At 40.3% G+C, this 64,048-nt stretch overlaps 1 protein-coding gene and 1 long non-coding RNA gene across 2 annotated transcripts; one reads left to right on the plus strand and one right to left on the minus strand.

The window, feature by feature from the left end:
• Positions 1-30,391: 30,391 nt before the first annotated feature.
• Positions 30,392-31,943, plus strand: LOC109885603 (claudin-23). Its single transcript, XM_020477436.2, has one exon. The coding sequence runs from the start codon at positions 30,822-30,824 to the stop codon at positions 31,620-31,622; it is 801 nt and encodes a 266-aa protein (XP_020333025.1). The 5' UTR covers positions 30,392-30,821; the 3' UTR covers positions 31,623-31,943.
• A 2,929-nt stretch (positions 31,944-34,872) lies between these two features.
• Positions 34,873-42,080, minus strand: LOC109885604 (uncharacterized). Its single transcript, XR_004205035.1, has 5 exons — positions 41,895-42,080; positions 38,984-39,090; positions 37,547-37,867; positions 37,383-37,438; positions 34,873-37,157 (listed from the first exon to the last, which is right to left on the minus strand). It is a non-coding gene; the product is annotated as an uncharacterized LOC109885604 (long non-coding RNA).
• Positions 42,081-64,048: the final 21,968 nt, after the last annotated feature.

Here is a 64,048-nt window from a genome sequence, read left to right on the forward strand (position 1 = left end):
GCCTGGCTAACAGGAGCACCAGTGTGTCACTACTTCAGGACACAATAGTCTTGTTGCCATGATGTATAGATCATGTAGTCGGGGATCATGACAGTCAGTCTTCAGAAGGAAATCAGTAATATGTTATGTTTATATGGTTTAGTTACCATGTGAATGAAGGTAGCCATTACAATCACAACTCTCAGAGCAGCTGCTATCTTGGAGAGATTCTAGCTGCTTCCATCTGTTGTTTATAACAGGACGTGCAAGCAGCCACTGTTCATTGCAATTATTTTGTAGGTTTCCCATATCATTTACAAGATGTCTGTGTACTCTAGAGCATTTCAGACCAAAGGGGTATCCTACAAAGCAGATTTGAGGAGTTAACTAGATATCTCTGAGTTAATCTCAGTTTAACCAATACCATGAAAGTGTTTAAACTTCTGCCATGTAAATTTCTATGGCAACGAATTCTTCAGAACTATCTTGCTCCGGAGCAGGCTAACTCAGTCCTAACTCCATTTATACTGAATGAAGTGTCTGATCCACGAGTTGATCACCAATGAAATCAGAGTCACTCCATATTGCAAAGATTGAGACATCATCCCCTTCATTTGAGAAAGATTAATGATTTTTTTTAATCAATCAAATGTGTTTTTTTTGTGTATTAAAATATACCATATTACACATTTAGTTATTACAGAATGCATTTTAAACGTCACATAACTTAACACTTTAGTATGACTTAACTGGCAACACCAAGAAATAAATATAAAAATATGTATAATAATAATAAATATGCATATTTAGCCTTCATTTAGGCCAAAAATTTATATTTTTCATTTGCATGACTCAAAATGTCATAGGTAATGCATTGCAAACACCTCAACCAGCCGGTCGAGTTGCCCAATTAGAGTAAATTAATTCTGTATTGGAATTTACATAGACTTTTGACAAAATCAACAAAATTCGACATTAATTAACATTAAGGGATTCATTTATGCACTGGGCGGTAGTGCTATATGTTTTGGGGTGTGGCAGAAATATTTTTGCCATTTTCACAAGCACAATTACCGGTGCAGTTGTTGGCGTGAAGGGGCTGGGTTTTGATGAATATACAAGTTGTGGGTGTGTCGAGGCTTTGCCCCTCACTGGCCAATCAGAATGTGCTCCATGGCTAAATATGCGGTTGCTTCAAGTTATGTATTTATGGTCTTACATATTGACTTGGAATCAACTCCAATTCAATGTTGACGGTTTGTTAAACAGCTTACATAAACAAAATAACTAAATGTAGAACTATCCCATCTTTGCTAAATAGGTTACCTTGAACCAGTTGCAGTCAACATTGTTCTAAGCAATTGCATGGCTTCAATGCTGAAATATATACTGTACCTAGTATTCACACTGATAGGGGCTAGGCCTGCTGTAAATTGCATTACGGCTGAGCATGGACATGCCAAAAGTTGTCAGTAAGCAAGATTAAATTCACAAAAACGAATTCAAATAATTCTAAACAACTTGTTTTAAATAGGTTATGTGTAAATACACTTACAGGCACCATAATTGCTTCCCGTGGGCATATAATATTAAAACTATGCACACTACAGAGGGATTTCTGCACATCTAAACGTTTCACAGCTATGCACACTACAGAGGGATTTCTGCACATCTAAACATTTCACAGTAGCTGGACAACAATCCAATATAAAGAGCAAGGGAGAATGTCCACTCATCCTACAACTTCTCCCAACTATAATTTGTTATATACATATTTGAACCATCTTACAGATTGCATTCACACTTCTCCAGAAATTGCAAGTTTGACATTAGCACCACCTTAAACGCCAAACAAATATAGAACTCGAAGTCTGCTTCAATTACTTATAATGGAAGACAGGCCTAGTTAAATGAGGACAGATATCAAATATAAATATTATATGATACATTTGTGTAAAAATATGAATATTAAAATATGTGTAAATGGTTGTTTACTGTTCATACATTGCCTTCGGAAAGTATGCAGACCCCTTGACACCATTTTGTTAGGTTACAGCCTTATTCTAAAATACATTGAATAATTTTCTTTCCCCTCATCACTCCACATAATATCCCATAATGACAAAGCAAAAACAGTATTGTAGAAATGTTTGCTAATTTATTAAACATAAAAATTTATTAAACATAAGTATTTATACGCTTTACTCAGTACTTTGCTGAAGCACTGTTGGCAATGAGTACAGCCTCGAGACTTTTTGGGAATGACGGTACAAGATTGGCACACCTGTATTTGGGGGGTTTCTCCCATCCTTCTCTGCAGATGCGCTCAAGCCCTGTCAGATTGGATTGGGAGCGTTGCTGCACAGCTATTTTCATGTCTCTCCAGAGATGTTCGATTGGGTTCAAGTCCGAACACTAGCTGGGCCACTCAAGGACATTCAGAGACTTGTCCCGAAGCCACTCCTATGTTGTCTTGGCTGTGTGCTTAGGTTCTTGGCTGTGTGCTTGTCCTGTTAGAAGGTGAACCTTCACCCCAGTCTGAGGTCCTGAGTGCTGGCCACTCAACAATAAAGGCCTGATTTTTGGAGTGCTGCAGAGATGGTTGTCCTTCTGGAAGGTTCTCCCATCTCTACAGAGAAACTCTAGAGCTCTGTCAGAGTGACCATCGGTTCCTTGGTCAACACCCTGACCAAGGCCCTTCTCCTCCAATTACTCAGTTTGGCCCGGATTGCGAGCTCTAGGAAGAGCGTTGATGGTTTCAAACTTCTTCCATTTAAGAATGATGGAGGCCAATGTGTTCTTGGGGACCTTCAATGCTGCAGAAATGTTTTCGTACCTTTTCCCAGGTTTGTGCCTCGACACAATTCTGTCTCGGAACACTATGGACAATTCCTTCGACCTCATGGCTTGTTTTTTGCTCTGACATGCATTGTGTGTGTGCCTTTCCAAATCATGTCGTATCAGGTGGACTCCAATCAAGTTGGAGAAACATCTCAAGGATGATCAATGGATAGTCTCATAGTCTCATAGTGAAGGGACTGAATACTTATGTAAATGAGGTATTTCTGTTTTTTGCTTTGTCATTATGAGGTATTGTGTGTAGATTGCTGAGGATTTTTTGTTATTTATTGCATTATAGAATAAGGCTGTAACGTAAGAAAATGTGGAAATGTCAAGGGGTCCGAATACTTCCCAAAGACACTGTATATACTCACACTATCAGTAATATGACATGTACTGAATGACATTGTAAAACACATTGAAGATAACAGGCAGACAGTAAATACTGATATGAATATGAAAAGATTTTTGCATTTGCACAGACAAAATAATCCCATAATATTTCTCCATTATCCTCTCAATCGCCGGTTAGAGCATATTTCCTAAAATTATAAAATAACAATAATTTCATCATTCGAAGATTGTTTTACAGGTCAACAACATTTTACAGTCTTTTAATATCCCATTTTATACACAATTAGTACTGAAAATGTGTGATTAATGAGGTTAGTTTTTGCTAACATTAACTTCCTGGTTTTCAACCATCTTTGAATATGTGTTTACAAAAATACAGGAGTATGATAATGGCATTGGTTGAGAGAAAATATTCCCAAAAAATTCATATTGTCAGTTATATTTCAAATAGGTTGTCAAAATAGTCTCAAAACATATTTATTGGAGTGGGAAGAAGTGGTTGTGCATCAAAAAAGCACATCGAAGACACCGTTAATGACAAGTAATAAAATAAAGACATTTCTAAAAGCCTATTTCACTTCAGATTCATTTAAAAGATCACTTTTAAACATGGATTGATATTTCAGCATTGTCTCAATGAAGAGTTCAGAGTTCCACTAGTCATATACGACATGCACATGCAGTTACAAGCCAGCTGAGTTAGCTGAGTTAGCGGCAGTTGGACGAGCAATATCCACCTTCATAGTATGGATGAAGCCTGAATTGAAATGTGAAGCTAAGTGAAGCTGGCTAGCTTTAGAAAGCCTTGAGTAGATCTAGCTTGCTTCGTAGGATATCCCTCTGTTATATCAGTGGTAAATCACTCAGGTTAGGATTTAGGGTTTAGGTTTAGGCTGGCTGGATGATGTTTCTCTGTGTTTGTCTTGGGTTAGGGTTTAGGTTTAGGCTGGCTGGGTGATGATTCTCTGGGGTTAGGGTTTAGGTTTAGGCTGGCTGGGTGATGATTCTCTGGGGTTAGGGTTGAGGTTTAGGCTGGCTGGGTGATGTTTATCTCATGGCTGGGTCTGAGGCTGGCTGTATAAGGTGGGGTCACCTCAAGGATGTCTGTGTGGCCCTAACTTGCTGTCCCTGCTCTTTGTCACTGCTTACTGCTAGTGGAAAACTCATCTGAGGCTAATTAATTTGACTCCAGTTACTTTCTGTCCTCCATGCCAGACCAGACCGGTGCAGCACGGAGAAAGAGTCTCCCAGGACATCCAACACGCCACTCTGGACATGTCAATAGGACAAAGGATTCCTCAGGCCTATTGTGATGCTCCCAGGGTCAGGTATAGGTTATGACAACGTCTTAATTAGCTTATACATGATTAACAAAACAAACAAAGAACCTTCTAGGTTTAGTCTGGGGTCAGGAAAGTCCGATGTAAAGGACTCTTAAAGAAACCCTACCCAGGAACAGTAGACATGTTCTATCAATGACACATTAGAAACCTAGTGAACCAAGCACAAGGTCAAGCTCATCTCTAACGTAAACATAAATACAACATTAGAGTGGATTCTGTTCATCTAATGGGAAACACTAGATATATATATATATATATATATATACACACATTTAGAAACACTGGACTAGATATCTATATCTATATATATACACACATTTAGAAACACTGGACTAGATATCTATATACAGTGCCTTGCGAAAGTATTCGGCCCCCTTGAACTTTGCGACCTTTTGCCACATTTTCAGGCTTCAAACATAAAGATATAAAACTGTATTTTTTTGTGAAGAATCAACGACAAGTGGGACACAATCATGAAGTGGAACGATATTTATTGGATATTTCAAACTTTTTTAACAAATCAAAAACTGGAAAATTGGGTGTGCAGAATTATTCAGCCCCTGTACTTTCAGTGCAGCAAACTCTCTCCAGAAGTTCAGTGAGGATCTCTGAATGATCCAATGTTGACCTAAATGACTAATGATGATAAATACAATCCACCTGTGTGTAATCAAGTCTCCGTATAAATGCACCTGCACTGTGATAGTCTCAGAGGTCCGTTAAAAGCGCAGAGAGCATCATGAAGAACAAGGAACACACCAGGCAGGTCCGAGATACTGTTGTGAAGAAGTTTAAAGCTGGATTTGGATACAAAAACATTTCCCAAGCTTTAAACATCCCAAGGAGCACTGTGCAAGTGATACTATTGAAATGGAAGGAGTATCAGACCACTGCAAATCTACCAAGACCTGGCTGTCCCTCTAAACTTTCAGCTCATACAAGGAAAAGACTGATCAGAGATGCAGCCAAGAGGCCCATGATCACTCTGGATGAACTGCAGAGATCTACAGCTGAGGTGGGAGACTCTGTCCATAGGACAACAATCAGTCGTATATTGCACAAATCTGGCCTTTATGGAAGAGTGGCAAGAAGAAAGCCATTTCTTAAAGATATCCATAAAAAGTGTCGTTTAAAGTTTGCCACAAGCCACCTGGGAGACACACCAAACATGTGGAAGAAGGTGCTCTGGTCAGATGAAACCAAAATTGAACTTTTTGGCAACAATGCAAAACGTTATGTTTGGCATAAAAGCAACACAGCTCATCACCCTGAACACACCATCCCCACTGTCAAACATGGTGGTGGCAGCATCATGTTTTGGGCCTGCTTTTCTTCAGCAGGGACAGGGAAGATGGTTAAAATTGATGGGAAGATGGATGGAGCCAAATACAGGACCATTCTGGAAGAAAACCTGATGGAGTCTGCAAAAGACCTGAGACTGGGACACAGATTTGTCTTCCAACAAGACAATGATCCAAAACATGAAGCAAAATCTACAATGGAATGGTTCAAAAATAAACATATCCAGGTGTTAGAATGGCCAAGTCAAAGTCCAGATCTGAATCCAATTGAGAATCTGTGGAAAGAACTGAAAACTGCTGTTCACAAATACTCTCCATCTAACCTCGCTGAGCTCGAGCTGTTTTGCAAGGAGGAATGGGAAAAAATGTCAGTCTCTCGATGTGCAAAACTGATAGAGACATACCCCAAGCGACTTACAGCTGTAATCGCAGCAAAAGGTGGCGCTACAAAGTATTAACTTAAGGGGGCTGAATAATTTTGCACGCCCAATTTTTCAGTTTTTGATTTGTTAAAAAAGTTTGAAATATCCAATAAATGTCGTTCCACTTCATGATTGTGTCCCACTTGTTGATTCTTCACAAAAAAAATACAGTTTTATATCTTTATGTTTGAAGCCTGAAATGTGGCAAAAGGTCGCAAAGTTCAAGGGGGCCGAATACTTTCGCAAGGCACTGTATATATATATATATACACATTTAGAAACACTGGACTAGATATCTATGTATATATACACATTTAGAAACACTGGACTAGATATCTATATATATATATATATATATATATATATACACATTTAGAAACACTGGACTAGATATCTATGTATATATACACATTTAGAAACACTGGACTAGATATCTATATATATATATATATATATATATATATATATATATATATGCACATTTAGAAACACTGGACTAGATACACAGTTGAAGTCGGAAGTTTACATACACCTTAGCCAAATACATTTAAACTCAGTTATTCACAATTCCTGACATATAATCCTCATAACAATTCCCTGTCTTAGGTCAGTTAGAATCCCCACTTTATTTTAAGAGTGTGAAATGTCAGAATAATAGTAGAGAGAATGATTTATTTTAGCTTTTATTTCTCTCATCACATTCCCAGTGGGTCAGAAGTTTACATACACTCAATTAGTATTTGGTAGCATTGCCTTTAAATAGTTTAATTTGGGTCAAACATTTCAGGTAGCCTTCCACAAGCTTCCTACAATAAGTTGGGTGAATTTTGGCCCATTCCTCCTCACAGAGCTGGTGTAACTGAGTTACAGCATTGGAGGTATGCTTAGGGTCATTGTCCATTTGGAAGACCCAGTTGCGACCAAGCATTAGCTTCCTGACTGATGTCTTTAGTTGTTGCTTCAAAAAATCCATGTAATTTTGCTCCCTCATGATGCCATCTATTTTGTGACTTGCACTAGTCCCTCCTGCAGCAAAGCACCCCCACAACATGATGCTGCCACCCACATGCGTCACGGTTGGGATGGTATTCTTCGGCTTGTCAGCCTCCCCTTTATCTTCCAAATATAACAGTGGTCATTATGGCCACACAGTTCTATTTTTGTTTCATCAGACCAGAGGACATTTCTCCAATAAGTACGACCTTTGTCCCCATCTGCAGTTGCAAACCGTAGTCTGGATTATTTTATGGCGGCTTTGGAGCAGTAGCTGCTTCCTTGCTGAGCAGCCTTTCAGGTTATGTCAAAATAGGACTTTTCGCTCAAAAGTACATTCATTTCTAGGAGACAGAACACGTCTCCTTCCTGAGTGTTATGATGGCCTCATGGTCCCATGGTGTTTATACTTGCGTACTATTGTTTGTACAGATGAATGTGGTACCTTCAGGTGTTTGGGAATGGCTGATTTCTTTTGATTTTCCCATGATGTCAAGCAAAGAGGCACTGAGTTTGAAGGTAGGCCTTGAAATATGTCCACAGGTACACCTCCAATTGTCTCAAAGTTAGCCTGTGAAAAGATTCTAAAGACATTACATATTTTTCTGGAATTTTCCAAGCTGTTTAAAGGCACAGTCAACTTAGTGTATCTAAACTTCTGACCCACTGGACTTGTGATACAGTGAATTATATGTGAAATAATCTGTCTGTAAACAATTGTTGGAAAAATGACTTGTCAGGCACAAAGTCGATGTCCTAACCGACTTGCCAAAACTATAGTTTGATAACAAGAAATTTGTGGAGTGGTTGAAAAACAAGTTTTAATGCCTCCAACCTAAGTGTATGTAAAATTCCGACTTCAACTGTATGTACATATTTAGAAACACTGGACTAGATATATATATACACATTTAGCAAGGTCTCTATTAAAAAGACATCTTTACAGAAAGTAAAATGTGTGCCTATTTCTGAATACCTTTCTCAAATGGAGAAATATCCTTAATGCTTTTAGTGCATCTGAGTTTAACTTCCAGAAACATATTAATTGGTTTGGGAAATGCTTACTGGTCTGCGTTAATGTGTCACAAGGGGAACGATGTGAAACACTGCCAAACCATAAGGAGCAGCCAGCCTAAATGGTGCATAAATTATGAACCATAATGATGTAACTCACAGAAACCACTTACTCTTACTCAACCTCAGAGAGGCTTTTAATGTGCCAGGATGTTAAACAGTACATTCAGAGGAAAAGGCCCAGGATATAGATGACTAGGAAATACTAAGTAGCTTTAGGAAACCACTATCCTGGCCTCAGAAATAGGCCTTAAAGACATGCTCTGGGACTATTGCGACTCTTGAGTACTTTTTAAACCTCCCGCTTTGGGCTGTATGTGTCTGTGTGTAGTTCAGTTCATACATGCATAATCTATAAGTAGAATTACGGTCTTACCTCAATTAGCCACAAAATCCCTAGTTTGAAAGCAAATGTGGGCCAGTCCCCTAGCAATTTGAGTTTCAGCCAATGAGCTTTAGACCCCCCATTTGAGTGACAGCTAGCAAGATGCACACACAGCAGAGCGAGAGAGAGTAATGATGTGGTGCACATATCTGTACATACAGTATCTGACGTAGTATGCAATTTTCAGGGACCACTTGGCTCGTGAGAGCTATTTTCAGAACTACTGGCTAAAAAGTATGTAAAAGTACCAGATAATCTCTTTAACAGAGTAACATTGGGAAGAAAGGCAGCAGGCCTGAGCATGGCCATTCCAGCAGTGAACTTTGCATTCACTAAATTAGCTTAAACCTTATTCCTTATAAATCGTAGTTTAAAATTTTAAATGCTGTAGTAGCCTATGTTCGACAGGATGTGTTTGTCTACTCAGAAATGCACAATTTCTAAAATTAGTCAATTATGAATATGAGTGAACCGAATAAAGATGGTAGGTTTAATCCCAACCATGTCCTGTGAAAATGTAGTACTTACCTGGTTTAAAACAGTACTGGTTTATTACAGTACTTAGCTGGTTTATTACAATACTTGTATAATACAGTACGTAGCTGGCTTATTTTAGTTTTAAGAGGCCCACCATTTCTTGTACTGAGACACATGGTCTAATGGGCTGGTCAACCAGAGGGCAGTATACTGAGACATATGGTAAACTGGGCCGGTCAACCAGAGGACAGTAAGGCAGCTGTTTCGTGGATCTGTAGCCCCCTCTAGTGGCCAGACAGAAGTCTTGTTGAAACCTCTACATAATTCTGAATTACTGTAACAACATTCAGTAGTACAGCAGCAGTATTCAGGAGTACTGTAGAAAAATGTTGTATTACTTTAGCAGTTTCCAGTAGTAATGTAGAAGCATTCAGAGGTACTGTAGCAGCATTCAGTAGAACTGTAGCAGAATTCAGTAGTACTGTAGCAGCATTCAGTACAACTTTGGTAGTATTCAGGAGTACTGTAGCAGCATTATTTGGGAAAGTAGCAGCATTATGTGGTACTATAGCAGTGTTCAGTAGTACTGTAGCAATATTCAGTAGTACTGTAGTAGTATTCAGTAGTAATGTAGCAGTATTCCGTAGTACTGTAGCGGGATTTAGTAGAACTGCAGCAGCATTCAGTAGTACTGTAGCAGTATTCAGTAGTATTGTAGCAGGACTCAGTAGTACCATAGCAGTATTCTGAAAGTACTGTAGCAGTATTCTGAAAGTACTGTAGCAGAATTCTGCAGGACTGTAGCAGCATTCAGTAGTACTGTAGCAGCATTCAGTAGTACTGTAGCAGTATTCATTAGTACCATAGCAGTATTCAGTACTACTGTGGTAGTATCCAGTAGTACTGTAGCAGCATTATTTGGTTCTGTAGCAGCATGAAGTAGTATCGTTGCAGCATTCATTAGTACCATAGCAGTATTCAGTAGTAACGTAGCAGGATTCAATAGTACTGTAGCAGGATTCTGTAGAACTCTAGCAGTATTCTGTAGCAGTATTCTGTAGCAGTATTCAGTTGTACCATCGCAGGAATCAGTAGTACCGTAGCAGCATTAAGTAGTACTGTAACAGTATTCAGTAGTACCGTAGCAGGATTCAGTAGCACAGTAGCAGGATTCTGTAGTACTATGACACCATTCTGTATTACTGTAGCAGTATTCTGTAGTACTGTAGCAGCATTCTGTAGTACTGTAGCGGTATTCAGTAGTACTGTGACAGGATTCAGTATTACTATGACAGCATTCTGTAGTGCTGTAGCAGTATGCAGTAGTACTGTAGCAGTATTCTGTAGTACTGTAGCAGCATTCTGTAGTACTGTAGCAGCATTCTGTAGTATTGTAGCAGTATTCGGTAGTGCTGTAGCAGTATTCTGTAGTATTGTAGCAGTATTCTGTAGTGCTGTATTCTGTAGTACTGTAGCAGTTTTATTTAGTACTGTAGCAGTATCCGGTAGTATTGTAGCTGTATTCTGTAGTACTGTAGCAGTATTCTGTAGTATTGTAGCAGTATTCTGTAGTGCTGTAGCTGTATTCTGTAGTACTGTAGCAGTTTTATTTAGTACTGTAGCAGTATCCGGTAGTATTGTAGCAGTATTCGGTAGTGCTGTAGCAGTATTCTGTAGTATTGTAGCAGTATTCTGTAGTGCTGTATTCTGTAGTACTGTAGCAGTATTCTGTAGTACTGTAGCAGCATTCTGTAGTGCTGTATTCTGTAGTACTGTAGCAGTATTCTGTAGTACTGTAGCAGCATTCTGTAGTGCTGTATTCTGTAGTACTGTAGCAGTATTCTGTAGTACTGTAGCAGCATTCTGTAGTGCTGTATTCTGTAGTACTGTAGCAGATTTATTTAGTACTGTAGCAGTATCCGGTAGTATTGTAGCAGTATTCGGTAGTGCTGTAGCAGTATTCTGTAGTATTGTAGCAGTATTCTGTAGTGCTGTATTCTGTAGTACTGTAGCAGTTTTATTTAGTACTGTAGCAGTATCCGGTAGTATTGTAGCTGTATTCTGTAGTACTGTAGCAGTATTCTGTAGTATTGTAGCAGTATTCTGTAGTGCTGTAGCTGTATTCTGTAGTACTGTAGCAGTTTTATTTAGTACTGTAGCAGTATCCGGTAGTATTGTAGCAGTATTCTGTAGTACTGTAGCAGTATCCGGTAGTATTGTAGCAGTATTCTGTAGTACTGTAGCAGTATTCTGTAGTACTGTAGCAGATTTATTTAGTACTGTAGCAGTATCCGGTAGTATTGTAGCAGTATTCGGTAGTGCTGTAGCAGTATTCTGTAGTATTGTAGCAGTATTCTGTAGTGCTGTATTCTGTAGTACTGTAGCAGTTTTATTTAGTACTGTAGCAGTATCCGGTAGTATTGTAGCTGTATTCTGTAGTACTGTAGCAGTATTCTGTAGTATTGTAGCAGTATTCTGTAGTGCTGTAGCTGTATTCTGTAGTACTGTAGCAGTTTTATTTAGTACTGTAGCAGTATCCGGTAGTATTGTAGCAGTATTCTGTAGTACTGTAGCAGTATCCGGTAGTATTGTAGCAGTATTCTGTAGTACTGTAGCAGTATTCTGTAGTACTGTAGCAGTTTTATTTAGTACTGTAGCAGTATCCGGTAGTATTGTAGCAGTATTCTGTAGTACTGTAGCAGTATTCTGTAGTACTGTAGCAGTATTCTGTAGTGCTGTATTCTGTAGTACTGTAGCAGTATTCTGTAGTACTGTAGCAGCATTCTGTAGTGCTGTATTCTGTAGTACTGTAGCAGTATTCTGTAGTGCTGTATTCTGTAGTACTGTAGCAGTATTCTGTAGTACTGTAGCAGCATTCTGTAGTGCTGTATTCTGTAGTACTGTAGCAGCATTCTGTAGTACTGTAGCAGCATTCTGTAGTGCTGTATTCTGTAGTACTGTAGCAGCATTCTGTAGTGCTGTATTCTGTAGTACTGTAGCAGTATTCTGTAGTACTGTAGCAGTATTCTGTAGTATTGTAGCAGTATTCTGTAGTGCGGTATTCTGTAGTACTGTAGCAGTTTTATTTAGTACTGTAGCAGTATTCTGTAGTGCTGTAGCTGTATTCTGTAGTACTGTAGCAGTATTCTGTAGTATTGTAGCAGTATTCTGTAGTACTGTAGCTGTATTCTGTAGTACTGTAGCAGTTTTATTTAGTACTGTAGCAGTATCCGGTAGTATTGTAGCAGTATTCGGTAGTACTGTAGCAGTATTCTGTAGTGCTGTAGCAGTATTCTGTAGTACTGTAGCAGATTTATTTAGTACTGTAGCAGTATCCGGTAGTATTGTAGCAGTATTCGGTAGTGCTGTAGCAGTATTCTGTAGTATTGTAGCAGTATTCTGTAGTACTGTAGCAGTATTCTGTAGTACTGTAGCAGTTTTATTTAGTACTGTAGCAGTATCCGGTAGTATTGTAGCAGTATCCGGTAGTATTGTAGCAGTATTCGGTAGTGCTGTAGCAGTATTCTGTAGTATTGTAGCAGTATTCTGTAGTGCTGTATTCTGTAGTACTGTAGCAGATTTATTTAGTACTGTAGCAGTATCCGGTAGTATTGTAGCAGTATTCGGTAGTGTTGTAGCGGTATTCAGTAGTGCTGTAGCAGTTTTCAGTAGTACTGTAGTAGTATTTTGTAGTACTGTAGCAGTAAGTTCAAGTTTTATTAGTCGTGTGTACAGGAAAGGATACAGAAGGTTACACCATCCAGCTAAATATTTACCTGCAGGATCCTTCTCGACAATGCAGCAAGATTAAGAAATAATAAAAGATAAGAATACAAACATGTCGAGTGTTTGTCTGTGGGTGAGAGTGCATGTGTGCTAAGGTGCGGAGAATCAGAGCAGGGAGTCAGTCCTGTTAGGGTCAGAATCAGAGCAGGTGGTCAGTCCTGTCAGAATCAGAGCAGGTGGTCAGTCCTGTCAGAATCAGAGCAGGTGGTCAGTCCTGTCAGAATCAGAGCAGGTGGTCAGTCCTGTCAGAATCAGAGCAGGTGGTCAGTCCTGTCAGAATCAGAGCAGGTGGTCAAGTCCTGTCAGAATCAGAGCAGGTGGTCAGTCCTGTTGGGGTTAGAATCAGAGCAGGTGGTCAGTCCTGTTGGGGTTAGAATCAGAGCAGGTGGTCAGTCCTGTCGGGGTTAGAATCAGAGCAGGTGGTCAGTCCTGTCAGAATCAGAGCAGGTGGTCAGACCTGTCAGAATCAGAGCAGGTGGTCAGTCCTGTTGGGGTTAGAATCAGAGCATGTGGTCAGTCCTGTTGGGGTTAGAATCAGAGCAGGTGGTCAGTCCTGTTAGGGATAGAATCAGAGCAGGTGGTCAGTCCTGTTAGGGATAGAATCAGAGCAGGTGGTCAGTCCTGTTAGGGTTAGAATCAGAGCAGGTGGTCAGTCCTGTTAGGGGTTAGAATCAGAGCAGGTGGTCAGTCCTGTTAGGGGTTAGAATCAGAGCAGGTGGTCAGTCCTGTTAGGGTTCAAATCAGAGCAGGTGGTCAGTACTGTTAGGGTTAGAATCAGAGCATGTGGTCAGTCCTGTTGGGGTTAGAATCAGAGCAGGTGGTCAGTCCTGTTAGGGATAGAATCAGAGCAGGTGGTCAGTCCTGTTAGGGATAGAATCAGAGCAGGTGGTCAGTCCTGTTAGGGTTAGAATCAGAGCAGGTGGTCAGTCCTGTTAGGGGTTAGAATCAGAGCAGGTGGTCAGTCCTGTTAGGGGTTAGAATCAGAGCAGGTGGTCAGTCCTGTTAGGGTTCAAATCAGAGCAGGTGGTCAGTACTGTTAGGGTTAGAATCAGAGCAGGTGGCCAGTCCAGTTATATAATCCTATTTGTTAAGATTCCTGAAAATAATACAAAATATCTATTTGACTAGGAACCCTTTACATCTTAGAATAAGTAAAAATGGATTGATTTCAAGCTATTCTGTCTGGTTTTAAGCATAGCAAGTTTAGTGAAATAGTTTAATATATTGGCAAAAACACTTACTTTTCTTTGATATAAATGTCTAATCAAGAGTCCATAATGACCTAAAACAAGCACAAGAGACCGCCAATAAGACTGAAACTGGATGAAAACTAGATATCTACACTTCTTTCAAGAATATTGCAGGATAGAAAAATGAGGGCAAACCAATTAAAACATGCTAATTCCTTTTCAAATAAATGGCATGTATTTCAACATAGCTCACTCCACAATGAATCAAAAAAATAATCAATTCTACAATGAATCTAAACAAGAATCAACTCCACAATGAATCTAAACAAGAATCAACTCCACAATGAATCAAATCAAATTTTATTTGTCACGTACACATGGTTAGCAGATGTTAATGCGAGTGTAGCGAAATGCTTGGGCTTCGAGTTCCGACAATGCAGTAATAACCAACGAGTAATCTAACATAACAATTTCACAACATCTACCTTATACACAATTAAAACAAGAACTAACTCCACAGTGAAGGCATATGCTTTTCTTTATCACTGTATTTCTTATCCAGTGTTTATATTACAGAAGAAACCAGGAGCTATATTTTGTGATAATTTAAACCTAAAACTGGAACACATCAGTTCTAATTTGAATCAGGGTGATATTTAGTTATGGTTAGACTGTCAACAGCCCCAGCCCTGTTGGTGATTGAGAAAAGGCTGCATGATGAGTTAGTGTTAAAGTGATTGAGACCAGGCTAAATGATGGGTTATGGTTAAAGTGATTGAGACCAGGCTACATGATGGGTTAGTGTTAAAGTGATTGAGACCAGGGCTACCTGATGTGTTATGGTTAAAGTGATTGAGACCAGGGCTACCTGATGGGTTACTGTTAAAGTGATTGAGACCAGACTACATGATGGGTTATGGTTAAAGTGATTGAGACCAGGCTACATGATGGGTTATGGTTAAAGTGATTGAGACCAGACTACATGATGGGTTATGGTTAAAGTGATTGAGACCAGACTACATGATGGGTTATGGTTAAAGTGATTGAGACCAGGGCTACATGATGGGTTACTGTTAAAGTGATTGAGACCAGGCTACATGATGGGTTATGGTTAAAGTGATTGAGACCAGACTACATGATGGGTTATGGTTAAAGTGATTGAGACCAGGGCTACATGATGGGTTACTGTTAAAGTGATTGAGACCAGGCTACATGATGGGTTATGGTTAAAGTGATTGAGACCAGACTACATGATGGGTTATGGTTAAAGTGATTGAGACCAGACTACATGATGGGTTATGGTTAAAGTGATTGAGACCAGACTACATGATGGGTTATGGTTAAAGTGATTGAGACCAGACTACATGATGGGTTATGGTTAAAGTGATTGAGACCAGACTACATGATGGGTTATGGTTAAAGTTATTGAGACCAGGCTACATGATGGGTTATGGTTAAAGTGATTGAGACCAGGCTACATGATGGGTTATGGTTAAAGTGATTGAGACCAGACTACATGATGGGTTATGGTTAAAGTTATTGAGACCAGGCTACATGATGGGTTATGGTTAAAGTGATTGAGACCAGACTACATGATGGGTTATGGTTAAAGTTATTGAGACCAGACTACATGATGGGTTATGGTTAAAGTGATTGAGACCAGGCTACATGATGGGTTATGGTTAAAGTGATTGAGACCAGACTACATGATGGGTTATGGTTAAAGTGATTGAGACCAGACTACATGATGGGTTAGTGTTAAAGTTATTGAGACCAGGCTACATGATGGGTTATGGTTAAAGTGATTGAGACCAGACTACATGATGGGTTATGGTTAAAGTTATTGAGACCAGGCTACATGATGGGTTATGGTTAAAGTGGTTGTCTAGTGCTTCTGTTAATATGATTACAGATCTACCTTCCACAATCACCAATTTGCAGGCAAGGTAACACATTTTCTGAAAACCTTTATTTATGGAATTTATTGTGTTGACTGTAAACACGTTTGATTATGCCTTTTTAAAATGTTTATGTCAAACAACTCTTTGCACTTCATATCAACGTTTATTTTGTTGCTACATTAACAGCAAAACAGCATGCTACACTAGGAGAAAGGCTATTCAAGCAAAGGGCCCAAGTTCAAGTTTTGATTGCAGTATCAACATTATAGCTGGATTCAACCACCAAAAAAACTGAGTGACTAACCCTAACCCAACCCTAACCTAACCCTAACCCTAACCCTAACCCAACCTAACCCTAACCTAACCTAACTTAACCTAACCATAACCTAATCCAACCTAACCTAACCATAACCTAATCCAACCTAACCTAAACCTAACCTAACTTAACCCTAACTCTAACCCTAACCCAACCTTAACCTAACCATAACCTAATCCAACCTAACCTAAACCTAACCTAACTTAACCCTAACTCTAACCCTAACCTAACCCTAACCTAACCCTAACCCAACCTAACCCTAACCTAACTTAACCTTACTTAACCTACCTGTAACCCAACCGTAACCCAAACCTAACCCTAACCTAACCTAACCCAACCTACCCTAACCCTAACCTAACTTAACCTAACAATAACCTAACCCTAACCCAACCCTAACCTAACCCTAACCTAACCCTAACCCTAACCCTAACCTAACACTAACCTAACCTAACTTAACCTAAACCTAACAATAACCTAACCTAACCCTAACTTAACCTAACCCTAACCTAACTTACCCTAACCCAACCTAAACCAACCTAACCTAACTAAACCTAACCCTAACCTAATCTAACCTAACCTAACCCTAACCCTAATCTAACCTAACCTAACCTAACCTAACCCTAACCTAACCCAACCTAACCCTAAGCTAACTTAACCTAACCTAACTGTAACCCAACCGTAACCCAACTCTAACCCTAACCCTAACCTAACTTAACCTAACAATAACCTAACTTAACCTAACCCAACCCTAACTTAACCTAACCTAACCTAACCCTAACCCAACCCTAACTTAACCTAACCCTAACCTAACTTACCCTAACCCTAACCCAACCTAAACCAACCTAACCAAACCTAACCTAACCTAACCCTAACCCTAATCTAACCTAACCTAACCCTAACCCTAACCCTAATCTAACCCTAACCTAACTTAACCTAACTTAACCTAACCTAACCGTAACCCAACTCTAACCCTAACCCTAACCTAACCTAACAATAACCTAACTTAACCTAACCCTAACCCTAACCTAACTTAACCTAAACCTAACAATAACCTAACCTAACCCAACCCTAACTTAACCTAACCCTAACCGAACCTAACCTAACCCTAACCCAAACCCAACCCTAAACCAACCTAACCTAACTAAACCTAACCCTAACCCTAACCTAACTTAACCTAACCCTAACCTAACCCTAACCTAACTTAACCCTAACCCAACCCTAACATTATCCCTAACCCTAACCCTAACCCAACCCTAACATTAACCCTAACCCAACACTAACCCTAACCCTAACCCAACCCTAACCCAACCTTAACCCAACCTAACCCTTAACCCAACCTAACTCTAACCTAACCCAACCTAACCCTAACTTAACCCTAACCCTAACCTAACCTAACCTAAACCTAACCCTAACCTATCCTAACCCTAACCTAACCCAACCTAACCCTAACCTAACCCTAACCTAACCCTAACCTAACCCAAATCCTAACCTAACCCAACCTAACCCTAACCTAACCCTAACCCAACCTAACCTAACCCTAACCCTAACCTAACTCTAACCCACCCTAACTTAACCCTAACCCAACCTAACCATAACCTAACCCTAATCCTAACCTAACCATAACCTAACCCTAACATAACCCTAACCCAACCTAACCCTACCTAACCTAACCCTAACCCAACCTAACCTAACCCTAACCCAACCTAACCTAACCCTGACCCTAACCCAACCTAACCCTAACCTCCTCCTCTATTACCAGACACGCCTCCTCCTCTATTACCAGACACGCCTCCTCCTCTATTACCAGGCACGACAGTTCCTCCTCTATTACCAGACATGCCACCTCCTCCTCTATTACCAGACATGCCACCTCCTCCTCTATTACCAGACACGCCTCCTCCTCTATTACCAGGCACAACAGTTCCTCCTCTATTACCAGGCACAACAGTTCCTCCTCTATTACCAGGCACGCCACCTCCTCCTCTATTACCAGACACGCCACCACCTCCTCTATTACCAGGCACGCCACCACCTCCTCTATTACCAGGACACGCCACCTCCTCCTCTATTACCAGACACGCCACCTCTCCTCTATTACCAGACACGCCACCTCCTCCTCTATTACCAGACACGCCACCTCCTCCTCTATTACCAGACACGCCACCTCCTCCTCTATTACCAGACACGCCACCTCCTCCTCTATTACCAGACACGCCACCTCCTCCTCTATTACCAGACACGCCACCTCCTCCTCTATTACCAGACACGCCACCTCCTCCTCTATTACCAGACACGCCCCTCTCCTCTATTACCAGACACGACGCCTCCTCCTCTATTACCAGACACGACGCCTCCTCCTCTATTACCAGACACGACGCCTCCTCCTCTATTACCAGACACGCCTCCTCCTCCTCTATTACCAGGCACGACAGTTCCTCCTCTATTACCAGGCACAACAGTTCCTCCTCTATTACCAGGCACAACAGTTCCTCCTCTATTACCAGGCACGACAGTTCCTCCTCTATTACCAGACATGCCACCTCCTCCTCTATTACCAGACACGCCTCCTCCTCTATTACCAGGCACAACAGTTCCTCCTCTATTACCAGGCACAACAGTTCCTCCTCTATTACCAGGCACGCCACCTCCTCCTCTATTACCAGACACGCCACCACCTCCTCTATTACCAGACACGCCACCTCCTCCTCTATTACCAGACACGCCACCTCCTCCTCTATTACCAGACACGCCACCTCCTCCTCTATTACCAGACACGCCACCTCCTCCTCTATTACCAGACACGCAACCTCCTCCTCTATTACCAGGCACAACAGTTCCTCCTCTATTACCAGGCACAACAGTTCCTCCTCTATTACCAGGCACGCCACCTCCTCCTCTATTACCAGACACGCCACCACCTCCTCTATTACCAGACACGCCACCTCCTCCTCTATTACCAGACACGCCACCTCCTCCTCTATTACCAGACACGCCACCTCCTCCTCTATTACCAGACACGCCACCTCCTCCTCTATTACCAGACACGCCACCACCTCCTCTATTACCAGACACGCCACCACCTCCTCTATTACCAGACACGCCACCTCCTCCTCTATTACCAGACACGCCACCTCCTCCTCTATTACCAGACACGCCTCCTCTATTACCAGACACGCCACCACCTCCTCTATTACCAGACACGCCACCTCCTCCTCTATTACCAGACACGCCACCTCCTCTATTACCAGACACGCCACCTCCTCCTCTATTACCAGACACGCCACCTCCTCCTCTATTACCAGACACGCCACCTCCTCCTCTATTACCAGCACCCGTTGAATATGGCCAGTGTTCGTAAACGTTTGCAAAAAAGCATAATGAAATTGTTGCCAGCAGAGCTGGTTAGGCTGTTTTCATGTTATCCAGAGGTAAACAAATCATCGGCCAGAGCGTCAAGATTGCTCTCTGAACACTCCGAGAGCGAAACGAGATGGGTGGGGTTAAAGCTTAAGAGGGTGTGAACGATGCGGAATGGGTGTAGACAAAGAAGAGATCTTCACTAGATACCAAAACATTAAAAGTGAGTTTACAAGTTTATCAACTTTCAAGGCAGAATTACTTTCCCATTGTTCATCAAAATTGCAGTATATTATATACCATTTTGTAGCTCTGATGTGATATACCATTTTGTAGCTCTTTCTCACTGTCAACTGCATTTTTTTTCAGCAAACTTAACATGTGTAAATATTTGTATGAACATAAGATTCAACAACAGACATAAACTGAACAAGTTCCACAGATATGTGACTAACACAAATGGAACAATGTGTCCATGAACAAGGAGGAGGGGGGGTTAAAATCAAAAGTAACTTTCTATCTGGTGTGGCCTCCAGCTGCATTAAGTACTGCAGTGCATCTCCTCCTCATGGACTGCACCAGATTTGCCAGTTCTTGCTGTGAGATGTTACCCCACTCTTCCACCACCTGCAAATTCCCGGACATTTCTGGGGGAATGGCCCTAGCCCTCACCATCCGATCCAACAGGTCCCAGACGTGCTCAATGGGACTGAGATCCGGGCTCTTCGCTGCCATGGCATAACACTGACGTTCATGTATTGAAGGAAATCACGCACAGAACGAGCAGTTTGGCTGGTGGCATTGTTATGCTGGAGGGTCATGTCAGGATGAGCCTGCAGGAAGGGTACCACATGAGGGAGAAGAATGTCTTCCCTGTAACGCACAGCGTTGAGATTGCCTGCAATGACAACAAGCTCAGTCTGATGATGCTGTGACACACCAACCCCGACCATGACGGACTCTCCACCTTCAAATCAATCCCGCTCCAGAGTACAGGCCTCGTAACGCTCATTCCTTCGACGATATGCGCGAATCCGACCATCACCCCTGGTGAGACAAAACCATGACTCGTCAGTGAAGAGCACTTTTTGCCAGTCCTGTCTTGTCCAGCGATGGTGGGTTTGTGCCCATAGGTGACGTTGTCGCCGGTGATGTCTGGTGAGGACCTGCCTTACAACAGGCCTACAAACTGTCAGTCCAGCCTCTCTCAGCCTATTGCGGACAGTCTGAGCACTGATGGAGGGATTGGGCCTTCCTGGTGTAACTCGGGCAGTTGTTTTTGCCATCCTGTACCTGTCCCGTAGGTGTGATGTTTGGATGTACCGATCCTGTGCAGGTGTTGTTACACGTGGTCTGCCACTGTGAGGACAATCTGCTGTCCGTCCTGTCTCCCTGTAGCGCTGTCTTAAGCGTCTCACAGTACGTACATGCCGTACATGCCAATTGATTGCCCTGGCCACATCTGCAGTCCTCATGGCTAAGGCACGTTCACGCAGATGAGCAGGGACCCTGGGCATCTTTCTTTTGGTGTTTTTCAGAGTCAGTAGAAAGGCCTCTTTAGTGTATTAAGTTTTCATAACTGTGCTCTTAATTGCCTACCATCTGTAAGCTGTTAGTGACTTAACGACTGTTCCACGGGTGCATGTTCATTAATTGTTTATGGTTCAGTGAAGCATGGGAAACAGTGTTTAAAACCTTTACAATGAAGATCTGTGAAGTAATTTGGATTTTTACTAATTATCTTTGAAAGACAGGGTCCTGAAAAAGGGACGTTTCTTTTTTTGCCGAGTTTATGTGTATATACACGGTGTACAAAACATTAGGAACACCTGTTCTTTTAATTAAATAGACTGGATTTTGTATGTGTGCAAGTCAGAGGGTGAACGGGTAAGACAAAATATATAAGTGTCATTGAACAGGGTATGGTAGTAGGTGCCAGGTGGACCGGTTCGAGTATGTCAAGAACTGCAACACTGTTTTGTTTTCACACTCAACAGTTGCCCGTGTGTTTCAAGAATGGTCCACCACCTAAAGCAAATCCAGCAAACTTGACAACTGTGGGAAGCATTGGCGTCAACACGGGCCAGTATACCTGTGGAACGCTTTCCACACCATGCCCCAACTCAAAATTAGGAAGGTGTTTTTAGTGTTTTCTACACTCAAGATGTTGGCTAGCATGTATTTCTTTGATCAGTGTTTGTAGCTGTAAAGCGGATGTGTGGATTTGTGTCTCCTTTTACCTTTGTATTCATCTGGCTGTGAAAGGGGGATACCTAGTCAGTTGTACAACTGAATGCATTCAAATGAAATGTGTCTTCAGCATTTAACCCAACCCCTCTGAATCAGAGCGGTGCGGAGGGGCTGCCATATTTGACATCCACGTCTTCGGCGCCCAGGGAATAGGGGATTAACTGCCTTGCTCAGGGGCAGAAAGACATATTTTTACCTTGTCAGCTCGGGGAGTTGATCCAGCAACCTTTCGGTTACTGGCCCGACGTTCTAACCACTAGGCTACCTGTTGCCCCGAACACATTTGACAATAGGGCAAAATAGCACACAGCGTTTTTAAGGAGACATACAAAACAGGTCTACTGACCCTTCTGAGCTGTACTTTGACATACCCGGGCACCCTACTCTGCACTGTGGTCTGCACTGGGGCCTGCACTGGGTCATTATCTGATCAAACATCTGCTACTGCTGCTTTCATCATTCCACATTATGCTTTGGGTGTTTTTGGACTACTTGGTTTATCTTACTTTGATTAACTCTTTTGGACTCTCTCGCGGCCCGGTGTAGAGCTTTCCTCCCTCCTGGCTATCCACCGGCCTGTTCTGGAAACTACATCCCTTCCAAGGTGCTTCTCTCCTGGCTATCATACTGGTAACACGGCCTCCGTTGCTGTTTTGATGGGCCCCAGCATTTAATCACATTGAGTAAGTCACCACTCTCTCCTTGCTGTTGTTATGCTGGCGAGTTGTGTGCCTTGGTTGTGTGTTATTGTGGGTCTGGCTGGTTTCTAGTCTGTGGTTGGGTTCTGGCTTGCTGCCTACAACTGTGGTAATCCTACAAACTGTGTGATTCAATCTAACCAACTGTCACACTTTGACATTAAGCTAATTCCTTACCAAACTACTTTATATGTGTGGATTTTAAGAGACTTTTTCCCAAATGGCATTTACCACTTTCAGCCACCCGGGGAATCTGACTTTTTCCAGATTGGCAGCTACCACCATGCCAAGAGTGTGCAAAGCTGTCATCAAGGCAAAGGGTGGCTAATTTGAAGAATCTAAAATATATTTTCATTTATTTAACACTTTTTTTTATTTAACACAGCTTCTACCCCAAGCCACAAGACTCCTGAACAGATAATCAAATGGCTACCCGGACTATTTCCCCAGCCCACAATATTACGCTGCTGCTACTCTTTATTATCCATGCATAGTCACTTTACCTCTGCCTACAGTACATGTACATATTACCTCAACTAACCGGTGCCCCCGCACATTGACTCTGTACCGGTACCCCCTCCATATAACCTCGCTACTGTTCTTTTATTGTTGCTCCTTAATAATTTGTTATTTTTCAATTTTTCATATTTATTTTTGTAACTTATTTACTTCAATTTATTTGAGTAAAAACTTTTACAATTATTTTCTTAAAACTGCATTGTTGGTTAAGGGCTTGTAAGTAAGCATGGTAAAACCTGCTGCATTCAGTGCATGTGACAAATCATATTTGATTTGATTGTATTGAAGCACAGCTCAGGGGAAGGGTACCAAAACATTTCTGCAGCATTGAAGGTCCCCAAGACCACAGTAGCTTCAATCATTCTTAAATGGAAAAAGTTTGGAACCACCAACTCTTCTTAGAGCGACCGCCCGGTTAAACTGAGCAATCGGGGGAGAAGGGCCTTGGTCATGGAGGTGGCCAAGAAGCCGATGGTCACTGTGATAGAGCTCTAGAGTTTCTCTGTGGAGATAGGAGAACCTTCCAGGTGGACAACCATCTCTGCGGCACTCCCCAATAAAGGCCTTTATGGTAGAGTGGCCAGACGGAAGCCACTCCTCAGTAAAAGGCACATAACAGCCAGCTTGGAGTTTGCCAAAAGGCACCTAGACACTCAGACCATGAGAAACCAGATTCTCTGGTCAGATAAAACCAAGATTCAACTCTTTGGTCTGAATGCCAAGCGTCACATCTGGAGGAAACCTGGCACCATCCCTACGGTGAAGCATGGTGTTGGCAGTGTGTTACCCAAGAAAACTCGATACTGTAATCGCTGTCAAAGGTGGTTCAACAAAGTATTAAGGGTCTGAATACTTATGTAAATACAGTTGAAGTCGGAACTTTACATACACTTATGTTGGGGTCATTAAAACTCATTTTTCAACCACTCCACAAATTTCTTGTTAATTAACAAACTATAGTTTTTAGGACATCTACTTTGCGCATGACAAGTAATGTTTCCATTAATTGTTAAGACAGATTACTTCACTTAAAATTCACTGTATCACAATTCCAGTGGGTCAGAAGTTCACATACACTAAGTTGACTGTGCCTTTAAACAGTTTGGAAAAATTCCAGAAAATTAGCTGACATGGTACAAATCTGTCGTTCTGCCCCTGAACAGGCAGTTAACCCACTGTTCCTAGGCTGTCATTGAAAATAAGAATTTGTTCTTAACTGACTTGCCTAGTAAAATAAAGGTAAAATAACAAATATATATAATGGCTTTAGAAGCTTCTGATAGGCTAATTGACATCAATTGAATCAAAATAAATCAGACAAGACCCCCGAAAAAAATATAGACCTCCACAAGTCTAGTTCATCCTTGGGAGCAATTTCCAAACGCCTGAAGGTCCCATGTTCATCTGTACAAAAAATAGTATGCAAGTATAAACACCATGGGACCACGCAGCCGTCATTCCGCTCAGGATGGAGATGCGTTCTGTCTCCTAGAGACGAATGTACGTTGGTGCGAAAAGTGCAAATCAAACCCAGAACAACAGCAAAGGACCTTCTGAAGATGCTGGAGGAAACGGGTACAAAAGTATCTATATCCACAGTAAAACAAGTCCTATATCAACATAACCTGAAAGGCTGCTCAGCAAGGAAGAAGCCACAGCTCCAAAACTGCCATGAAAAAGCCAGACTATGGTTTGCAACTGCACATGGGGACAAATATAGTACTTTTGGAGAAATGTCCTCTGGTCTGATGAAACAAAAATATAACTTTTTGGCCATAATGACCATCATTATGTTTGGAGGAAAAAGGTGAAGGCTTGCAAGCCAGAGAGCACCATCCCAACCGTGAAGCACGGGGGTGGTAGCATCATGTTCAGGAGGGACTGCTGCACTTCACAAAATAGATCACATCATGAGGAAAGAAATGATCTCAAGACATCAGTCAGGAAGTTAAAGCTTCGTCGCAAATGGGTCTTCCGAATGGACAATGACCTGAAGCATACTTCCAAAGTTGTGGCAAAATGGCTTAAGGACAACAAAGTCAAGGTATTGGAGTGGCCATCACATAGCACTTTTTCAGCAGAACTGAAAAGGTGTGTGCAAACAAGACGGCCTACAAACCTAACCTGAGTTACACCCGCTCTGTCAGGAGGAATGGGCCAAATTTCACCCAATTTATTGTGGGAAGCTTGTGGAAGGCTACCCAAAACATTTGTCCCAAGTTAAACAATTTAAAGGCAATGCTACCAAATTCTAATTGAGTGAATGTAAACCTACTGGGAATGTGATGAAAGAAATAAAATATGAAATTAATAGTTCTCTTTTATTCTGACATTTAACATTGTTAAAATAAAGTGATGATACTAACTGACCTAAGACAGGGATTTTTTTTAATGTCATTGTGGTATTGTGTGTGATGAAAAACAATTTAATACATTTTAGAATAAATCTGTAAGGGAGAAAAAGTCAAGGGGTCTGAATACTTTCCGAAGGCACTGTATAGACAGATTAAATCAATGATGACGCAGATAATAGGACAAATAATAATAGTCAATTAACAGGACACTCCAGTAAGAAAGTAAGAAATGAATGAGGACAATAATGAAACATTTAGAAAAACACAGGTAGCAATGGCAGTTAATATGGCACAAAGGTGTTTTTCTCCCAGCAGATATAGGATTTTCTACTTTTCTGTTATGGTTTCAAAATGTTTGCATTTGTTGTCAATTTTGGGAAAGAAAATAGCTTGAGTCTGTATAGTTCTCGCACTTTAGGAGAAAATGCAGCCCCTTCTCGACCTGTCCTCCAGGACACCCGATGTCACAGGATGGCCATAAAGATCATCAAGGACAACAACCACCCGAGCCACTGCCTGTTCACCCCGCTATCATCCAGAAGGTGAGGTCAGTACAGGTGCATCAAAGCGGGAACAGAGAGACTGGAAAAACAGATTATATCTCAAGGCCATCAGACCACTAACATTGAGTGGCTGCTGCCAACATACTGACTCAACTCCAGCCACTTTAATAATAGAAATTGATGTAAAAAATGTATCACTAGCCACTTTAAACAATGCCACTTAATATAATGTTTACATACCCTACATTACTCATCCCATCTCATACTGTACTCGATACCATCTACTGCATCTTGCCTATCCCGTTCTGTACCATCACTCATTCATATATCTTTATGTAAATATACTTTATGTAAATATACTTTGTTGTGGAATTGTTAGTTAGATTACTCGTTGGTTATTACGGCATTGTCGGAACTAGAAGCACAAGCATTTCGCTACACTCGCATTAATATCTGCTGTGTGTATGTGACAAATAACGTTTGATTTGATTTGTCTCTGAGGGCAGTGTTCTCTCTGGGCCTCTACCTGTCTCTGAGGGAAGAGTGTCCTCTCTGGGCCTCGACCTGTCCCTGAGGGCAGAGTGTTCTCTCTGGGCAACCAGGTTTGCCTGTGACGATCAGTCTACAGTATATAGCCACACTGTGCTCACTAAGTCTGTACCTTGTCAGTGTTTTCCTCAGTTCTATATCAGTCACAGTGGTCAGATAGTCTGCCACCATGTACTGTCTGTTTAGAGCCAAATAGCATTGAAGTTTACTTGGATTTGTTATGGTGTCTTTCCAATTGGTGATATTTTTTTATTTCTGCTTTGTAATTTGTTTGGGACAAATTTTCTGAGTGCTGAGGTTTTGTTGGGTTGGTAGGGGTTAGTGAACTGAGCTTCAGAACCAGCTGGCTGAGGGGATTATTATTTATGTTTATGGTTTATTATTTATGTTTATGGCATTTGAGGGCTTTGTGATGGTATGAGTGGGAGTCAGTTATTTTTAAATGATTGTACAATTTGGTTACATTTTGGGGGTTATTAATCAGAAGAGGGAATTGGCCTAATTCTGCTCTGCATGCGTTGTTTGGACTTTTTCTCTGAAGAGGCTCTTACAGAATTCTCCTCTTTGTTCGTGTAGTATTTCCAGGATTTGACATTGTGTTGTTGGCGACTTCTTCTGTGGGTTTTAATGACGGACTGTAACCCCAAAAGGTGTATTGCCGCTACTAACTGAACAGGTTGAAACCATAATGGGCAATTCCACATGCAGTGTTTCACTTGGATTTCTGTCCCATTTGTCAAATTCTTGCTTTGTAATTGGATCCAAACCTTCAAATCAATCAAATGTACTTATAAAGCACTTTTTACATCAGCCAATGTCACAAAGTGCTATACAAAAACCCAGCCTAAAACCCCAAAAAGCAAGCAATGCAGTGGCTAGGACAACCCCCTAGAAAGGCAGGAAGCTAGGAAGAAACCTAGAGAGGAACCAGGTTCTGAGGGGTGGCCAGTCCTCTTCTGGCTGTGCTGAGTGGGGATTATAACAGAACATGGCCAAGATGTTCAACAGTTTTTGGAAGACCAGCTTCAAATACTAATAATAATCACAGTGGTTGTAGAGGGTGTAACAGGTCAACACCTCAGGAGTAAATGTCAGTTGGCATTCATAGCCAACATTAAGAGTTCGAGACAGCAGGTGCGGTAGAGAGAGAGTCGAAAACAGCAGGTCCGGGACAAGGTAGCATGTCCGGTGAACAGGTCAGGGTTCCATAGCCGCAGGCAAACTGGAGCAGCAGTATGACCAGGTGGACTGGGGACATCAAGGAGTTATCAGGCCAGGTAGTCCTGAGGCATGATCCCAGGGCTCAGGTCCTCTGGGAAGGGAGGGATAGGTGGACTGGGGACATCAAGGAGTCATCAGGCCAGGTAGTCCTGAGGCATGATCCCAGGGCTCAGGTCCTCTGGGAGGGGAGGGATAGGTGGACTGGGGACATCAAGGAGTCATCAGGCCAGGTAGTTCTGAGGCATGGAGCCAGGGCTCAGGTCCTCCGGGAGAGAGAGAGAGAATTAGAGGGAGCATACTTCAATTCACACAGGACACCGGATAAGACAGGAGAAGTACTCCAGATATAACAGTCTGACCCTAGCCTCCCGACACAAACTACTGCAGCATAAATACTGGAGGCCGAGACAGGAGGGGTCGGGAGACACTGTGAACCATGTACGACGATACCCCCAGACAGTGCCAACCACGCAGGATTTAACCCCATCCACTTTTCCAAAGCACAGACCCTGACCCTACTACCCTGAGACAAGGCAGAGTATAGCTCACCCTTCACTGCCATATAGTGCTCTATTTTTGATTAGAATATTTTGAACCAGATCCTAATTGGTACAATATGTTTAATTTAATAGATAGTTAAATGGCAGAGAAAGCCCCCCTTGGTTTGTCTTTCAGTTTATTCACAGCCAGGTTGGAATTCCCTGTGGAGCTCTTGTTTAGTCCCTTTGTGTCTGTGTATTCTATATGAGTGGAGCCCAGTAAAAAGTACAGTTGGGTTAGGGGTTAGATACACCTTACACCTTACATTTAAACTTAGTTTTTCACAATTCCTGACATTTAATCCTAGTAAAAAATCCTTGTCTTAGGTCAGATAGATTCACCACTTTATTTTAAGAACGTGAAATGTCAGAATAATAGTAGAGAGAATTATTTATTTCAGCTTTTATTTCTTTCATCACTTTCCCAGAAGGTCAGATGTTTACAGACACTCAATTAGTATTTGGTAGCATTGCCTTTAAATTTTTTAACTTGGGTCAAATGTTTCGAACTGTAGTCTGTTAATTTTTTGGGCGGTTTTGGAGCAGTGGCTTCTTCCTTGCTCAGTGGCCTTTCAGGTTATGTCAATATAGGACTCGTTTTACTATGGATATAGATACTTTTGTACTGGTTTCCTCCAGCATCTTCACAAGGCCCTTTGATATTATTCTGGGATTGATTTGCACATTTCGCACCAAAGTGCATTCATCTCTAGGAGACAGAACGCGTCTCCTTCCTGAGTGGTATGGCCATGGTGTTTATACTTGCGTAGTATTGTTTGTACAGATGAACGTGGTACCTTCAGGCATTTGGAAATTGCTCCCAAGGATGAACCAGACTTGTGGGGGTCTATAATTGGCAGATTTCTTTTGATTTTCCCATGATGTCAAGCAAAGAGACACTGAGTTTGAAGGTAGGCCTTGAAATACATCCACAGGTACACCTCCAATTGACTAAAATTATGTCAATTAGCCTATCCGAAGCTTCTAAAGCCATGGCATCATTTTCTGGAAAGGCACAGTCAACTTAGTGTATGTAAACTTCTGACCCACTGGAATTGTGATACAGTGAATTATAAGTGAACTAATCTGTCTGTAAAAACTTACTGGAAAGATTACTTGTGTTATGCAGAAAGTAGATGTCCTAACCGACTTGCCAAAACTACAGTTTGTTAACAAGAAATTTGTGGAGTGGTTGAAAAACTAGTTTTAATGACTCCAACCTAAGTGTATGTAAACTTCCGACTTCAACTGTATATTGGTTTCTCTGACATCTGGACCTTTTATGGAATATTATAATGTTAGTCTTTTTGAGATTGACTGTCCGGACCCAGGTTTGACAAACTGCAGACGATCTACTTGTTCCCTCTTCTGTGGGGGCAGCAGTACCAGGTCATCTGACTGCAGGAGACATTGGATTTCTGTGTCATTATTAAGAGTGAGATCGGGAGCTGTTGACTGCTCATGTTTTTTGGACAATTCATTTTGCTCATTTCATTCACAAAGTTCAGGTATGGAAAGCTCTTAGACGCTCATTTAGAAAGTAATCCCAGGTGAATGTAACATGTATTGACTCATACAAATGTTAGAATTTTTCTTCCAATTTGACATTCATATTCATGTAGACTGTTGACAAAAAAAAGGACAATTAAATCCATTTGAATCACACGTTTTAACAAGAAAATGTGGGGGAATAAATAAAGGGGTGTGACTACTTTCTGAAGGCACTGTGTGAGAGACCAGCCCACCCTATTAAAAGAAAGATGGTCCAGCCCAATCTGCCCATGCAGACAGGTATACTATGCTGTATGAAATACTAATAAAGTTAAACATTTTTAGAGTGTAGGACCAAACGTTTAATTCTCCCTGCATCAATTGACTGTTTCATCGTCGTCATCACCACCACCATGACAGGCCAGTTCCTGTAGAGCCACATTCCCGAACATTCTCAGTTGAGGAAGTCATCTGGTGACCACATTCCTAGTCAGGCTGTTAGCTTCGAGGAAGCCATAACATAAAACCTATTGATATTACTCACAGTCAGTTAAATGCATCATCGTGATTGGTTCCTTTCTTATTAGGCTAAACTGCCAATATGTTATAACATAAGGAGATTGACACGAAAATGAAAAGGCGGTAATATATATTTGTTTAATATAATGTGCGTGTATTTTCAAATATCATTAACTAGGCTGATATAGCATACTGAAGCCCAACATTTAGATAAAATATGAAATGAGAGTCGTATAATAGCCTATATCAAATTGGACGAGATTAGAAGCTGTCTAAAGCAGATGCAACAGGTGCTCTTTTAAAGTGAAACCACACCCAATTTATTATCACCGTACCACCTCCCCAGTTTCAGTCGGACAAGTTTTTAAGACAACACTCCAGTCTGTCAACTTTAGTTTACTTAGACTGGCTAGTGCTGCTGTATCACCTTAACAAGTTAGTAACAGCAGTCCAGAAGCCATGCCGAGCCACGCGGAGCAGTGGATCCGCACTTCGATGCGCACCCCGGGCATTTTTATCTTCGGAATGGTCCTTGCCCCTTGCGGCTGGATCCTAAACCTCACAGCGACAGTGGCTCCCAACTGGAGAACCATCAACACTATCGCCTTACTGCCGGTTGATACGTTCCTACAACAAGGCATCTGGGACATATGCAAGACGTCCAGCTCGTCCCAAGTAAACCAATGTAACCAAAAGGACGAGGCGTACTTCAACAACCAGATTATAGCGGTCGCCCAGGGCTTGATGGTAGCGTCTCTGATATTGACTCTGATCGGGCTGGCCACGGCAACCCCCGGGGTAAGGTGCTGGAAAGACCGCCCGAACTGGACAGTAGCCGGGCTGGGGGGAATGCTCATCTTTCTGTCTGGAGTCTTGACGATCATCCCTATTGCATGGTACACTCACATATTCAAGGACATCGCCGCATCCAGCACCGACATTCGCGTCGGCTACTGTATTATTTTGGGCTACATCGGGGGCATCTTCGAGCTACTGGGCGGCTTGGTCATGTTCATTGGGATATGTCGTTGCTGTGGCGGTAAGAACCGCGGAGAGACGCGAATCTCGGAGACCACAGCACACTTCAGAAACACCAAACCCCCACCGCGCCGCATCGAGGTGCCGAGCATAGCCCGAACCCGGAGTAGCGCTAGCAGCGTCCCCTACTCTAAAGACTCCATGGAAGACGAGGCAGACTTCCCCCGGGCAAAGAGCACCTCGTACGGAGGAAGACGACCCGCTTATGACGTTGATCTGTGAGGTCATTATGGTGAAGAGGGCTAGTTGCCATTGATAGGTGTGACATGTATACTATAGCACTACACAGTAACATTACATATCTACCAATGAATGACATTTACCTCTACATGTAGGCATGTCGTTTTAACCATAAAACTAGACCTAATCTGTTGTTTGGGTGAATATGATAGAAATATAAATTATTTCACACTTTTGGGAATATGCCTATAATGTGGCCTTTGGCATGTTTGTATTTGAAAATGTAACATTATTTACAAATGACAATGCCAGCGCCATAGAACATGGAATACAGTGCCTTCGGGAAGTATTCAGATCCCTTTACTTTTTCTACATTTTGTTATATTACAACCTTATAAAATGTATACAATAGTTTTTTTTCTCCATCAATCTACACACACTACCCTGTAATGGCAATGCAAAAACAGGCTTTTAGAAATGTTTGCTAATTTATTTACAAATAAATACCACATTTACATAAGTATTCAGACCCTTGACTCAGTTCTTTGTTCAAGCACCTTTGGCAGTAATTACAGCCTCGAGTCTTGGATATAACGCTATAAGCTTGGTACACCTGTATTTGGGGAGTTTATCCCATTTTTCTCTGCAGATCCTCTCAAGTTCTGTCAGGTTGGATCGGGAGCGTCTCTGCACATCTATTTCCAGGTCTCTCCAGAGATGTTCCATCGGGTTCAAGTCGGAGCTCTGGCTGGGCCACTCAAGGACATTCAGAGACTTGTCCCGAAGCCACTCCTACGTTGTCTTGCCTGTGTGCTTAGGGTCGTTGTCCTGTTGGAAGTGAACCTTTGCCCCAGTCTGAGGTCCTGAGTGCTCTGAAGCAGGTTTTCATCAAGGATCTCTGTACTTTGCTCCGTTCATTTTTCCCTCAGTCCATGACTAGTCTCCCAGCCCCTGCTGCTGAAAAACATCCCCACAGCTTGATGCTGCCACCACCATGCTTCACCGTAGGGATGGTGCCAGGTTTCCTCCCAACGTGACACTTGACATTCAAGCTAAAGATTTGTATCTTGGTTTCATCAGACAGGAGAATCTTGTTTCCTCATGGTCAGAGTCCTTTAGGTGCCTTTTGGCAAACTCCAACTGGGCTGTCATGTGCCTTTTACTGAGGAGTGGCTTCCGTCCAGCCCCTCAACCATAAAGGCCTGATTGGTTGCGTGCTGCAGAGATGATTGTCCTTCTGGAAGGTTCTCCCATCTCCACAGAGAAACTCCAGAGCTCTGTCTGAGTGACCATCAGGTTCTGGTAACCACCCTGACAAAGGCCCTTCTCCCCCGATTGCTCAGCTGGGCAACAAGCTCTAGGAAGAGTGTTGGTAGTTCCAAACATATTCCATTTAAGAATGAGGCCACTGTTCTTGGGGACCTTCAATGCTGCAGAAATGTTTTGGTACCCTTCCCCAAATCTGTGCCTCAACACAATCCTGACTCGGAGCTCAACTGACAATTTCTTCGACCTAATGGCTTGGTTTTTTGCTCTGACATGCACTGTCAATTGTGACAGGTGTGTGCCTTTCCAAATCATGTCCAATCAATTTAATTGACCACAGGTGGACTCCAAGTTTTAGCCATTGACTGGCTGCTGCCAACATACTGACTCATCTCTAGCCACTTTAATAATGAAAAATTTATGTAATAAATACTTCACTAGCCACTTTAAACAATGCCACTTTATATAATGTTTACATACCCTACATTACTCATCTCATATGTACATACTGTCTACTGCATCTTGCCTATGCTGCACGGCCACCGCTCATTCATTTATTTTTATGTACATATTCTTATTCATTCCTTTACTTGTGTGATAAGGTAGTTGTGAAATTGCTAGGTTAGATTACTTGTTAGATATTACTGCATAGTCGGAACTAGAAGCACAAGCATTTCGCTACACTCGCATTAACATCTGCTAACCATGTGTATGTGACAAATAAAATTTGATTGAGAAACATTTAAAAGATTATCAATGGAAACAGGATGCACCTGAGCACAATTTCAAGTCTCATAGAAAAGGGTCTGAATACAAGAAAAATTCTAAGAACTTGTTTTCGCCTTGTCATTATGGTGTATTGTGTGCGTATTTCTGAGTAATGGCCTTTATTTAATCAATTTTATAATAAGACTAATGTAACAAAATGTGTTCGGTCAAGGGGTCTGAATACTATATACACACACCCTTAAATATTGGATGGGTCAGGATCTGTGTGCTCAAATTCACCATTGAATCCCAAGTTCTCATTTACAACTCATGACCTGGCCAAGATAAAGCAAAGCAGTACGACACAGAGTTACACACAGGATCAACAAATGTAGTCAATAACACAATAGAAAAATCTATATACGGTGTGTGCAAAGGTAGTAAGATTAGGGAGGTAAGGCAATAAATAGGCCATAGTGGCGAAATAATTACAATTTAGCAATTAAACACGAGTGATAGATGTGCAGAAGATGAATGTGCAAGTAGAGATACTGGGATACAAAAGAGCAAGAGCGTAAGTAATAATATGGAGATGAGGTAGTTGGGTGTGCTATTTAGCAGAGAACTGTAAGGAAAGGCGGCCAAAGGGCGAGTTGGCTTTGGGGCTGACCAGTGAAATATACCTGCTGGAGTGCGTGCTGCTATGGTGACCAGTGAGCTGAGATAAGGCAGGGCTTTACCCTGCCTTTTTACAGTACAAGCTTGATTCAGAAGATACATTTTTAATTAGCCAGAAGAGAATGGATTCACTTTTTCAGGGCTAGTTAAGGATACTATAGGCCTAGTTATCACGTTTCATGTTCGATTTATTAACTACAAAAAAGGTAAGAATTGTTTTTAATGCCGGTGCCCTTCTGGTGCACTTGTCTGTCCATCACACATTTGAACAATCTTAACTGCTCTATCCGCACTGATCAGTGAAGTCATTTAATAGGTTAAATGTTTAAAAAAAGAAGTTTATTTGACAGGTTATAAAAAGGAATATATACTGGTACATTTTTTGTTGTTGCTTCAAACCAGTTCAGAACTTTATTTTGCTGGTCAGAAGAGTTGAACAAAACGATTGTAAAATAATTTGGTTCCAAACCCTGCTTTCTACTCTAGGAATGCTAACAAGTTGTTTTGTTGGCCAAGTATATGATGTCATAAACAGGTAAAAAACTAGGCCTAGTGATCTACAGGTTAGTTCTACAAAATGTGATGGTTCGACAAATGTGATAAACAATCCGTTTAAAAGGATACCACTAGGAGACATTGATCACACAGAAGTAAAATGTTTTAATGTGAATTTGCCCAGGTTTAAGCATATCCAACATTCAGATACAAGAACAAAGCTTAAAAAATACAATTGATAAAATATTTTGTTTGCAATGCGTCTACAATAATTATTCAAGAACATAATAGCATTTTATCCACATGGAATTAACAAGGCGGTTGTATGATCCGAAGGTCCATGACTGGACAGGCTTCCATTATGTTGTAACCAACCTCTAGAGGGAGAGACTGGAGCAGCTTGAAATTAAGACAAAAACTCACTTGAGTTTACAGTTACAAGATAAAATTATATCAGCAAGGGGACCAGACTTGTATACAGTGTATATTTTCAAACCTTTGTGGCCAATGAAAAGCTCAGTTGGAATTCCTGTCATGTTTTGGAGCAACTGAATGTTGCCATTGCGTAGGTCTATTCGTCACTGAGTCAGAGATAACACTAAGTCAGGCAACACTAAGTCAGGCAACACAAAATCAGTTACCACAAACCAGTCAGGCAACAATCAGGCAACACAGCCACAAGCAGCACAAACCAGACAGGCAACACAGCCACAAGCAGCACAAACGAGTCAGGCAACAAACCACAAGCAATACAGCCACAAGCAACACAAACAAGTTAGGCAACAGAGTGCATCACCACACTAATCAGTCATAACAGCATGTATCACCATATAAACTAGACAGGCCAGGATCAGTGTGAGAAAAGCTGCTGCTCGTCGAGGCTTTGGTTTCCCAGAAAAAAAGTTAGTCAGTATAAAGACGTAACCAAAAACAAACCAGTCCTTTATACGAGTAGTCCCACAATGTGGTTTTATATTAGTACCACAGCATATTTGTTTATATAAGAAGTCCTATTGTATAGTAGTTAACACTAGTAGTACTAGCGCATGTAGTTTATATGAATAGTACTACAGTATATAGTTGGTAATATAAATAGTACTAAAGTATTTAGTTGCTCGTATTAAAAGTACTACAGTATATAGTTGTTTATATGAATAGTACTACAGTATATCATTATTTATACATGTACCAGGGATGGAGCCAATGAAAAGGCCAAGCTCTGATGGACAGTAAACTTCACTTTGATCTAAGGCAATCAGCAGCACAATAGGGATAGTCATGCAATCCTAAGTATGCAAGACGAAACCTGTTTTGACGAACACTACAGCCTGTATAGAAGTGTTTGTTTATTTTCAAACCTCAATCCCCAGCGGATGCTTTCTGTTGCCAATGAAAAACACTGTTGGACTGACTGGTTTACCAGCGTTGAAATTCCTGTCATGTTTTGGAGAAAATGTGTAAAATGTTTCCAACTAACCAGTCTCTAAAGGAGGTAAGCCAGTCAGGCCAGGCTCAAACGGAAGGAAATTGTTGAGAAATGTAATTTTTAATATATATATATATATTGGGGTTTAACTCGGCAAGTCAGTTGAGAACAAATTCTTATTTAAAATGACGGCCTACCCCGGCCAAACCCTAACGACCCTGGGCCAATTGTGCGCCGCCCTATGGGACTCCTAATCACGGTCGGTTGTGATACAGCCTGGAATCGAACCAGGGTCTGTAGTGGCACCTTTAGCACTGAGATGCAGTGCCTTAGACCGCTGCACCACTCTGGAGTAACGACTTTTCAAAAAAGTCACGTTACGTTCGCTGACAGTTTGTTAGCATAGAACTGCATAGCGTATCATTACAGCAGTTGCTTGTAGGTACTGTATGTTAGCTAGTTACTAATACAAACTTGCCAGTATATTAACTATATGCTAACTACCCAACATTTATTGGCTTGATTATTCTTGGCTTAGCTAAGTGGTATAGCCGTTGTGGGTTCTCAATGAAGTCATAAAACGTCTAGCTAGTAATTTGTTAGCTATGCTAACAAGAGGTTGCATAGCAACAGCATCAACTACAGATAGACAGGCAAAGCGCTAGTACAATCAACTGAAAGGATACCGGACATTTACAGTATACTAAAAATCAACAAACAGTATATAGTATGGAATATACACTTATTAAGTATGTAGTATACAGTTTGTTAGTATTCGAACACAGCTATCGCCAAAAACAGTCCTTACTTTTCACGAGTCGTCCCACCATATATGGATTTCTATTAGTACCACAGCATAGTTGTTTATATAAGTAGTGCTATGGTATAGTAGTTAACACTAACGCATGTAGTTCATATAAATAGTACTACAGTATATAATTGTTTATACCGGGGATAAAGCCTGATGAAGGGGATGTGCTCGGATGTTGGACCGTCAACCAAACCTATAAGAAGAGTGTGACAATGACATTAAAATCACAGAGAACAGACATTCAGTTCACTAGACACGTTAAAGACTTCAGAAACATTAAAACATTTATACAAATTGTTTTAACTACTGTAAATAACATCATACCAGATTTTTTCTTAACATGAAATTCATGTTTGTGGCATGAGTTATGGTTCACTTATTGCTAATTATTGTGTTAGAACGTGGTTGAATGTCCTACCTTGATGCTACAGAATGTCTTTTTCTAAACCACTTGAATCCTTGACTGCAGCTTTCCTATAACGACACAAACATTAGCACAAGTGTTCCAGGTACAGGAGGACCGTTTCACCATACGTTCAGTTGGCTGTATGTATATTTAATTATGATAATAATAGTTACCACCTTTTGACCTTGACCCTCTGCCTGATGAACGCAATGAGGAAGGAGAGGATGAGGATGCCAACGATAAAGGCCACTACCCCCATGGTGAGTGGAACACCGATTGCCTCATTGACACTCTCATGGCAGAACTCTCCTCTGTACCCCAGGATACACTCACAGGTGGTGGCCTGTCCCTGAGCCACACAGTGACCATGTCCTTTACACAGCTGGACAGCACAGGACTGCAGGTCCAGGCCACGCACCACGCCATCGTCCAGGTGGAGGGTTACGGTAGGAGAGATAGCCATGACGTCGGCTGAGCCTCAGGTCACACCAGGGTAGCTGGGGATGGAGCAAAGACCTAAAGCCTTAACATACAGTATGTATAGTACCATCTATACCATGTGGTATATAATGTCTAAAAACCTGTTTTCGCTTTTTCGCTTTGTCATTTGAGTATTGTGTGTAGATACATGTTTTTATTCAATTTTAGAATAAGGCTGTAAATTAAAATGTGGAAAAAGGGTCTGAATACTTTTCGAACGCACTGTATCCTCATTATGGCTGAGCCAACAGCTAGAGTAGAAGACATGCTCTGTAGTTATGGCTGAGCCAACAGCTAGACTAGAAGACATATGTACTGTAGTTATGGCTGAGCCAACAGCTAGACTAGAAGACATATGTACTGTAGTTATGGCTGAGCAAACAGCTAGACTAGAAGACATGCTCTAGTTATGGCTGAGCAAACAGCTAGACTAGAAGACATGCTCTGTAGTTATGGCTGAGCCAACAGCTAGACTAGAAGACATGCTCTGTAGTTATGGCTGAGCCAACAGCTAGACTAGAAGACATGCTCTGTAGTTATGGCTGAGCAGAGCTAGATTTGAAGACATACGTACTGTAGTTAAAATACTTATTTCCCACCATAATTTGCAAATACATTCATTAAAAATCCTACAATGTGATTTTCTGGATTTTTTTTTCTAATTTTGTCTGTCATAGTTGGAAGTGTACCTATGATGAAAATTACAGGCCTCATCTTTTTAAGTGGGAGAACTTGCACAATTGGTGGCTGACTAAATACTTTTTTGCCCCACTGTACATTTATGGCTGAGCAGAAAGCTAGGTATGAAGACATATGTACTGTAGTTATGGCCGAGCAGACAGTTAGAAGACAGATACATTTATGGCTGCGCAGAAAGCTAGATATGAAGACCTATGTAGTTATGGCTGATCAGACAGCAAGACTATAAAACAGATGTAGCTAAGGCTGATCCGACATCTAGATTAAAAGACCGATGTAGCCTAGTTATGCTTGAGCAGCTTGGAAGCACCCAGTCAATCAGGTTCAACAGGATCACAGACCTTAAACAATGGCTCCAGGTGAAAAACTGACACCCAAGTCAGGAATGGTGGAGAACATTACATACCAACACATCTCTAAAAAAGGTTACTTACTAGTATCAGAGTGTAGAGAAGACTAACCAGTCTGGGTGTAGAGAATGCTTCTTTAAAAGAGTATTCCTTGGTTTAATCTGGGATATGCATCTGAATTTACACTGCTTCTGTAGAGGTGTTCAGAGAGAGAGAGAGAAACTTTCCTTTACAAAATAAATCAGGAACAGGAAGGAGACGAGCACCTAACCCAAGCTCTGTGAATAGCTGAAAACAGGAACTATCAGCTCAGCTAGAGCCAACTACCCCTCCCTGCTGGGAGGCAGTCACACAGACACTCACTGAACTGCTGCAGAGAAAACTGGCTGCCTGTGTAAAGACAGTCTAATTCTGATCTTCATTTCACTAATTGGTATTTTGACCGCTCTGAAAAAGCTCTGACGTGAAAAGATCTGATTGGTCAAAAGACCAATTAGTATACAATTATATATAAAAAAACATTAAAAAATATATCGGGAAGCCACAGACACAGGAATTAAGAAAACAAACTCATGCAAATGTGTGCTGAAAAACTTAAATTAGGTGTAAATGGGCAGTTGAGAGCTAGAGCATTCAATGGTCAATCAGTTTCTGGGCAGTTCCTTCTACTGGTACTCGATACTGCTCTGTTTTGGCCATTGTGTAGAGTGAGACTAGCGCGTGTTGCATGACCTAATATTGCTGTCGAAGAGTCTTATGTTGTCTGATTAATCAGGCTGTTTTACACAACTCAGCAGTGGTGTAAAAGCGCCCAGTTGTCATACTGGAGTAAAGATACCTTCTTAAAAGTAAATGACTCAAGTAAAAGTCACCCAGAAAAATACTACTTGAGTAAAAGTCTAAAAGTATTTGGTTTTAAATATACTTAAGTATATTTTAGCAATTACATTTACTTTTGATATTTAAGTATCACAAGTATAAATTATTTCACATTCCTTATAATAAGCAAACATCACAATAGAGAGAGATACTGCTGCACTTCCTCCTGTCCAATGTATGACCATAGAGACACATATTTCCCTCAGATTACACAGATCCACAAAGAATTCCATTTTTTTTGTTTTTTTGATAAACTCCCATATCTACTGGGTGAAATTCCAGTGTGCCATCACAGCAGCAAGATTTGTGACCTGTTGCCACGAGAAAAGGGCAACCAGTGAAGAACAAACACCATTGTAAATACAACCCATATTTATTTTCCCTTGTGTACCCTTAACCATTTGTACATCGTTACAACAATGTATATATACAAGTAATATGACATTTGTAATGTCTTCATTGTTTTGAAACTTCTGTATGTGTAATGTTTACTGTTAATTTGTATTGTTTATTACGTACCTCACTTGCTTTGGAAATGTTAACACATATTTCCCATGCCAATAAAGCCCCATGTGTGTGTGAGAGAGTGAGAGAATGGGGTACTTTTGGGCATCAGTGAAAATGTATGTAGTAAAAAGTACTTTTTTTTAGGAATGTATTTTAGTAAAAGTTGTCAAAAATAGAAATAGTAAAGTACAGATACCCCCCAAAACGAAGTACTTTACACCAGTGCAATTCATTGGTTTCATACAGCCTGAACCATTGGAGTGCAAAATAATGTCAATATTCCTTTCAAGCCAGAATGTGACATTTGATTTAAAACGTACCGGTTGTCTGTGTCCTTCAGCTGCTTTTATTAGATGCAAAAAATACACAGGACAGTATTGTTAACCAGGCTTTATTGAGAGATGGTATGTTTGGCATTGCCAGCTGAATGCGAGGAAACTCATTTAAAATGTTCTGTGGTCCGGTAACTTTCGGCTATTGTTTACATATTATGCAAGTGTTTAAATCATGTGTGTTAGAATGAAAACACACACCGAAATATAAACTGCCCGAACCATATACTTAAAGGCACTAAAATAAATGGGGGAACAATACTTTCCTGTAGAGTACGTTGATATGTAATTGTATTCAACATTCTGTCTTGTAAGGAACATTTACACGATTTTGCACTGCAAGGTTTCAGACTGTGTACAGTATATGAATTCATTGTGCATTACAGCCTGATTAGTCAGACAAGGTGTCATGAAGTTATCAGGAACGCGGTCCTAGGCCTTAACTGGTCTGTAACATGATTTTAAAATGTGCATGTTTTGCTAGGTTTCCATCCAAAAAGTTGACCGATTTTTATAAAAATATTATAAAACTCAAAGAAAACATGCACATTTTCTGGTTCCAAACTGACTTGATAAAAATCTGTGCATTATGTAGGGCACACAATGTAATTTTTCACTTAAATTTATCTACGGAATAAAAAAAAACATAAATTGAACGCGTTTGCATCACATTCAACTGTACGGATAGATTTGTCCCAAATGTTGCGTTAAATAGCCAATGTGCCTATACTGGTCTTGACACTTGCAGTTTAGCAGATACAGTATGGGTAGGCTGTGCGGGTTGTCTCGTCTACATGATATTATTATGGATAAGAGCGAGAATATTTTTATTTGTCAAACAGCAGTCAAGCATCGATCATCATGTCAGCAGAATACACTCGATATTCATTGAGCATCTAGATGCACTTTCACTACCCTGTTAAATTCATAACAAATTATTTAATCTGTTGCCTAATAAACTGCATGGTTTCCTGAGTTGTAGTGGGAGGGCCACACACCATATCAGGTTACTCCAAGTTTACTTCGATAGGATGGTTATAGTATCTATAATTGCGCGTAAAAGCATTTCCACCGCCTTTTCTCGCGAAATTAATTTTACCAACACAAAAAGATCACAATGTCGAACAAGAAAATTCTCAGCACTTTATAAATTGTACGGAAACTTCCTGTTTCCATCACAGCGTTAAAAAAAACGATGACTTTACTCGTATAACTGGTTGACGTGAGAAATCAGGACCGTGTATTATATACATGTGCTCAGGAGATCGCAAACTTACCGAGTTCAGGGCCAGCTCTTGACCACTTGGTCGTTGACAAAATAAATATGCACAATCCCAAAATATTTTTAAAAAGCTATTTGGAAGACTTCTGGACTCTTCTCGCACCCAGACTGCCAACAAATCCTGAGTGCTCACACCTGAGTAATTATCAAGACTTCCTGGAAGAGCACATCACCTAACCTGGTTTCTGCTGCCCCCTGGGGATTTGTATTTATTTGATTTAACCTTTATTTTATGAGGCAAAACCCTTGGTCTCATACCTCTCTCAGGCCGGGGAGTTAGAGACAAACTAATGTTAGGTTTCATTGATAGACTTATTTCATCTCTTATATAGGCTCATTTTACTATGTGACTCTATGCTTATACATGACTCATTCAATGTGGCAGCCTGAGCCTCGAGGTTAGAAAAGCGGGCTAGCAACTGGAGGTTTGCCTGTTTGAATCCCAGTGCTGACAGAGGAAAAGAATCTGTCAGGAAGTGAGCCTGCAACCGTAGGGTTGTTGGCATTAATATCTCAGGTGCCACCTACTGCCTATGTTCCAGTTAGCAAGGAACTTAAAAAACTGCTCGTTGGGTGCTGTAATGTGGCTGCCCTCTGCTCCAGCCTCTCTAACCTAATGTGTGTATTACAGGGGGCTTGGATAAAAGCCTAAAACACATTTCTGGCGTGGATTTATAATCTGCTAGTAAGCCATGCACTGTACTAGCCATATTGCCTACATTGTTTAATCTGCCCTTTGGGATAGTTTACATGTTCAGGCTATGTGGTACCCATTACTTGCTGCCGGCCTATTGCGTATCACATTCACCCAAGATGGCCGGCATAAGTCATCATGTCTAGCCCTCTACCAATATCCCAGCTTGTTTGATTCTTAGAATGCTACCACTAACTATTAGCCTATAAAGCCATCCGAAGCCCTTCACATGCTAGGATTCATTATATATACACTACTTATACCCTGTATACCTGTGTAGCTCAGTTGGTAGAGCATGGCGCTTGCAATGCCAGAGTTGTGGGTTTGATTCCCAAGGGGAACCAGTATGAAAATGTATGGACTTCACATTTACCTCTTTCTCCCCAATTGGTAGTTACAGTCTTGTCCCATCGCTGCAACTCACCTACAGAATCGGGGGAGGCCATGCGTCCTCTGAAACACGACCCTGCCAAGCCGCACTGCTCGCTCAACCCAGAAGCCAGACGTACCAATATGTTGGAGGAAACACGGTCCAACTGGCAACCGAGTCAGCTTGTAGGCGACTGGTCCGCCACAAGGAGTCGCTAGAGTGCGATGAAACAAGGAAATCCTGGCCAGCCAAACCCTCACCTAACCCGGACAACGGTGGACCAATTGTGTGCTGCCTCATGCGTCTCCCGGTCACGGCCGGCTGCAAGACAGCCTGGAAACAAACCCGGGTCTGTACTGACACCTCAATAGGGCTTTTGACCACTGCGCCACTCCGTAGGCCTTGGCTATCCCTTCTAATGTATTGACTAGTCTGGAAGTACGAGTGGCGCCAGAGGGGAAGGCCAACCATGCTATTTTGTTTGTTTTTTCCCATTGTTCGTAACTGGTTTTGTACATAATGTTGCTGCTACCGATACGGTAGCAGCTTCTGGATCAGAACTGTGATTGCTCACCTAAAACTGGACGAAGAGTTCTTCAATTAGGCGGACGGGAGGGATATACTACAAGACACCCGTCCAGGCCCAGATCCCCGTGTTTCGCTGGAGAAGGAAACTGAGATTTTGTGGAAAAAGATCAGGGTGCCTTGCGAGGATCAGGCGGCTAATCTGCCCTTGCCTTCCGTCCTGCTAGCTAATGTTAAATCGCTGGAAAATAAATGGGACGAGCTGAAAGCATGTATAACCTACCAACGGGACATTAAAAACAAATATCTTATGTTTCACTGAGTCGTGGCTGAACGATGACATTAAGAACATACAGCTGGAGGGATACATGCCATCAGCAGGACACAACAGCAGCCTCTGGTAAGACACGGGGCAGGGGTTTAGCGCTCGTCGTTGGAAGAAGGTGAGGACCAATGCACAGCATGGTAGGTGTCCATATTTTTAATAACGTAATAGAACACTGATCAAAAACAACAAAGTGAATGAAAGAAACAGTTCTGTCTGGTGCAGATACAAACAACAAACAGAAAACAATCACCCACAAAACACAGGTGGGAAAAGGCTACCTAAGTATAATTCTCAGAGACAACTGATGACACCTGCCTCTGATTGAGAACCATACCAGGCCAAACGCAAAACACAACATTGAAAAACGAACATAGACAACCCACCCCAACTCACACCCTGACCAACCTAAAACAAAGACATGAGAAAAGAACTACGGTCAGAACGTGCCAAGGGGCCTATGCATATATGTCAACAAAAGCTGGTGCACGATATCTAAGGAAGTCTCTAGGTTTTGCTCGCCTCGACAGTATCTGTCATCATAGATAATAGAGGTCTGTCATAATATAATAGAGACAGTAGATGTAGTTGGTCTGTCATAATATATTAGAGACAGTAGATCAGCTGGTCTGTCATATGATAATAGAGACAGTAGATCTAGCTGGTCTGTCATAATATAATAGAGACAGTATATAATTAAGTTAGCCCGGCCAGTGCTCCTGTGCTACCACCGAAATATACTCCTGGGCAACAATATCCGGACCCCTTCTACAGCCGGTACGGGGCATGGAACCCAGCAGATCCCCTACGACTGGAATACCGACATAATCTGCCCGAGGACTCCAACAGGCCCTCAGGTGCGACGCCCACTGAAGGCCCATTATGCTAACCAGCAAGGCCTGCTAGCTACCTAGAGCTACTTGGAATCCTACTAATTCCACAACTGTTCTATCGACGTCAACGCACAAAGAGGCAAAAACAGACTTACCCCCATCGCGACGTCCCCCAAAGGCTAACTTTCTAGCCCCTGCTATCTGCTTGCTTGCTAACCCGGTCTGCTACCTGCTAGCTTGCCTGCCCGGTCTGCTAGCCATTGCTAACTGCTTGCTTGCTGACCCGGTCTGCTAACTGCTTGCTATCCCGGCCTGCTATCTGCTAGCTTGCCCCGGTCTACTAACTGCTAGCTGCCGGCCCTGGCCTGCTAACTGCTAGCTTACCTGCCCGGTCTGTAACTGCTAGCCCATGCTAGCCCATGCTAACTGCTTGCTTGCTAACCAGGCCTGCTAACTGCTAGCTACTAGCTTGCTTTACTCCCGGCCTACTAACTGTTAGCTTGTTAGCATCGGCCTGCTAACTGTCTGAATCGCCGTGTCCCCAGCCAGCCCATCCACTCACTGGACCCATATGTTCACTTGGCTATGCATGCCTCTCTCTAATATCAATATGCCTCTTCCATTACTGTCCTGGTTAGTGATTACCGTCTTATTTCACTGTAGATCCTCTAGCCCTGCTCAATGTGTCTTAACCAACCATGTTGTTCCACCTCCTACATATGCGATGACATCACCTTGTTTAAATATCTCTAGAGACTATATCTCTCTCTTCATTACTCAATGCCTAGGTTTACCTCCAATGTGCTCACTTCCTACCTAACCTTTGTCTGTGCACTATGCCTTGAGTCTATGCTATCGTGCCCAGATACCTGCTCCTTTTACTCTCTGTTCTGAACGTGCTAGACGGCCAGTTCGTATAGTCCTTAGCCGTACCCCTATCCTACTTCTCCTCTGTTCCTCTGGTGATGTGGAGGTTAATCCAGGTCCTGCAGTGCCTAGCTCCACTCCCACCCCCCAGGTGCTCTCATTTGTTGACTTCTGTAAACGTAAAAGCCTTGGTTTCATGCATTTCAACATTAGAAGCCTACTCCCTAAGTTTGTTTTACTCACTGCTTTAGCACACTCTGCTAACCCAGATGTCTTAGCCGTGTCTGAATCCTGAATCCTAAGGAAAACCACCAAAAACCCTGAAATCTCCATTGCTAACTATAACGTTTTCCATCAAGATAGAACTGCCAAAGGGGGCGGTGTTGCAATCTACTGCAAAGATAGTAATACAGAACTCTGCAGGTTATCTACGTCTGTACCCAAACAATTTGAGCTTCTACTTCTAAAAATTCACCTTTCCAGAAACAAGTCTCTCACTGTTGCCGCTTGCTATAGACCTCCCTCTGCCCCCAGCTGTGCCCTCGATACCATATGTGAATTGATTGCCCCCCATCTATCTTCTGAGCTTGTGCTACTAGGTGACCTAAACTGGGACATGTTTAACACCCTGGCCATCCTACAAACTAAGCTTGATGCCCTCAATCTCACACAAATGATCAATGAACCTACCAGGTACAACCCCAAATCAGTAAACACGGGCACCCTTATCCTAACTAATTCACCCTCCAAATACACCTCTGCTGTTTTCAATCAAGATCTCAGCGATCACTGCCTCATTACCTGCATCTGTATTGGGTCTGCGACCAAACGACCACCCCTCATCACCGTCAAACGCTCCCTGAAACACATCTGCGAGCAGGCCTTTGTAATTGACCTGGCCGGCGTATCCTGGAATGACATTGACCTCATCCCGTCAGTAGATGATGGCTGGCTATTCTTTAAAAGTGCCTTCCGCACTATCTTAAATAAGCATGCCCTTCTCAAAAAATGTAGAACTAGGAATAGATATAGTCCTTGGTTCACTCCAGACCTGTCAGCCCTTGACCAGCACAAAAATATCCTGTGGCGCTCTGCATTAGCATCGAATAGCCCCCTTAATATGCAACTTTTCAGGGAAGTTAGGAACAAATATACACAGGCAGATAGAATTTTCAGTAGATTTTCAAACAGAAATTTGCATCCTGTAGTACTAACCCAAAAAAGTTCTGGGACACTGTAAAGTCCATGGAGAATAAGAGCACCTCCTCCCAGCTGCCCACTTCTCTGAGGCTAGGAAACACTGTCACCACCGATAAATCCACTGTAATTGAGAATTTCAATAAGCATTTCTCGACGGCTGGCCATGCTTTCCACATGGCTACCCCTACCACGGTCAACTGCCAGACACCATCCACAGCAACGCGCCAAAGCCCCCACCATTTCTCCTTTACCCAAATCCAGATAGCTGATGTTCTGAAAGAGCTGCAAAATCTGGACCCCTACAAATCAGCCGGGTAGACAATCTGGACCCTCTCTTTCTAAAATTATCTGCCAAAATAGTTGCAACCCCTATTACTAGCCTGTTCAACCTCTATTTCGTATCGTCTGAGATTCCCAAAGATTGGAAAGCTGCCGCGGTCATCCCCCTCTTCAAAGGGGGCGACACTCTAGACCCAAACTGCTACAGACCTATATCTATCCTACCCTGTCTTTCTAAGGTCTTCGAAAGCCAAGTTAACAAACAGATTACTGACCATTTCAAATCCCACCATACCTTCTACGCTATGCAATGTGGTTTCAGAGCTGGTCATGGGTGCACCTCAGCCATGCTCAAGGTTCTAAATGACATCATAACCGTCATCGATAAGAGACAGTACTGTGCACCCGTATTCATCGACCTGGCCAAGGCTTTCGACTCTGTCAATCACAACATTCTTATTGGCAGACTTGACAGCCTTGGTTTCTCAAATGATTGCCTCGCCTGGTTTACCAACTACTTCTCTAATAGAGTTCAGTGTATCAAATCGGAGGGCATGTTGTCCGGACCTCTGACAGTCTCTATGGGTGTGCCACAGGGTTCAATTCTCGGGCCTACTCTCTTTTCTGTATACATCAATGATGTTGCTCTTGCTGCTGGTGATTCTCTGATCCACCTCTACGCAGACGACACTATTCTATATACTTCTGGCCCCTCCTTGGACACTGTGTTAACTAACCTCCAGATGAGCTTCAATGCCATACAACTCTCCTTCCGTGGCCTCCAACTGCTCATAAATGCAAGTAAAACTAAATGCATGCTATTCAATCAATCACTGCCTGCACCTGCTCGCCCGTCCAGCATCACTACTCTGGACGACCCTGACTTAGAATACGTGGACGACTACAAATACCTGGGTGTCTGGTTAGACTGTAAACTCTCCTTCCAGATTCACATCAAGCATCTCCAATCCAAAATTAAATCTAGAATCGGCTTCCTATATCGCAACAAAGCATCCCTTACTCATGCTGCCAAACATACCCTCGTAAAACTGACCATCCTACCGATCCTCGACTTCGGTGATGTCATCTATAAAATAGCCTCCAACACAATACTCAACAAACTGGATGCAGTCTATCACAGTGCCATCCATTTTGTCACCAAAGCCCCATACACTACCCACCATTGCAAACTGTACGCTCTCGTTGGTTGGCCCTCGCTTCATACACGTCGCCAAACCCACTGGCTACAAGTCTCTGCTAGGTAAAGCCCCGCCTTATCTCTGCTCACTGGTAACCATAGCAGCACCCACTCGTAGCACGCGCTCCAGCAGGTATATCTCACTGGTCACCCCCAAAGGCAATTCCTCATTTGGTCGTCTTTCCTTCCAGTTCTCTGCTGCCCATGACTGGAACGAATTGAAAAAATCTCTGAAGCTGGAGACTCACATCTCCCTCACTAGCTTTAAGCACCAGCTGTCAGAGCAGCTTAAAGATCACTGCACCTGTACACAGCCCATCTGTAATCATAATATAATAGAGAAAGTAGATCTCGCTGATCTGTCAAAATATAATAGAGACAGATGTAGCTGGTCTGTCATACAATCATTGAGAAAGTAGATCTACCTGGTCTGTCATAATATAATACAGAATGTAGATCTAGCTGATCTGTCGTAATATAATAAAGAGAGTAGATGTGGTTGGTCTCTCATAACATAACAGAGACAGTAGATCTATCTGGTCTGTCGTAATTTAATATGGTGAAAATATATATAGCTGGTCTGTCGTAATACAAAAAAGACAGTAGAGGTAGCTGGTCTGTCATAACATATTATAGAATCTAGATGTAGCTGGTTGTCATAATATAGAAGAGACAGTAGATCTAGCTTGTCTGTCATAATATACTAGAGACAGTAAATCTAGCTGGTCATTAGTAATATAAATGAGACAGTAGATGTAGCTGGTCTGCCACAATATAATTGAAACAGTAGATCTAGCTGGTATGTCATAATATAAAAGAGGCAGTAGATCTAGCTGGTCTGTCATAATATAGTAGAGATAGTAGTTCTAGCTGGTCTGTCAAAATATAACAGAGACAGTAGATGTAGCTGGTCTGTCATAATAAATAATTTAGACAGTAGATCTAGCTGGCCTGTCGTTATCTAATAAAGACAGTAGATGTATTTTGTCTGTCATGATTTAGTAGAGACAGTAGACTAGCTGGTCTGCCATAATATGATTGAGACAGTAGATATAGCTGCTCTGTCATAATATATTAGAGACTGTAGATGTAGCTGGTCTTTCATAATAAAGAAGAGACAGTAGATCTAGATGGTCTGTCATAATATTATTGAGACAGTAGATCTAGCTGTAGTATAATATACACAGTAGGTCTAGCTGGTCTGTCATAATCTAATTGAGACAGTAGATCTAACTGGTCTGTTGTAAAATATTAGAGACAATAGACATAGCTGGTCCGTCATAACAACATTTATACAGTAGATCTAGATGGTCTGTCATATTATAATAGAGACAGCAGATCTAGCTGGTCTGTCATAATATAATATAGACAGTAGTTCTAGATGGCCTGTCATAATATAATAAGGACAGTAGAAGTAGCTGGTCTGTCATAATATAAATGTGACAGTATATCTATCATAATATATTAGAGACTGTAGATGTAGTTTGTCTGTCATAATATAGTAGAGACAGTAGATCTAGCTCGTCTGTCATAATATACTAGAGACAGTAAATCTAGCTGGTCTATCATAATATAATAGAGATTGTAGATCAAGTTGGTCTGTCATAACAACATTGAGAGAGCAGATCTTGCTGGTCTGCCATAATTTAGTAGAGACAGTAGATCTTGCTGGTCTGCCATAATATATTTGAGACAGATCTAGGTGGTATTTAAAAAAAATATCTGAGATTGTAGATCTAGTTGGTCTGTCATATTATAATACAGACAGGAAATCTAGCTGGTATGCCGTAATATAAAAGAGACAGTAGATCTTGCTCGTCTGCCATAATATAATAGAGACAATAGTTCTAGCTGGTCTGTCATAAAATAGTGAAGACAGTAGATCTAGCTGGTCTGTCATAATATAGTAGAGACAGGAGATCTAGCTAGTGTGCCATAATATAATAGAGGCAGTAGGTCTAACTGGTCTGTCATAAAATATTAGAGACAATAGATATAGCAGGTCTGGCATAGTATAATAAATACAGTAGATGTAGCTGGTCCGTCATAAAAAAATGTACACAGTAGATCTAAATGGTCTGTCATATTATAATGGAGACAGTAGATCTAGCTGGTTTGTATTAATATAATAGAGACAGTAAATCTATCTGGTCTTTAGCAATATACATGAGACAATAGATCTAGCTGATCTACTGTCTCTGTTATAAAATGACAGACCAGCTAGATCTACTGTCTCTATTATATTATGACAGTCCAGCTAGATCTACTGTCTCTATTATATAATGACAGACCAGCTAGATCTAATGTCTCTATTATATTATGACAGACCATCTAGATCTACTGTCTCTATTATATTATGACAGACCAGCTAGATCTACTGTCTCTATTATATTATGACAGACCAGCTAGATCTACTGTCTCTATTATATTATGACAGACCATCTAGATCTACTGTCTCTATTATATTTTGACAGACCAGCTAGATCTACTGTCTATTATATTATGCCAGACCAGCTATATCTACTGTCTCTTTTATAATATGACAGACCAGCTATATCTGCTGTCTCTTTTATAATATGACAGACCAGCTATATCTGCTGTCTCTATTATATTATTACAGACCAGCTAGATCTACTCTCTCTATTATATTATGACAGACCAGCCACATCAACTGTCTCTTTTATAAGATGACAGACCAGCTAGATCAACTGTCTCTGTTATAATATGACATACCAGCTATATCTACTGTCTCTATTACATTATGACAGACCATCTAGATCTACTGTCTCTATTATATAATGGCAGACCAGCTAGATCTACAGACTCTATTATATTATGACAGACCAGCTATGTATACTGTCTCTATTATATTATGACAGACCAGCTCGATGTACTGTCTCTATTATATTATGACAGACCAGCTAGATCGACTGTCTCTATTATATGACAAACCATCTAGATCTACTGTCTCTGTTATAATGACAGACCAGCTGTATCTACTGTCTCTATTATATGATGACAGACCATCTAGATCTACTGTCTCGGTTATAATATGACAGACCATCTAGATCTACTGTCTCTGTTATAATATGACAAACCAGCTATTTCTACTGTCTCTATTATATTATGACAAACCATCTAGATCTACTGTCTCTATTATAATATGACAGACCAGCTAGATCTACTGTCTCTATTATATTATGACAGTCCAGCTAGATCTACTGTCTCTATTATATAATGACAGACCAGCTAAATCTACTGTCTCTATTATATTATGACAGACCATGTAGATCTACTGTCTCTATTATATTATGACTTACCAGCTAGATCTACTGTCTCTATTATATTATGACTTACCAGCTAGATGTACTGTCTCTGTTATAATGACAGACCATCTAGATCTACTGTCTCTATTATATTATGACTTACCAGCTAGATGTACTGTCTCTATTATTTTATGACAGACCATCTAGATCTACTGTCTCTATTATATTATGACAGACCAGCTAGATCTACTGTCTCTATTATATTATGACAGACCAGCTAGATCTACGGTCTCTATTATTTTATGACAGACCATCTAGATCTACTGTCTCTGTTATATAATGGCAGACCAGCTAGATCTACGGGCTCTATTATTTTATGACAGACCATCTAGATCTACTGTCTCTGTTATATTTTGACAGACCAGCTAGATCTACTGTCTCTATTATATAATGACAGACCATCTAGATCTACTGTCTCTGTTATAATGACAGACCAGCTAGATCGACTGTCTCTATTATATTATGACAGACCATCTAGATCTACTGTCTATTATATTTTGACAGACCAGCTAGATCTACTGTCTATTATATTATGCCAGACCAGCTATATCTACTGTCTCTATTATATTATGACAGACAATCTAGAGCTAATGTCTCTGTTATATTTTGAGAGACCAGCTAGATCTACTGTCTCTATTATATAATGACAGACCATCTAGATCTACTGTCTCTGTTATAATGACAGACTAGCTAGATCGACTGTCTCTATTATATTATGACAGACCATCTAGATCTACTGTCTATTATATTTTGACAGACCAGCTAGATCTACTGTCTATTATATTATGCCAGACCAGCTATATCTACTGTCTCTATTATATTATGACAGACAATCTAGATCTACTGTCTCTATTATATTTTAACAGACCAGCTAGATCTACTGTCTATTATATTATGCCAGACCAGCTATATCTACTGTCTCTTTTATAATATGACAGACCAGCTATATCTGCTGTCTCTGTTATAATATGACAGACCAGCTATATCTGCTGTCTCTATTATATTATTACAGACCAGCTAGATCTACTCTCTCTATTATATTATGACAGACCAGCTAGATCAACTGTCTCTTTTATAAGATGACAGACCAGCTAGATCAACTGTCTCTGTTATAATATGACATACCAGCTGTATCTACTGTCTCTATTACATTATGACAGACCATCTAGATCTACTGTCTCTATTATATAATGGCAGACCAGCTAGATCTACAGACTCTATTATATTATGACAGACCAGCTATGTATACTGTCTCTATTATATTATGACAGACCAGCTCAATGTACTGTCTCTATTATATTATGACAGACCAGCTAGATCTACTGTCTCTATTATATGACAGACAATCTAGATCTACTGTCTCTGTTATAATGACAGACCAGCTTTATCTACTGTCTCTATTATATGATGACAGACCATCTAGATCTACTGTCTTTGTTATAATATGACAGACCATCTAGATCTACTGTCTCTGTTATAATATGACAAACCAGCTAGATCGACTGTCTCTATTATATTATGACAGACCATCTAGATCTACTGTCTCTATTATATTTTGACAGACCAGCTAGATCTACTGTCTATTATATTATGCCAGACCAGCTATATCTACTGTCTCTTTTATAATATGACAGACCAGCTATATCTGCTGTCTCTGTTATAATATGACAGACCAGCTATATCTGCTGTCTCTATTATATTATTACAGACCAGCTAGATCTACTCTCTCTATTATATTATGACAGACCAGCTAGATCAACTGTCTCTTTTATAAGATGACAGACCAGCTAGATCAACTGTCTCTGTTATAATATGACATACCAGCTATATCTGCTGTCTCTATTATATTATTACAGACCAGCTAGATCTACTCTCTCTATTATATTATGACAGACCAGCTAGATAAACTGTCTCTTTTATAAGATGACAGACCAGCTAGATCAACTGTCTCTGTTATAATATGACATAACAGCTGTATCTACTGTCTCTATTACATTATGACAGACCATCTAGATCTACTGTCTCTATTATATAATGGCAGACCAGCTAGATCTACAGACTCTATTATATTATGACAGACCAGCTATGTATACTGTCTCTATTATATTATGACAGACCAGCTCGAGTGTACTGTCTCTATTATATTATGACAGACCAGCTAGATCTACTGTCTCTATTATATGACAGACAATCTAGATCTACTGTCTCTGTTATAATGACAGACCAGCTGTTTTCTACTGTATTACGTCTCTATTATATTATGAACAGACCAGCTAGATCTTACTTGTCTTCTATTATAATATGACAGACCATCTAGATCTACGTTCTCTGTTATAATATGACAAACCAGCTATTATCTTTACTGTCTCTATATATATTATGACAGTCCAGCTAGATTTACTGTCTCTATTATATAATGGACAGACCAGCTAAATCTACTGTCTCTATTTATTATGACAGACCATCTAGTCTACTGTCTATTATATATGCCAGACCAGCTATATCTACTGTTTCTTTTATAATATGACAGGACCAGCGTATATCTGCTGTCTCTGTATTAAATTTATGACAGACCAGCTATATCTGCGTCTCTATTATATTATTAAAGATCCAGGCTAGATCTTACTCTCTCTATTATTTATGACAAGACCAGCTAGATCAACTGTCCTTTTTAAATGACAGACCAGCTAGATCAACTGTCTCTTTATAATATGACATACCAGCATATCTACTGTCTCTATTATATTATGACAGACCAGCTAGATCTACTGTCTCTATTATATAATGACAGACCAGCTAGATCTACTGTCTCTATTATATTATGACAGACCAGCTAGATCTACTGTCTCTATTATATTATGACAGACCAGCTAGATCTACTGTCTCTATTATATTATGACAGACCAGCTAGATCTACTGTCTCTATTATATAATGACAGACCAGCTAGATCTACTGTCTCTATTATAATGACAGACCAGCTAGATCTACTGTCTCTATTATAATGACAGACCAGCTAGATCTACTGTCTCTATTATATTATGACAGACCAGCTAGATCTACTGTCTCTATTATATATGACAGACCAGCTAGATCTACTGTCTCTATTATAATATGACAGACCAGCTAGATCTACTGTCTCTATTATATTATGACAGACCAGCTAGATCTACTGTCTCTATTATATTATGACAGACCAGCTAGATCTACTGTCTCTATTATATATGACAGACCAGCTAGATCTACTGTCTCTATTATATATGACAGACCAGCTAGATCTACTGTCTCTATTATATTATGACAGACCATCTAGATCTACTGTCTCTATTATATTATGACAGACCAGCTAGATGTACTGTCTCTATTATTTTATGACAGACCATCTAGATCTACTGTCTCTATTATATTATGACAGACCAGCTAGATCTACTGTCTCTATTATATTATGACAGACCAGCTAGATCTACGGTCTCTATTATTTTATGACAGACCATCTAGATCTACTGTCTCTGTTATATAATGACAGACCAGCTAGATCTACGGTCTCTATTATTTTATGACAGACCATCTAGATCTACTGTCTCTATTATTAATGACAGACCATCTAGATCTACTGTCTCTATTATATTATGACAGACCAGCTATGTATACTGTCTCTATTATATTATGACAGACCAGCTCGATGTACTGTCTCTATTATATTATGACAGACCAGCTAGATCTACTGTCTCTATTATATTTTGACATACCAGCTAGAGCTACTGTCTCTGTTATATTATGACAGACCAGCTAGATCTACTGTCTCTATTATATGACAGACCATCTAGATCTACTGTCTCTGTTATAATGACAGACCAGCTAGATCTACTGTCTCTATTATATTATGACAGACCAGCTAGATCTACTGTCTCTATTATATATGACAGACCAGCTAGATCTACTGTCTCTATTATATTATGACAGACCAGCTAGATCTACTGTCTCTATTATATTATGACAGACCAGCTAGATCTACTGTCTCTATTATATTATGACAGACCAGCTAGATCTACTGTCTCTATTATATTATGACAGACCAGCTAGATCTACTGTCTCTATTATATTATGACAGACCAGCTAGATCTACTGTCTCTATTATATTATGACAGACCAGCTAGATCTACTGTCTCTATTATATTATGACAGACCAGCTAGATCTACTGTCTCTATTATATTATGACAGACCAGCTAGATCTACTGTCTCTATTATATTATGACAGACCAGCTAGATCTACTGTCTCTATTATATTATGACAGACCAGCTAGATCTACTGTCTCTATTATATTATGACAGACCAGCTAGATCTACTGTCTCTATTATATTATGACAGACCAGCTAGATCTACTGTCTCTATTATATTATGACAGACCAGCTAGATCTACTGTCTCTATTATATTATGACAGACCAGCTAGATCTACTGTCTCTATTATATTATGACAGACCAGCTAGATCTACTGTCTCTATTATATTATGACAGACCAGCTAGATCTACTGTCTCTATTATATTATGACAGACCAGCTAGATCTACTGTCTCTATTATATTATGACAGACCAGCTAGATCTACTGTCTCTATTATTATGACAGACCAGCTAGATCTACTGTCTCTATTATATATGACAGACCAGCTAGATCTACTGTCTCTATTATATTATGACAGACCAGCTAGATCTACTGTCTCTATTATATTATGACAGACCAGCTAGATCTACTGTCTCTATTATATTATGACAGACCAGCTAGATCTACTGTCTCTATTATATTATGACAGACCAGCTAGATCTACTGTCTCTATTATATTATGACAGACCAGCTAGATCTACTGTCTCTATTATATTATGACAGACCAGCTAGATCTACTGTCTCTATTATATTATGACAGACCAGCTAGATCTACTGTCTCTATTATATTATGACAGACCAGCTAGATCTACTGTCTCTATTATATTATGACAGACCAGCTAGATCTACTGTCTCTATTATATTATGACAGACCAGCTAGATCTACTGTCTCTATTATATATGACAGACCAGCTAGATCTACTGTCTCTATTATATTATGACAGACCAGCTAGATCTACTGTCTCTATTATATATGACAGACCAGCTAGATCTACTGTCTCTATTATATTATGACAGACCAGCTAGATCTACTGTCTCTATTATATATGACAGACCAGCTAGATCTACTGTCTATTATATTATGACAGACCAGCTAGATCTACTGTCTCTATTATAATATGACAGACCAGCTAGATCTACTGTCTCTATTATATATGACAGACCAGCTAGATCTACTGTCTCTATTATATTATGACAGACCAGCTAGATCTACTGTCTCTATTATATTATGACAGACCAGCTAGATCTACTGTCTCTATTATATTATGACAGACCAGCTAGATCTACTGTCTCTATTATAATATGACAGACCAGCTAGATCTACTGTCTCTATTATATTATGACAGACCAGCTAGATCTACTGTCTCTATTATATTATGACAGACCAGCTAGATCTACTGTCTCTATTATATTATGACAGACCAGCTAGATCTACTGTCTCTATTATATTATGACAGACCAGCTAGATCTACTGTCTCTATTATATTATGACAGACCAGCTAGATCTACTGTCTCTATTATATGACAGACCATCTAGATCTACTGTCTCTGTTATAATGACAGACCAGCTAGATCTACTGTCTCTATTATTATGACAGACCAGCTAGATCTACTGTCTCTATTATATATGACAGACCAGCTAGATCTACTGTCTCTTTATATTTGACAGACCAGCTAGATCTACTGTCTCTATTATATTATGACAGACCAGCTAGATCTACTGTCTCTATTATAATATGACAGACCAGCTAGATCTACTGTCTCTATTATATTATGACAGACCAGCTAGATCTACTGTCTCTATTATATTATGACAGACCAGCTAGATCTACTGTCTCTATTATATTATGACAGACCAGCTAGATCTACTGTCTCTATTATATTATGACAGACCAGCTAGATCTACTGTCTCTATTATATTATGACAGACCAGACTAGATCTACTGTCTCTATTATATTATGACAGACCAGCTAGATCTACTGTCTCTATTATATTATGACAGACCAGCTAGATCTACTGTCTCTATTATATTATGACAGACCAGCTAGATCTACTGTCTCTATTATATTATGACAGACCAGCTAGATCTACTGTCTCTATTATATTATGACAGACCAGCTAGATCTACTGTCTCTATTATATTATGACAGACCAGCTAGATCTACTGTCTCTATTATATTATGACAGACCAGCTAGATCTACTGTCTCTATTATATTATGACAGACCAGCTAGATCTACTGTCTCTATTATATTATGACAGACCAGCTAGATCTACTGTCTCTATTATATTATGACAGACCATCTAGATCTACTGTCTCTGTTATAATGACAGACCAGCTAGATCTACTGTCTCTATTATATTATGACAGACCAGCTAGATCTACTGTCTCTATTATATTATGACAGACCAGCTAGATCTACTGTCTATTATATTATGACAGACCAGCTAGATCTACTGTCTCTATTATAATATGACAGACCAGCTAGATCTACTGTCTCTATTATATATGACAGACCAGCTAGATCTACTGTCTCTATTATATTATGACAGACCAGCTAGATCTACTGTCTCTATTATATTATGACAGACCAGCTAGATCTACTGTCTCTATTTATATTATGACAGACCAGCTAGATCTACTGTCTCTATTATATTATGACAGACCAGCTAGATCTACTGTCTCTATTATATTATGACAGACCAGCTAGATCTACTGTCTCTATTATATTATGACAGACCAGCTAGATCTACTGTCTATTATATTATGACAGACCAGCTAGATCTACTGTCTCTATTATAATATGACAGACCAGCTAGATCTACTGTCTCTATTATAATATGACAGACCAGCTAGATCTACTGTCTCTATTATATTATGACAGACCAGCTAGATCTACTGTCTCTATTATATTATGACAGACCAGCTAGATCTACTGTCTCTATTATATTATGACAGACCAGCTAGATCTACTGTCTCTATTATAATATGACAGACCAGCTAGATCTACTGTCTCTATTATATTATGACAGACCAGCTAGATCTACTGTCTCTATTATATTATGACAGACCAGCTAGATCTACTGTCTCTATTATATATGACAGACCAGCTAGATCTACTGTCTCTATTATATTATGACAGACCAGCTAGATCTACTGTCTCTATTATATTATGACAGACCAGCTAGATCTACTGTCTCTATTATATTATGACAGACCAGCTAGATCTACTGTCTCTATTATATTATGACAGACCAGCTATCTACTGTCTCTATTATATTATGACAGACCAGCTAGATCTACTGTCTCTATTATATTATGACAGACCAGCTAGATCTACTGTCTCTATTATATGACAGACCATCTAGATCTACTGTCTCTGTTATAATGACAGACCAGCTAGATCTACTGTCTCTATTATATTATGACAGACCAGCTAGATCTACTGTCTCTATTATATTATGACAGACCAGCTAGATCTACTGTCTCTATTATATTATGACAGACCAGCTAGATCTACTGTCTCTATTATATTATGACAGACCAGCTAGATCTACTGTCTCTATATATATGACAGACCAGCTAGATCTACTGTCTCTATTATATTATGACAGACCAGCTAGATCTACTGTCTCTATTATATTATGACAGACCAGCTAGATCTACTGTCTCTATTATATTATGACAGACCAGCTAGATCTACTGTCTCTATTATATTATGACAGACCAGCTAGATCTACTGTCTCTATTATTTATGACAGACCAGCTAGATCTACTGTCTCTATTATATTATGACAGACCAGCTAGATCTACTGTCTCTATTATTAATGACAGACCAGCTAGATCTACTGTCTCTATTATATTATGACAGACCAGCTAGATCTACTGTCTCTATTATATTTGACAGACCAGCTAGATCTACTGTCTCTATTATATATGACAGACCAGCTAGATCTACTGTCTCTATTATAATGACAGACCAGCTAGATCTACTGTCTCTATTATATTATGACAGACCAGCTAGATCTACTGTCTCTATTATATTATGACAGACCAGCTAGATCTACTGTCTCTATATTATATGACAGACCAGCTAGATCTACTGTCTCTATTATATTATGACAGACCAGCTAGATCTACTGTCTCTATTATATTATGACAGACCAGCTAGATCTACTGTCTCTATTATATTATGACAGACCAGCTAGATCTACTGTCTCTATTATAATTGACAGACCAGCTAATCTACTGTCTCTATTATTATGACAGACCAGCTAGATCTACTGTCTCTATTATATTATGACAGACCAGCTAGATCTACTGTCTCTATTATATTATGACAGACCAGCTAGATCTACTGTCTCTATTATATTATGACAGACCAGCTAGATCTACTGTCTCTATTATATTATGACAGACCAGCTAGATCTACTGTCTCTATTATATGACAGACCAGCTAGATCTACTGTCTCTATTATAATGACAGACCAGCTAGATCTACTGTCTCTATTATATTATGACAGACCAGCTAGATCTACTGTCTCTATTATATTATGACAGACCAGCTAGATCTACTGTCTCTATTATATTATGACAGACCAGCTAGATCTACTGTCTCTATAATTATGACAGACCAGCTAGATCTACTGTCTCTATTATATTATGACAGACCAGCTAGATCTACTGTCTCTATTATATATGACAGACCAGCTAGATCTACTGTCTCTATTATATTATGACAGACCAGCTAGATCTACTGTCTCTATTATATTATGACAGACCAGCTAGATCTACTGTCTCTATTATATGACAGACCAGCTAGATCTACTGTCTCTATTATATTATGACAGACCAGCTAGATCTACTGTCTCTGTTATAATATGACAGACCAGCTAGATCTACTGTCTCTATTATATTATGACAGACCAGCTAGATCTACTGTCTCTATTATATATGACAGACCAGCTAGATCTACTGTCTCTATTATATTATGACAGACCAGCTAGATCTACTGTCTCTATTATATTATGACAGACCAGCTAGATCTACTGTCTCTATTATATTATGACAGACCAGCTAGATCTACTGTCTCTATTATATTATGACAGACCAGCTAGATCTACTGTCTCTATTATATTATGACAGACCAGCTAGATCTACTGTCTCTATTATATTATGACAGACCAGCTAGATCTACTGTCTCTATTATATTATGACAGACCAGCTAGATCTACTGTCTCTATTATATATGACAGACCAGCTAGATCTACTGTCTCTATTATATTATGACAGACCAGCTATCTACTGTCTCTATTATATTATGACAGACCAGCTAGATTCTACTGTCTCTATTATATATGACAGACCAGCTAGATCTACTGTCTCTATTATATTATGACAGACCAGCTAGATCTACTGTCTATTATATATTATGACAGACCAGCTAGATCTACTGTCTCTATTATATATGACAGACCAGCTAGATCTACTGTCTCTATTATTATATGACAGACCAGCTAGATCTACTGTCTCTATTATATTATGACAGACCAGCTAGATCTACTGTCTCTATTATATTATGACAGACCAGCTAGATCTACTGTCTCTATTATATTATGACAGACCAGCTAGATCTACTGTCTCTATTATATTATGACAGACCAGCTAGATCTACTGTCTCTATTATATTATGACAGACCAGCTAGATCTACTGTCTCTATTATTATACAGACCAGCTAGATCTACTGTCTCTATTATATTATGACAGACCAGCTAGATCTACTGTCTCTATTATTTATGACAGACCAGCTAGATCTACTGTCTCTATTATATTATGACAGACCAGCTAGATCTACTGTCTCTATTATATTATGACAGACCAGCTAGATCTACTGTCTCTATTATATTATGACAGACCAGCTAGATCTACTGTCTCTATTATATTATGACAGACCAGCTAGATCTACTGTCTCTATTATATTATGACAGACCAGCTAGATCTACTGTCTCTATTATATGACAGACCACTAGATCTACTGTCTCTATTATAATGACAGACCAGCTAGATCTACTGTCTCTATTATATTATGACAGACCAGCTAGATCTACTGTCTCTATTATATATGACAGACCAGCTAGATCTACTGTCTCTATTATATTATGACAGACCAGCTAGATCTACTGTCTCTATTATATTATGACAGACCAGCTAGATCTACTGTCTCTATTATATATGACAGACCAGCTAGATCTACTGTCTCTATTATATTATGACAGACCAGCTAGATCTACTGTCTATTATATTATGACAGACCAGCTAGATCTACTGTCTCTATTATATTATGACAGACCAGCTAGATATACTGTCTCTATATTAATATGACAGACCAGCTAGATCTACTGTCTCTATTATAATATGACAGACCAGCTAGATCTACTGTCTCTATTATATTATGACAGACCAGCTAGATCTACTGTCTCTATTATATTATGACAGACCAGCTAGATCTACTGTCTCTATTATATATGACAGACCAGCTAGATCTACTGTCTCTATTATATTATGACAGACCAGCTAGATCTACTGTCTCTATTATATTATGACAGACCAGCTAGATCTACTGTCTCTATTATATTATGACAGACCAGCTAGATCTACTGTCTCTATTATATTATGACAGACCAGCTAGATCTACTGTCTCTATTATATTATGACAGACCAGCTAGATCTACTGTCTCTATTATATTATGACAGACCAGCTAGATCTACTGTCTCTATTATAATATGACAGACCAGCTAGATCTACTGTCTCTTATACACATCTAGATGTGTATGACAGACCAGCTAGATCTACTGTCTCTATTATATTATGACAGACCAGCTAGATCTACTGTCTCTATTAATATGACAGACCAGCTAGATCTACTGTCTCTATTATTATGACAGACCAGCTAGATCTACTGTCTCTATTATATTATGACAGACCAGCTAGATCTACTGTCTCTATTATATTATGACAGACCAGCTAGATCTACTGTCTCTATTATATTATGACAGACCAGCTAGATCTACTGTCTCTATTATATTATGACAGACCAGCTAGATCTACTGTCTCTATTATATATGACAGACCAGCTAGATCTACTGTCTCTATTATTTATGACAGACCAGCTAGATCTACTGTCTCTATTATTATGACAGACCAGCTAGATCTACTGTCTCTATTATATTATGACAGACCAGCTAGATCTACTGTCTCTATTATATTATGACAGACCAGCTAGATCTACTGTCTCTATTATAATGACAGACCAGCTAGATCTACTGTCTCTATTATAATGACAGACCAGCTAGATCTACTGTCTCTATTATATTATGACAGACCAGCTAGATCTACTGTCTCTATATATATATGACAGACCAGCTAGATCTACTGTCTCTATTATAATATGACACCCAGCTAGATCTACTGTCTCTATTATATTATGACAGACCAGCTAGATCTACTGTCTCTATTATATATGACAGACCAGCTAGATCTACTGTCTCTATTATATTATGACAGACCAGCTAGATCTACTGTCTCTATTATATTATGACAGACCAGCTAGATCTACTGTCTATTATATTATGACAGACCAGCTAGATCTACTGTCTCTATTATATTATGACAGACCAGCTAGATCTACTGTCTCTATTAATATGACAGACCAGCTAGATCTACTGTCTCTATTATTTATGACAGACCAGCTAGATCTACTGTCTCTATTATATTATGACAGACCAGCTAGATCTACTGTCTCTATTATATTATGACAGACCAGCTAGATCTACTGTCTCTATTATATTATGACAGACCAGCTAGATCTACTGTCTCTATTATATTATGACAGACCAGCTAGATCTACTGTCTCTATTATATTATGACAGACCAGCTAGATCTACTGTCTCTATTATATTATGACAGACCAGCTAGATCTACTGTCTCTATTATATTATGACAGACCAGCTAGATCTACTGTCTCTATTATATTATGACAGACCAGCTAGATCTACTGTCTCTATTATATAAGACCAGCTAGATCTACTGTCTCTATTATTATGACAGACCAGCTAGATCTACTGTCTCTATTATATTATGACAGACCAGCTAGATCTACTGTTCTCTATTATATTATGACAGACCAGCTAGATCTACTGTCTCTATATAATTTGACAGACCAGCTAGATCTACTGTCTCTATTATATTATGACAGACCAGCTAGATCTACTGTCTCTATTATATATGACAGACCAGCTAGATCTACTGTCTCTTTTATATTATGACAGACCAGCTAGATCTACTGTCTTATTAGGTAATATGACAGACCA

The sequence above is a fragment of the Oncorhynchus kisutch genome, linkage group LG23, assembly GCF_002021735.2.
Source record: "Oncorhynchus kisutch isolate 150728-3 linkage group LG23, Okis_V2, whole genome shotgun sequence".
NCBI classification, from domain to species: domain Eukaryota; kingdom Metazoa; phylum Chordata; class Actinopteri; order Salmoniformes; family Salmonidae; genus Oncorhynchus; species Oncorhynchus kisutch.

Excerpts from the sequence above, each read along its gene's own strand:
- LOC109885603 (XM_020477436.2), top strand. The coding sequence starts at position 30,822 with ATGCCGAGCCACGCGGAGCAGTGGATCCGCACTTCGATGCGCACCCCG.